Source organism: Cotesia glomerata, linkage group LG8, assembly GCF_020080835.1.
Source record: "Cotesia glomerata isolate CgM1 linkage group LG8, MPM_Cglom_v2.3, whole genome shotgun sequence".
Classification (NCBI taxonomy): domain Eukaryota; kingdom Metazoa; phylum Arthropoda; class Insecta; order Hymenoptera; family Braconidae; genus Cotesia; species Cotesia glomerata.
In genome coordinates, this window is record NC_058165.1 from 19,359,481 (window position 1) to 19,431,569 (window position 72,089).

At 26.2% G+C, this 72,089-nt stretch overlaps 4 protein-coding genes across 4 annotated transcripts; 3 read left to right on the forward strand and 1 right to left on the reverse strand.

Annotated features, from left to right (window-relative positions):
- Nucleotides 1–24,848: 24,848 nt before the first annotated feature.
- Nucleotides 24,849–26,610, reverse strand: LOC123270631. The gene is made up of 2 exons (XM_044736766.1): nucleotides 26,256–26,610; nucleotides 24,849–25,494 (listed from the first exon to the last, which is right to left on the reverse strand). The coding sequence occupies exons 1-2, from the start codon at nucleotides 26,428–26,430 to the stop codon at nucleotides 25,349–25,351; spliced, it is 321 nt and encodes a 106-aa protein (XP_044592701.1). The 5' UTR covers nucleotides 26,431–26,610; the 3' UTR covers nucleotides 24,849–25,348.
- Nucleotides 26,611–31,164: 4,554 nt separating this feature from the next.
- LOC123270629 (putative phosphatidate phosphatase) lies at nucleotides 31,165–41,286 on the forward strand. Its single transcript, XM_044736765.1, has 7 exons — nucleotides 31,165–31,622; nucleotides 33,717–33,868; nucleotides 33,972–34,070; nucleotides 34,159–34,364; nucleotides 38,252–38,309; nucleotides 39,298–39,474; nucleotides 41,106–41,286. The coding sequence occupies exons 1-7, from the start codon at nucleotides 31,559–31,561 to the stop codon at nucleotides 41,205–41,207; spliced, it is 858 nt and encodes a 285-aa protein (XP_044592700.1). The 5' UTR covers nucleotides 31,165–31,558; the 3' UTR covers nucleotides 41,208–41,286.
- A 2,773-nt stretch (nucleotides 41,287–44,059) lies between these two features.
- LOC123270192 (putative phosphatidate phosphatase) lies at nucleotides 44,060–51,280 on the forward strand. Its single transcript, XM_044736136.1, has 7 exons — nucleotides 44,060–44,135; nucleotides 44,224–44,375; nucleotides 44,438–44,539; nucleotides 48,988–49,193; nucleotides 50,733–50,790; nucleotides 50,853–51,029; nucleotides 51,119–51,280. The coding sequence occupies exons 1-7, from the start codon at nucleotides 44,072–44,074 to the stop codon at nucleotides 51,278–51,280; spliced, it is 921 nt and encodes a 306-aa protein (XP_044592071.1). The 5' UTR covers nucleotides 44,060–44,071.
- An 8,109-nt stretch (nucleotides 51,281–59,389) lies between these two features.
- Nucleotides 59,390–63,615, forward strand: LOC123270541. Its single transcript, XM_044736646.1, has 3 exons — nucleotides 59,390–59,985; nucleotides 62,945–63,123; nucleotides 63,274–63,615. The coding sequence occupies exons 1-3, from the start codon at nucleotides 59,715–59,717 to the stop codon at nucleotides 63,367–63,369; spliced, it is 546 nt and encodes a 181-aa protein (XP_044592581.1). The 5' UTR covers nucleotides 59,390–59,714; the 3' UTR covers nucleotides 63,370–63,615.
- The last annotated feature ends 8,474 nt before the right edge of the window (nucleotides 63,616–72,089 follow it).

The following is a 72,089-nucleotide window of genomic DNA, read 5'->3' on the forward strand; positions in this document are numbered from 1 at the left end:
AATTTTTCTTTATTCTTAAAGAATTTTGCAATTGATAATATTAATTTTTTTTATATTAAAATATTTTTTAATAAAAAATTGTTTGTTAATTTTCAAAACTAATTAAATTAAAATTTTATTATTAATAATAATAATAAAAATATTTAATAAATAAAAAATTGCATTGAAAGAATTGTTAATAATTAATGATTTATTAAAGAGCGTTAAAATAAATAAATTAAAGGGATATTAATAAATAAATGAGGCTTTTTGTATCATTTTTAGTATAACTTTCACTTAGCAAAGTAAATTAAAGCAATCCAGTTAGCGATGTGACGAGTCACGCACACTCAGATGATTAATAACACGTCTTAATTCTGTCGCGAATTATCACTTATGAAACTACTGGCTACTCACAACAATCTTTGATCGATCTGCTGCCAGCAAATGTGTAATCTTATCATTTTTATAAATAATCACTCATGTTTTATCGCTTGGAATGCTTTATTGTCAGTGATAAGAGGCTATTTCATGAGTCAATTACATCAAATTTTGGAAAAAATACAAAATTGTAGTTTAATATTTAATATTAATTAGAATAATTTTCTTAAAAATAAATATCTTAAATTTATTAAAATATTTATTTGAACAATTTTTTTATCGTAAACATTTGATACACAGAAAAAAAAATTTCGTTCTGGGAACTTAACTGTAGAGTTACAGCTATACACAGTTTACTATTTGGTATAGAACGTACTTGGTGTGCGTCATTGTGTATGTCAAATTTTTTTTCAGTCTTAGTAGATAGATTTTACGAATTTTATAAAAAGTAAAATATTTTGCAACCACGCACACTAAATACGTTCCAAAATTATTTCTTTAATTTTTAAATTTACAACAAAATGTTTTTTAATTTCCGAAAATTATATACAATCATATCGGTTACTTGGATTTTTTAATATTTTGATTTTATATCTTTTTGTAAAGAAAAAAAAATTTTTTTTTCTTAAAAGTCTTATGAACGTGGACTTGGCGCGATTTTTAGTAGATTTCATAGAAATCTAACTATTGCAATGGTCCTCATGACAAAACTTTTGAAAAATTTTGCTATATTCCGACTTAACTCGACGAGCTGAGTCAGAAAATACATATGATTCAAAAGTTTATATATGTATATATATATATATATATATATATATATATATATATATATATATATATATATATATATATATATATATTTATACTGTAAAAAAAATTTTCGTAAAATTTAACATAAAAATTTTGTGTAGATGTTTTTTACATAAAATTTATGTTAATTCTACACAAACGGTTTGTATTGATCAATCCATCCATTTTTTAACACACTCAAGTGTTAATTCAAAGTAAAACTACACTTTTTTAATGTTACTGGCCAACCAACACAAAATTTATGTTAAAGAATTCTTCATATATAGTGACGTATGCCACACAAGATAGACATGTAAATGTGATAGCCTCAACGTCATTTTAATTTGGTGGATTTTGATTTGTGTCATTACGTAAAATACTTAAATGCAGCTAATAAATATACAATTGTAGTGTATAGCAATTGAAAACTAAGTAAATAAAGGGTAATTTATATTAAAACATCCGATAACAGAATTGTAACCTTAAAATTCATTACAAGGTTAATGTCCTTTCTAGTGTGAATCTAGAAGACAGAATAAAGTTTAAATTATGAGGAAATAAATAAAATAAGAAAAATTATAAATTTTATGATTATGAATCTAGCGGACATGTTGATTTTTTTTGACAAATTATTCACAAGTTAAAAAATACTTAAAAAAAATTACACGAATAATTCTTCAAATTTTCTACAAGTGAAATTTTTTTTTTAATTTTTTTGTAATAATTTTTTCATTAAAAAAATTGTAAAAATTTTCAGATGTCGGCTAACTTAATTTTCATTTATTTTTTTGAGTTAGACAAAAAAATAAATAATTGAAATTAATAAATTATTAGAAAATAAACTTACAGTTTTTTTAATTTTCTACATGTGCATTTTTCCTTTAATTTATTATTTTCAATTGCTCATGTATTTTTTTTAATCACAAAATATATATATATATTTAAATTATTAGTAAAACTCACATATTTGACAGCTGATCTGAGTAACACAAAGAAAAAGTTACAATCAACACTTTATTTGTGTTATGGATAACATTTAAGTGTGTAGAAATCCGAGAATCAGCCAATGAAAGTTTTAACATATTTTTGTGTTACTTTTAACACAGAATTATGTTGATTTCATCAATACAAACAGTATGTGTAGAATTAACATAAATTTTGTGTAAAAAAATCATCTACACAAAATTTTATGTTAAATTTTACGAAAATTTTTTTACTGTGTATATATATATACGATATAACGTGGCTTGTCACCACGATAGCGTCGTCAATTTACAATGGATCTTTACCAAACTCAACATACTTATTCTACAGATAGATACTGAAGTCAAGTTCGAAGATGAGCTTAATCGGTCAAGTAATTTAGAAATGCCATGATTTTAAAATTTTCAAAATCATAAAAATTCATATTTTTTCACTTTCTTACTCGAATAACTTTTGAATGGGATAACTTATTGAAATTCTGTAAAATACATCTGAAAGCTCTTTAAATAAGCTTCAATTTGAGTACTATATCATATGTGTAGTCTCAAAATTATGTCCTATTCCGCTATGCCAATTATATTGTAATTATTCAGTAAATTATGACAGAATACTTTGTCTGTAAATGTCACATTCTTTCTTAATTACATCTCAGTGAAACAAATATTTTATTAAAAAATTGTTATCAATGAAATATCATAATTGTCAATGAAGTATGTTAAGTTTGAAAAATCATGGCATTTCTAAATTACTTGACCGATTAAGCTCATCTTCGAACTTGACCTCGGTATCTATCTGTAGAATAAGTATGTTGAGTTTGATAAAGATCCATTGTAAATTGGCGACGCTATCGTGGTGACAAGCCGCGGTCGTTTCCGATCGCAGAAATTTTTGGATTTTTACACTTATTATGAAATCTACTTCCATTTCGACTGCCGAATGGTCTTTTTACAGTGAAACTGTTTTTGTTCGGATTAACATTCACTGCAAATGAACCTTGAAAAACCACAAATACAAAACTGTTCTAACGAAATTCAATTTGACAAAAAAAAATAGTATATTACACACCTGTGGCAAGAAAATGAGAAATGTCTCAGAACACATATATGTTGCCCGAGGCGAAGCCGAGGTCGACATATATGTGATCTGAGATATTTATTATTTTCCTGCCATAGGTTTGTATACTATTTTTCTGTCCGACAGAGGCGGAAAGCGGCAATTTCGTTTAGCGCAGCGGGCCGAAAGTTGCCACTTTCCGCCTGGAGGGCAGAAAAATCTATTTTTTGCCCTCTGGGCGGAAAGTGGCAACTTTGGTCTCACTGCGCTAAACAAAGTTGCCGCTTTCCTCCTTCCTCGGACAAAAAAATATTATACAGCCCTTGGGAAGTAAAAAAGAAAACCTCAGATCACATGTTTGTTGACCTCGGCTTCGCCTCGGCCAACAATTACATGTGATCTGAGGCTTTTCTTATTTTCCTTCCCAAGGGGTGTAATATACTATTTTCTCCTGCCTAAGCCGAAAGTTCAAATACCTTCCGCTTGCAGCCAGAATAAAGCAGCAGTTTCTATCCTCGGAATAAATGAACGCGCACGCGCAATAGTGCCTACATCGGCTCTCACGCATTGTACGTTCTTCTCTTTAACACATACTTTTTCCGTCAGCACTTCATGTTGCGTCATTAGTGCAATATACTATAATTATAATAAAAATAATGTAATTTAGTGATAATGTGATTTATGATAATGTTTAGTGATAATTTAGTGATAATGTTATAGTTTAAAAATTTCAAAAATTATCATATTGTACCAAAAAAAGGTTGATTTACATAAAATATGTTAAATCACCAAGTCACTAGAATTATTCTTATATTAAAATTATCATCTAATATTATTATTAAGATTATCCATAATTATTATGAAATGAATACTTATAATTACTATTAATATTTATCAATATGAATATTTGAAGTTATAACACAAAATTAATTTTTTAATATCTTTACTTAAATAATAATTTTAAATTATTAGTTATGATAATTTTAAATTAAGTCACTAAAATTATTCTTATATTAAAATTATCATCTAATATTATCATTAAGATTATCCATAATTATTATTAAATGAATGCTTATAATTACTATTAATATTTATCAAAATGATTATTTAAAGTTATAATAAAAATTATTCTGTTATTTTCATAACACTAATTATTTTTTAATATCTTTACTTAAATAATAATTTTAAATTGTAATTTTTCTTGACTGGGGCTCCCCCTAACCCCGCCGGGGCTTCGCCCCTGGAACCCTTCCATGATTACCTACGATGCTATTGCATTAAAAGATTCGCGAACTTTCGGCTTGGCAGGAGAAATAGTATATTACACACCTAGGGAAGTAAAGTAAAAAATGTCTCAGATCACATGTAATTGTCGGCCGAGGCGAAGCCGAGGTTGACAAACATGTGATCTGAGGCTTTCTTATTTACTTCCCGTGGAGTGTATACTATTTTTTTGCTCGACGAAGGCAGAAAGCGGCAACTTTGTTTAGCGCAGCAGGACGAAAGTTGCCACTTTCCGCCTGGAGGGCAAAAAAATAGTATGTGTGACACGGGACGAAAGTACTACATCCTCACCCGCGTGTTTGCCACCCTCGCCTTCGGCTCGGGTGGCAATCACACACGCGGGACAGAATGTAGTACTTTTGTCCCTTGTGGCACAATATACTATTCCTTAAATAAATAAACTGGAAACTTAATGCGCAGCGGGAGGAAAATTGACGCTATAAATTGACGCCCGGATGTGAGAAAATTTATTTTTGACATATAACCACATTGACGTGTACAAAACAAAATAAACAAATTTTGTTTATCGCTAAATTCTAATCTATTTATAACCACACGGAGAAAAAATTTTGCTATAGGAACTCTATAGTAGTTAGTTAGTTGTAAAAAGTTCCAGTAGGTTAACATTTTCTTATGGTAACAATACCGTTTGGCTTCTGCAACTCTACATCGTTGAGCTCTGAGAGCTAAACGTTATTTACCTCTCACAACTCTACAGGATCGTTCTGAGATTATAACAAATTTTTGGCAGTCTGATTAATAATTTTTTTACGATTTAGCATTGATAATTTAATAAATAAATGCGACAGAACGAATTTATATTGCCAGCAATAATTGTATATGACAAATAAGAATAGTATTATAATAGAAATAAAATAATAATAGAACTTATATTACAAATAAAAATTATTTGTAAAATAAAAATATGGTCGTCACAAAATTATCTTATTTTCTTGATTATATTAATAAATATTGGACATAAAATCACTACCGTATATGCACAAGAAAAGATAAATAAACGAAAACAAATTTTATTTTGTGTTATTAAATGGGGTCTTTTGAATGTATTCCAATAACTTATTACTTATCACAATATATTCAACTAATAAATTTAATTAACAGTCACTGCAAAGGAACCTTGAAAAACCACAAATACAAAACTGTTCTAACGAAATTCAATTTGACAAAAAAACCTATTTTCTTAAATAAATAAACTGGAAACTTAATTGTCCTCATATATTTTTAATAACATGGATGAGTAACAAAATAATTCTGTTTGTCATTTTAGAAGGTTATGAAATATGTCAGCGCACTCGACTACTGCGCAACGTAGGGCGCTCCCAACTATACCGTTTGGCTCTGAGAACAATCCCGTAGAGCTCTGAGAGCTCAACAACATTGAGTTATCAGAACTAAATAACATTATGTGACTGTAACTCTACAACGAATAGTAAACTGTGTATAGTTGTGGTAACTCTACAGTTAGGTTACCAGAACGAAATTTTTTTTTCCGTGTACTTCGGAAACTTATCATAATAAATAAACTATTTTAGAAAAGGAAATGAAACATTGAAAAGGCACAACTTCAGGTTAAGACCTTTCTAACGATACCAAATTGAACCATAAAAACCCAATTTATCATATAAATACACTGGCCACTAAATTTCGCTTATTCTCTTAATAATACAGATATTAATTCGAAGATTATATTGTCTGCGGAGGATAATTATTTTGATTTTTAAAAGTTTACTCGGGAAGCATATATGCTTCACAATTTCGGGCATTCTCGGTGATCGAGAGTTGTTACGTGTAATTGACGTAAATACCTCGAATAATGAGAAAAAAGATAATAATAATGGAAAATAACTTGAGTTGGCAAGACTGTTATTACTTAAGTTATTTGCGAAATAATTCCTGTAACTGTCTCTGTAATTCTAAAGACACTTTTGGTTACTTCTCTCTTTAAAAAGGTAAATCGCAATGTAGTTAATATGCATGTATGTTATTATTTATTGTAATTCCGTACTTCTATTTATATTTTTCAACTGAGGTTTAAATTCCTCTGGAAATTGCTGCAAATTACTAACAACCTTAAGTACTCGCGTTTCTTTCCTACTTGTACATTTTTTTTTCTTTTTTTAATTAGACTATAGTTAGTTTTGTTGCAAGTTGTGTGTTTATTCATGAATTGAATTAAGAAATGATTTTTATTAAATTTAAATTTTATTTAAATTAAAGATACAACTAGCAACCTTGCAGTCACTTTGTAACTGCCGTGATTTGCCTACTATAAGAATTAAAATTTTGCTGTATTAAATGACTTTTGTTAAATTGCACTGTACTTTATTAAATATTGACGTTTTTTAAGATATAAGCTCATCCCGATGTTTTACTCATCAAGAGACTTCATTTAAGTACCCATATGCATTTTTGATATATTTTTCATTAATACATATATGTAATATATATATAAAATATATAAATATATAAAAAAATTGATGTGGGTACTCAAATGAAAGGTCTCGGTGAATATAACATCGGGATGAGCTTATATTTATAAAAATATCAATAGATCACAAGATACAAGGTCATTTCTTAATTAATGAAAATTAATTTAGCATATATTTAATAATAATAAAAAAAGTTATAACAAATAAATAATGACAAAAAATACTATTTTTTAAATAATTTTTTTTTTTTAATTTAATAACGTTAAATTTTGGTATATTTTTCACATATACTAGATACATACATATAGATACATACATACATACATACATATATATATATATATATATATATATATATATATATATATATATATATATATATATATTAATCCTTTAAATTAAAATACATGAAAGACTTGAAGTTAGTCAAAGGTCGAAACTCGCAAAAAACAGGCCACGATTCATTATTGGTTAAAATTTAGGTGCGTGCGTAGCGCGTTATTCAAATTTCTAGCGTATATATAATATATATTTTAAAGATATAAGCTCATCCTGATGTTACACTGATCAAGAGCTTTTATTTGATTACCCACATGCATTTTTATATATTTTTCATATATACATATATATATACATATATATATATATATATATATATATATATATATATATATATATATATATATATATATAAATATATATATATATATATATATATATATATATATATATATATATATAAAATTGATGTGGGTACTCAAATGAAAGGTCTTCATGAGTGTGACATCAAGATGAGCTTATATCTTTAAAAATGTCAATTTTTTACAAGATATTTGTTAAACTGCACTGTGCTTTCTTAAATATTGACTTTTTTAAAGATATAAGCTCATCCCGATGTTACATTCATCAAGAGCTTTCATTTGAGTACCCACATGCATTTTTGATATATTTTTTATATATACATATTTATAATATATATTTTAAAGATATAAACTCATCCTGATGTTACACTCAACAAAAGCTCTCATTTGAGTACCCACATGCATATTTATATATTTTTCATATATACATATATATAATATATATAAATATATGAAATATATGAAAAATTGATGTGGGTACTCAAATGAAAGGTCTCGATGAATGTAACATTAGGATGAGCTTATATCTTTAAAAATGTCAATATTTTAGAAGATACAATGTCGTTTCTTAAGTATGTATCTATAATGATTGATAAAAATAAAAAATATATAATTAAAAATTTTATAATTTTCTTAAATTATGATGTATAATGAAATTACTAGCAACTTTGCAGTCACTATGTGACTGCCGTGATTTGTGAACTATAAATGAATAAAATATTGCTCTACTAAATAATGAATTTTGTTAAATTGCACTGTACTTTCTTAAATATTGACATTTTTAAAGATATAAGCTCATCCCGATGTTACACTTATCAAGAAGTTTCATTTGAGTACCCACATGCATTTTTGATATATTTTTCATATATACATATATATAATATATATTTTAAAGATATAAACTCATCCTGATGTTACACTCAACAAAGCTCTCATTTGAGTACCCACATGCATATTTATATATTTTCATATATACATATATATAATATATATAAATATATATAAATATATGAAAAATTGATGTGGGTATTCAAATGAAAGGTCTCGATGAGTGTAACATCAGGATGAGCTTATATCTTTAAAAATGTCAATATTTTACAAAATACAAGGTCATTTCTTAATTAAGTATCTATAATGTTTGATAAAAATAAAAAATATATAATTAGAAATTTTATAATTTTCTTAAATTATGATGTATAATGAAATTACTAACAACTTTGCAGTCACTATGTGACTGCCGTGATTTGTGAACTATAAATAAATAAAATATTGCTTTATTAAATAATGAATTTTGTTAAATTGCACTATACTTTCTTAACTATTGACATTTTTAAAGATATAAGCTCATCCCGATGTTACACTCATTAAGAGCTTTCATTTGAGTACCCACATGCATTTTTGATATATTTTTCATATATACATATATATAATATATATAAATATATGAAAAATTGATGTGGGCACTCAAATAAAAGGTCTCGATGAGTATAACATCAGGATGAACTTATATCTTTAAAATGTCAATTTTTTACGAGATATTTGTTAAATTGCACTATACTTTCTTAACTATTGACATTTTTAAAGATATAAGCTCATCCCGATGTTACACTCATTAAGAGCTTTCATTTGAGTACCCACATGCATTTTCGATATATTTTTCATATATACATATATATAAAATATATAAATATATGAAAAATTGATGTGGGTACTCAAATGAAAGGTCTCGATGAGTGTAACATGAAAATTAGTTTATATCTTTAAAATTGTCAATAGTTCACAAGATACAAGGTAATTTCTTAACTATGTAATATGTATAACACATATTTCAAAGATATAAGCTCATCCCGTTGTGACACTCATCAAGAGCTTTCATTTGAGTACCCACATGCATTTTCGATATATTTTTCATAAATACATATATGTAATATATATAAAATATATAAATATATGAAAAATTGATGTAGGTACTCAAATAAAAAGTCTCGATGAGTGTAACATAAAAATGAGCTTATATCTTCAAAATTGTCAATAGTTCACAAGATACAAGGTCATTTATTGATTATGCAATATATATAATACATATTTTTAAGATATAAGCTCATTCCAATGTTACACTCATCAAGAGCTTTCATTTGAGTACCTACATGCATTTTTGATATATTTTTCATAAATAAATATATGTAATAAGTATAAAATATATAAATATATGAAAAATTGATGTGGGTACTCAAATGAAAGGTCTTGATGAGTATTACATCGGAATAAGCTTATATCTTTAAAAATGTCAATAGTTCACAAGATACAAGGTCATTTCTTAATTATGTATCTAGAGATGGAGAATTTCCGAATTTTTTTTAATAAAAAAATTTATTTCATGAATAAATAATAAAAATAATTTATATTTTTTTTTTTATCGTAATAATCAGAAAAAAAAATGTTATTCAACTTGTAATGAAGACGAACAACAAGAATTAAACAAAAGTCGTTTAATAATCTATTTAATATTGCTATTAAATATTCAAAACGTCTATTCTAGAATTAAAGTTCCCAAAAAGCGGCGTAGTGAATATTAATCCCCTTGAAAAGTTTTTTATTTAACCACAAATTGTATTAAAAAAAAAAAAAGTAAAATGAGGCAACTTTGAGAAAGTTCATTACACTTTTTACATCATAAGTTATTAAAAAATTAATCTTATATTTTATCTGTGTATATAATTAACTGAATAGACCTCGGCGAGGTTCTCAAGCTTAAGGGATTAATGAGAAATTAATTAAAATTTAATAGCTAATAATTTGTCCTCACGCCGCCTTATCTGAAATAATAATAAACATTCTGATTGACTTTGAATAGCTAAATATTTAATATTACTTTTTTTATACGAATAAATAATAATTAAAAACACGAAAAAGTGCTTAAAAGTTTGTTGTCCGGCTTACGATTAATAAATTTATTTCAAGAGTGGGTATTCAAAGGATTTTATAGTGATCCCGAGTCTTCACAGGTGTTCGCGTCGAATTGTTCACTAATATCCATTACAAAATTACATTAGTCCCGGATGTAACGCTTCGTTACTTATTTTTGTACTTAAATGTAAGTATTTTTAATAAAATTATTATTTTTATAATAATATTAAAGTTAGCCAACATTTTTAATTTTTTGAGTTTTTTTTTAATCATTAAATTAGAGCTAAATAATATTTTTGAAAAATTACACTTATATTTTTTAAAGTTTTTTAAAAATAAAATTTTTTGTTTAATTTTTTTAATGAAAGAAACTAAAAATTTTTAGATGTCGGCTAAATTAATTTTCATATTTTTTTTTATTAAAATTTAGTAATTTTTGAAGTTATACACTGTAAAAAATTAGGACGACGGTTGACCCTAAAGGCCATCCCTGCAACTTCCCGCTAATTCCATACTTAAGCGCTCAAAATTACACATTACGTTTTTGAGTTCTTCGAGCTCAAAAATATAATTTTTGCGTCATTTTGAGCTCTTCAAGCTCAAAACTCTAATAGCAGTTTAATGAAACACAATTTGTAATATTTTCAAACGTTAATAACTTTTGAATGAATGAATCGATTTTCACGCGGTTGGCGGCATTCGACGCAGTTTTGGAAGCCCCATGAAAAACAAGTTTAAATCGATCAAGCTAGGAATTTCGAAGTAATTCCGAAAAAACACTTTTTTCGGTTATCTTTCGACAACAATAATTCACGAACGAATCAACCGATTTTGACCGAGCTTACGGTGATCGACGTGATTTTTTAATCTTAAGAGCTGATTGGATTTTGGAATCGATCGGTAAAGCTATTTAAAAGTAATTCCAAAAAGCCACATTTAAAAAAATTAGGAAAACGGTTGACCCTAAAGGCCATCCCTGCAACTTCCCGCTAATTCCGTTAATACCTGGCCGCTTTTTTGAGCTCTTCGAGCTCAAAAGTACAATCTGTGTGTTGTTTTAAGCTCTCCGAGCTCAAAAAGATACCTTTTCTATGCTTTTGAGCTCTTTGAGCTCAAAAGTCTGATAGAAGTTTCATAGAACACTATTTTTTGAATGTTCATACCGCAATAACTTTTGAATGAATGAACCGATTTTTACGCGGTTGGCGGCATTCTACGTAGTTTTTTGAGCCTTATAAATAATTTCTAAGTTTCAATTGGTCAAACTAGAAATTTCGGAGTAACTCTGAAAAAACACTTTTTTCTGTTTTCTTTCGTTCACGATATCTCTCGAACGAATCAACCGATTTTGACCGGATTGGCGGCGATCGACGTGGTTTTTCGAGGTTAAGAGCTGATTAGTTTTTGGAATCGATCGGTTGAGCCGTTTGAAAGTTATCCCAAAAAAACCACTTCAGAAAAATTTTTTTTTCCTACTTTTTTTTAGATTTCTCCAAATTTCTCAAAATCTATCGGTCCGAATCGGTTCAAATTAACAGAAAATCTAAGTTTGGCGAAGCCCTTTCGAATGGCATCAACCGCGATGAAATCGGTTCAACCGTTCAAAAGTTATAAGAGGTTTACATACTTACACACACACACACACACACACACACACACACACACACACACACACACACACACACACACACACATACATACAGACATAGTGACACCCTCGCGGGAATAGTCAGGAAAGCTTCCTAGAACCTCAAAACGTCGAGATCTGATGAAAACTCGATTTTCGAAAAACGGGGTAAAACCAATAACTTCCCGATTTTTGAAAATTTTCAATTTTCTTAGCGGGAAGTTAAAAAAGCGGTGTTAAAATGGACTCATTTTAACACCGCTATGTAACACCTGTGTATTAACACCGGTGTAGCGGTGCTCTTTTGCGGTGTTAAAATGTTTATAAACTTAATTAGTTAACTAACAATCTTCTTCAATAAAGAGTACCGAAAATTAATTTGTTTCATTAAATTCATTAAACCAAAGTTTGTCCCAGTCATTTTAAGAACAGTCCCCTGCCAGAAGTTCAAAGCCAAAAAAAAAATCCAGCGTGTTATTTTACCTTTTGTAAGGTTTATAAGGACCTAACTAGCCTTGAGTTAATAACCATAGGGCTGTTAGCGCTTTATCGGCATTTTATTTAGTGTAAAAGCACCGTTTGTGCTGGAAATATGTGTCTGGGCCACTTGAAAACTCAGTCCCCTGGCAACTATTTTTATTTATAAATTATTTATAAAATTGGACTTATAAGTTTTAATATTATTCTAATTAATGCACTGTAAAAAAAGCGGTGTTAAAATGGACTCATTTTAACACCGCTATGTAACACCTGTGTATTAACACCGGTGTAGCGGTGCTCTTTTACGGTGTTAAAAATCCGGTTTTAAACCGGTGTAATATTGGTGTTAAACCGGTGTAATACCGGTGTAAGTAGAATAAATTTACACCGTATCGGAGTATGAATATTACATGATCCATAAAACACAATTAATATTCAATATTTCTCAAAATGAGACAAGTAACATTTATTTAAGAAATTTCAATTTATAAAATTGCGCAAAAATCGATTTAATGAATGTTATACAACAAGTTAAATCGTATTTACAATATTAAATGTTTAGGAACAATATAATAATTATTTTTATCGTAACCATGATGTTTCTCATAATATAATGGATGTTTTAAACATGACAAATCTACAGCTATGCAAAAATAAATTATCTATATGAAAATCATTTAAAAAACGTTCAAAATTTATTTAGGTATCTTTTTATTGAGTTAATAATTTTTTAATACAGACTTAATCATTTTGTTTATCAAATATAGTAATTCTATCGATATATTTTTAAATTTATATTATAGACCATTTTAATAATTTTCCGGAATTTTGTTGGAAGTAAAATCTAGTTTCGTACTACAATATTTGTCTTTTAATTCATGTAATTAATATTATTTTTGATATTATTAATTAAAAAGATATTATCACTAGGTTTAATAATAAATAATGAACCATTTTATAAGAAACATATATTTTAAATAAATAATTAATGATACTAAAGTTAGCCGACGTTTTTAATTTTTTGATTTTATTTTTAATAATTAAATTAGAACAAAAAAATATTTTTTAAAAATTGCACTTACAGTTTTTTTACAAGTGAAAATTTTTTTTTTATTTTTTTGTAATCATTTTTTCAATAAAAAAAAATTCTAAAAATTTTTATATGTCAGCTAACTTAATTTTCATAATAATTAAAATATTTTATAATTATTGATTGTAAACTATTGATACTTTGCAGCTCTAAAATTAGTTGATTTAGAAAAATCTTAAATAATATTAAATTAAATTCATATGATAATTAATGATTTTATATTTATCCGGCATAGCTAAATTTTTACTATAATAAAACCTATTTGATAGTTTTTAACATTTTTCTTCGATCATTTTTGTATTTTTTTTCTTTAAAATTTTTTTTATTATGTGCCAAAGAAGTAAAACTTCTACCGCGTGTACCTAAGTACACACACCATTTTTTTTTTCGTAAAAAAAATTTGTAGATGAATTTTGAAAAAAAAATAATGGAAATTAATTTTTTTATTAAAGCTAGAGTTAATGTACAAAATAAAATTGAAATGGGATAAAAGATAAATGAAAATATAAATTTATATCATAATGTTTTGATTTATATTATCAATTTATTGTAATGGGAACGTGGGATGATGCGGGTTTTATTTCTGTCGGGGATTATTGTAATACTGACCTCTGAGTCCTCTAAGTGCCTCGAGCAAGCACGACCACTGAAAATACCTTTCTTTATATTTTTTAAAATAAATACTTACAGTAACAAGTTTATTTATACTTTTATGATAATAATAATAAAAATAAATTTAAATTATATTTTTTTATAGGTAATGTAATTTCTCTTGAAATAAATATCCACATGCCTAGATTTAATACAAAATATTATTTCGCGGAAAACCGCGAAAATCCGCGAATAAAGAAAAATACTAATAAAATACATTTTTTTTCTGCCCTCCGGCCGGAAAGTGGCAACTTTCTGGCCGCTGCGCTAAACAAAGTTGCCACATTCCGGCTACGTCGAGCAGAAAAATAGTATACATACCTTGGCCAGTAAAAAGTAAAGCCTCAGATCACATGTTTGTCAACCTCGGCTTCGCCTCGGCCAACAATTACATGTGATCTGAGACTTTTCTTATTTTACTGGCCTAGGTATGTAATATACTATTAAATATTTATATATTTTACTTTTTATACAGTTAATTGTAAGTTAGTTTACAAAATTTTTTATGAATACTACTCATAATAATAATAATAATAACTAGCAATCTTGCAATCACTATATAACTGCCGTGATTTGTGAAATATAAATAAATAAAATTTTGCTTTATTAAATAATGAATTTTGTTAAATTGCACTGTACTTTCTTAAATATTGACATTTTTAAAGATATAAGCTCATCCCGATGTTACACTCATCAAGAGCTTTCATTTGAGTACCCACATGCATTTTTGATATATTTTTCATATATACATATATATAATATATATAAATATATGAAAAATTGATGTGGGTATTCAAATGAAAGGTCTCGATGAGTGTAACATCAGGATGAGCTTATATCTTTAAAAATGACCATTTTTTTACGAGATATTTGTTAAATTGCACTATACTTTCTTAACTATTGAAATTTTTAAAGATATAAGCTCATCCCGATGTTACACTCATTAAGAGCTTTCATTTGAATACCCACATGCTTTTTTGATATATTTTTCATATATACATATATATAATATATATAAATATATGAAAAATTGATGTGGGCACTCAAATAAAAGGTCTCGATGAGTATAGTGTCGGGATGAGCTTATATCTTTAAAAATGTCAATTTTTTTACGAGATATTTGTTAAATTGCACTATACTTTCTTAACTATTGACATTTTTAAAGATATAAGCTCATTCCGATGTTACACTCATCAAGAGCTTTCATTTGAGTACCCACATGCATTTTTGATATATTTTTCATATATACATATATATAATATATATAAATATATAAAAAATTGATGTGGGTATTCAAATGAAAGATCTCGATGAGTGTAACATCAGGATGAGCTTATATCTTTAAAAATGTCAATTTTTTTACGAGATATTTGTTAAATTGCACTATACTTTCTTAACTATTGACATTTTTAAAGATATAAGCTCATCCCGATGTTACACTCATTAAGAGCTTTCATTTGAGTACCCACATGCATTTTTGATATATTTTTTATATATACATATTTATAATATATATTTTAAAGATATAAACTCATCCTGATGTTATACTCATCAAAAGCTCTCATATGAGTACCCACATGCATATTTATATATTTTTCATATATACATATATATAATATATATAAATATATGAAATATATGAAAAATTGATGTAGGTACTCAAATGAAAGGTCTTGACGAGTGTAACCTCAGGATGAGCTTATATCTTTAAAAATGTCAATAGTTCACAGGATACAAGGTCATTCTTTAATTCTGTATCTAGAGATATTTTTGAATACAGCCTCAATACTTATCATAATAAATTATCGGTGAGAATGATATAAAACCTAGAAAAGACACAGATTCAAGTCATGACTCTTGCAATGACACTTAATTTCACTAAAAAAACCGATTTTATCATATGACTATCCTGGAAACAAAATTTTTCTTATTATCTTAATTACTATTGGTTACAATAAATTACATTTTTTTATCTATCATAAAATTATCTTTAAAATAAGCCCGCATGAAAATACTATATATCGTTAAAAATATATTATACAATATATTGCATATAAGTGATGAATATATGGCGGCAAAATTGTCTATATTGAAAAGTATAACTTTATTCTATATATGGAACCATGTATTTTAAATAATATATTCATTAATATATGGTGATCCATATATTGTTTAGTATATATCATCTGCTATATTACCAAATACATAAAAACCATATATAATATATCATGTACAATATATGAAAAATATATGTGACACCATATATTTATCGATACATTATTTTAAGTATAAGGTATCCGAACAAAAACAGTTTCACTGTAAAAAAATCGCGCCAAGTCCACGTTCATAAGACTATTAAGAAAAAAAATTTTTATTTCTTTACAAAAAGATATAAAATAAAAAATTAAATAATACAAGTAACCGATATGGTTGTATATGATTTTTGGACATTAAAAAAAAATTTGTTGTAAATTTAAAAATTAAAAGAAACAATTTTGGAACGTATTTAGTGTACGTGGTTACGAAATATTTCACTTTTTATGAAATTCCTAAAATCTATCTACTAGGACTTTTAAAAAAAATTGAAGTACACAATGACGCACACCAAGTACGTTCCAAAGTTGTTCCTTTTAATTTTTAAATTTACAACAAAATTTTTTTTAATGTCCAAAAATCATATACAACCATATCGGTTACTTGGATTTTATTTTTTATTTTATATCTTTTTGTAAAGAAATAAAAATTTTTTTTCTTAATAGTCTTATGAACGTGGACTTGGCGCGATTTTTTTACAGTGAAACTGTTTTTGTTCGGATTTCACTATTTTTTGTAATTATAATAAAAATTTGCAATTGGTACCAACTTAAATCTCAAGTTGGCTGCATTTTTTATAGCAAACTATCCCCTTGAAGCTACAGTTTATGTAAAAATAATTGCAGCGCACCCTGGCGGGTGTAGATGCAAGCTGTAAAATTTATTTTTTTAACTGTAGTTTCCCATCTATTGGACTATTACCATGCATTCTCGAATTACTTAGTCTGTGGCATGTCACTTTTTACATCGAAAAAAAATCAGGATCGAAATTTTTGAGCTTGCTATGGTTTGTGCTGATAAAATTTAATAATTTCAAGTAGATTAATTGTTATAATTGAATATAATTAATTGATATCAGTAAAATAAAGTATGAATTACTGTTATAATATAAAATTTAGGAACAAGAAGTACCGTAGAATTAAATAAAATTTTGCAACCTCGAAATACCGTTCTGCTTACCCGGGAAAAAATGAATTTGCCTAATTATATATAGTTATATACAATCACTTATATATAATTAGACCTGAAAATTGGCCAGATCTGATCATATATAATCATATATAATTATATATAATTACTTCTATAAAAATAAAAAAAATTCACCGTGAGCGGGGATCGAACCGGGGACCTGACGCTTTAAAGACTAACACGCCACCTGTTTACCTACACTGATAAAAAATTAACTTGACTCAAGAGCCAAAATCTTGAACCAAGAATACCATTTTGAAGAAAATGATTTTCTTCAGTCAAGAGAATAAATTCTTGAGTCAAGAAATTATTCTTGATTTAAGTAAATTTTTTTGTCTCAAGAATTTGTTTTCTTGACTCAAGAAAATCATTTTCTTCAAAATGGAATTCTTGATTTAAGATTTTGGCTCTTGAGTCAAGTTAATGTTTTTATCAGTGTACGAGACTTACTGGAAGAGTAAAGCTTGAAATACCTACAATTAATGCAAATCGAATACATAATCGATTTTTATAAGTTAAATTAATTAATACAGTTCCATTATTTCATCCACAAAAAACTATAGTTTAAAAGATTATTAATCATTGGAGTAGCAGACTCTGAGATGAAAACAGAGAATGTTTTATAGTAATATAAAATATAATATAATTATATATGATTCATATATAATTAGATATGATTCATATATAATTAGATATGATTCATATATAGTTATATATGATTCATATATAATTATATATGATTCATATACAATTATATATGATTCATATATAGTTATATATGATTCATATATAATTATATATGATTCATATATAATTATATATGATTTCCGTATAGTTACACTGATATTGATAGAATGATTTGCTTATATTTAATGAGCTTTATTAACCGTTAATAAGTGATTTCTTAACATAATGGGATTTAATATATATTTATTACCAGTTAATAAATTATTTATTAAATACGATTTATTAAATGTTAATAAATATTTGTTAACAGTTAACAAATATTTATTTAAAATCAAAAGCAAAAATAGCAATTTTCTTTTGACATTTTTTATAACCTGACAGCTAAAATATCAATTAGATCTGATCAGATATAATCATATATAGACTTATATATTATCATATATAGCCCTAAATAACTCAGATCTGATTATATACAGTCTTATATAAAATATACATACAATATATTAGTCTATATATGATTATATATATTTTACATAAAAATTTAGATATAATCATATATAATTCTATATATTCAATATATAATCATATATAAATATATATGATTAGGCAAATTCATTTTTTCCCGGGTACAGTAAACACACTCGGTAGTCTGGCGCTCCGTTTACAACGGATTTGAACGGAACTTGGCGCCAGATTCTACCGAATCTGTGGATCATTATATAAAAAGTTATACCGATACACGTATGGATCGTGCATACATGAAGCAAATATATTGATGAATATATGGTTTATACATGAAAATGATATATTTATTTACAATATATTTTTTTATATCATTGTGGCAAAATTATAGATATGATTTTACATATCGTTCCATATATCACATTATAATATCAATATATTTAATCATATATTTAGAAATATATAAACTTTTTCCAAGCGGGAGTACTTACACGCCTATATTCATTTAAAATATTCAATTAGAAAAGAAACATTAAAAAAATAATTTTTTTTTATATTTATAAATTTTACTTTTCATTAAATTAATTAAAATTAATTTTCTAAAAATTCTGATAAATAATAATAATAATTCATACATTATATTTTTAAGTAGATCATAAAATTCCGTTTTAAGTACTCACTTACACGGAAAAAAATTTCTGGGAAAATTTACTATACAACTATTGTAAAGCTGGACCATACTTTTATTACTATTAATTTTCAAAGATTTTAGAAGAAAATTTACTATTTATTCATGAAATTTTACAATTTACGATTAGAAAAAATACGATATTACTATTGTAAAAAGTAAGAATTATAATTTCCAGTGCCGCCTCTGTATCTTTCCAATGGAACTATAACAAATTTTACAATAGTTGAATTGGAATGTTTCTCAATTAGTGTGAGCGATCGCCGTGCACAGCGCTAGACTCCGAGTTTATGTAAATGTTAAAGGGCATTTGTTCTAGTTTACCTCGGATAGCGTAGAGGGAGAGTCTCTGGCTGCCAACAAAGAGTTCTGGGTTCGAATCCCGGATAGGACGGAAATTTCAATTTCTTTTTTCAGTTACTGTATGGGTACCAATTAGTCCAACCTCCTATCTCTTTCCCTCCCTAAAATTTCTTTTAAAAAAACCGACCGTCAATTTTTACAATAGTTGAATTGTAAAGTTTACAAACACATATTGTATAATTTGCTCTATATTATTCGACTTTTAAGATTCTTGCTAGCCTTGTTTGTTGGATAAAATTTACAATAGTAGATCGTAAAAATTACTAAATGAGAAGTATAGTCCACCGTTACTATTTAATTTAATAAAAATTACGATAGTGAAATAGTAAAAATTCCTTCAATTTTCTTTCCGTGTAGATACAATTAAAAATTTCAATTCGCGTAAAACCGCAAAAATCCGCGAATTAGAAAAAATCATTTAAAAAATAATTTTTTTTTAATATTTATAAATTAAGGTAATTTATAAAAATTGTGATAAATAATAATAATAATAATTTAACTTTAAATTATTAATAAAATAATATATCATTAAACTAACAATAGTGTCTAAACTAAATTCAAAACTTCTAACTTTAATGAAAATATGAAAATGTAAAACTAAAAACTAAAAACAAAAGTAACTTTTGTGCGGGTTTAGTCTCTCGCGTCTTGTTAACCCAAGCTAGCACATAATGAAGCGTAAATTACAGTATGAGTAGAGAGTACAACTCATTTTCATGAAACTCAATTGTCTTGTGCAGAAACGGCGCACGTTAAATGGAAACAGCGAAACTTTTTCCCTGAAAGACGACTTGGGAATGTTTGAAGCCCCTTTGATCATTCAGAACGCGCTTTTATGCCTTCTATATATTATATTTTTACATAAATTTTCGAGCGATATTAAATATTATAGAATAAATTTAATTCTTTAATTTTTAATATAAAAATATTAAATGTTTTCAATTTAAAAATTCTTATCAAGTAATTTATTCTTTTTTTCTCAACGCTTGAAATTTTTTTCCAGAGAAAAAGAACTTTCTCTTATCGGCTGCAAAATACAATCAAGAAAGCACTAAAATATCCTTGGAATCTTCGAAAACTGTTGAGATAAATACCGAAATTCCGAAATGTAAGAGTACATTTATAAAAAAATCCTTGGACACTTAATTCGTAATTTAAACGCGAAAGTCGCTGTAGACTTATTATCCAATTACATCGATTTAAACGGGACAAACGAGCAGCACTTCCGAGTGCCAGATGGCCGAGCTAAGAAGTCACCGTGACCATGTTGCGCACGCGATTGACTATTTTTTACGATGGAATTTAATAAAATTTTTATAAATGATTTTTTTATTGATTTGGAAATTACTAAAGTGTGAAAATATTTTTAAATTAATTAAGAATAATTATAAGATTTTTCTGAGGAATATTTTAGGAAAAAAAGTATTGGAAAAATTACAAAAAAATTTCTTTAATTTATTTTTTTAGAATCGAAATTTTTATATTCAAAAAATTGTAAATTTTTTATTTTTACAAAATTGTAAATTTTTTATTTTTTAAAAATTGTCAATTTTTCATGTAAAAAATTGTAAATTTTTTTATTTAAAAAATTGTAAATTTTTTATTTTTTAAAAATTGTAAATTTTTTATTTTTTAAAAATTGTAAATTTTTTATTTAAAAAATTGTAAATTTTTTATTTAAAAAATTGTAAATTTTTTATTTTTTAAAAATTGTAAATTTTTTATTTTTTAAAAATTGTAAATTTTTTATTTTTTAAAAATTGACAATTTTTCATGTGAAAAATTGTAAATTTTTTATTTTTTAAAAATTGTAAATTTTTTATTTTTTAAAAATTGTAAATTTTTATTTTTAAAATTGTCAATTTTTTATTTTTAAAATTGTCAATTTTTATTTTTAAAAATTGTCAATTTTTATTTTTTAAAAATTGTAAATTTTTTATTTAAAAAATTGTAAATTTTTTATTTTTTAAAAATTGTCAATTTTTCATGTAAAAAATTGTAAATTTTTTATTTTTTAAAAATTGTAAATTTTTTATTTTTTAAAAATTGTAAATTTTTTATTTAAAAAATTGTAAATTTTTTATTTAAATATTATGTAATTTTTGTATAAGAAAAAATTTCAAGTTTACATGGAAAAAATGTAAATTTGGCACTAGAAAATTTGTAAATTTAATATTTGAAGTAAATTTTTATTTAGCACGGAGAAAAAATGCTAAATTTACATGAAAAAATAAAATATAATTTTTCAATGTAAGAAATGTAAATTTTGCTTATAGGAAATTGTGTAATTTACAAGAAAAAATGAAAATTTTGCAGGTTGATAAAATCTTAAACTTACAAGAAAAATAATGTAAATTTTTAAGGAAAAATGTAAATTTAGCAGGCGGAAAATATTTAAATTTACACGGAAAAACTGTAAATTGAGCTTTAGAAAATAAGTAAATTTAATATTTAAAAAATTTTAATTTAGATCGTGGAAAAAAGTAAAATTTACATGGAAAAAATGTAAATTTAGTGCGTAAATAAAGTCTTAAATTTCCAATGAAAATAATTAAATTTAATGTGTGGAAAAAATCTTAAATTTTTATGAAAAATAATGTAAATTTTTTAAGGAAAAATGTAAATTTAGCAGGCGGAAAATATTTGAATTTACACAAAAAAAATGTAAATTGAGATCTAGAAAATAATTAAATTTAATATTTTTAAAAATGTAAATTGAGCACGTGAAAAAAGTAAAATTTACAAGGATATAATAAAGTCTTATTTAAATTTACAAGGATAAAAATGTAAATTTGATGTGTGGAAAAAATCTTGAATTTTTAAGAAAACAATGTAAATTTTCAAGAAAAAATGTAAATTTAGCACATGGAAAATATGTAAATTTACACAAAAAAATGTAAATTGAGATCTAGAAAATAAGTGAATTTAATATCTTTAAAAATGTAAATTTAGCACGCGGAAAAAAGTAGATATTACATGGGAAAAAAATGTAAATTATTTATTGCAAAAAATGTAACCTTAATGTGTGGAAAAAATTTTTAATTTTTATGAAAGTGTAAATTTTTTAGGAAAAATGTAAATTTCGCTTGTGGAAAATATTTAAATTTACATGGAAAAAATGTAAATTGAGATCTAGAAAATATTAATATTCAATATGTAACAAAATTATTATTTAGCAACCGAAAAAAAGTAAAATTTACATGGAAAAATCGTAAATTTAGTGCGTAAATAAAATCTTAAATTTACAAGGAAAGTAATGGAAACTTAATGTGTGGAAAAATTCTTAAATTTTTATGAACAATGACATGCAAATTTCTGAAGAACAAATGTAAATTTAGCACGTGGCAAAACTCAAATTTACATGAAAAAAATGAAAATTTTCCATTGCAAAAAATGTAAACTTAATGTGTGGACAAAATCTTAAATTTTTCTAAAAATGTAAATTTTTGAGGAAAAATTCAAATTTAGCAAGTGGAAAATATGTAAATTTACACAAAAAAAATGTGAGTTGTGATCTAGAAAATATGTAAATTTAATATTTGAAAAAAATTATTATTTAGCACGTGGAAAAAAGTAAAATTTACATGGAAAAATAATGTAAACTTTGTATGGAAAAATTCTTAAATTTTTGTGAAAAAAACTGTTATGTCGGACTCAACATTCGACATTTTTATTTTATAGCAAATAGAATTTAATTATTTATCCATAATTTTATGTTTTTACAACTAATTACATATATTTATTTTATTATTAAGTTTTTCTTTTTTAGAATTCTAGATACTATTTTTTTTTTAAATAAAAATTATTTTAAAAATATTTATCGGCTTATCTGGGTCGAATAGTAAATAATAATTTTATGACCCGAGCAAGTAAAAAAATAGTTTTCTCATCTAACTATAGTCGTATGCGACTCGAAAAATTCCCACATTTAATTGGGCCCGATTACATTAAGGGATTTTTGAGTATTTTTATCTGGATCCGAAATAGAAATATATTTTTTTTTTTTGATAATGAAATAAAACGTATAGAGATAAAAAATTAAATTCATTCAAATTATTGTGGTTTGAAAATTGAAAAAGTTGCGTTTTATTAAACTGCTATTAGAGTTTTGAGCTCGGAGTTTTGAGCGGGAAGTTGCAGCATCCCTGCCATCCGCCTTAAGGGTCAACTGTTGTCCTAATTTTTTTGCTCTAAATAAAGTTATTCTTTATCTTTAGCTTTTTTTGACTAATCATCACTGCTTCGAGCACTCGTAGTTGACCGGGGGCTGTCAAAATTAATCTATATTGTAATGAATTCTAACTATGTCTAACAGTATGATAATTTTACATTCGTCAACAGAAAACCTGACGTCATCTAGAAATTCCATTACCATTTCGTAAAACTAATCATCCTGATAAGATACTTACATACGATATTAATTTTAAATTCGAGATAAAGAGGTCCAAGTGTATGTATTCGAGTTATGGAGGGTAAAAGTGTACAAAAATAGTTTGTAGGGACTCACTAATTATTTCGATTTATAGAGGATAAAAATTTCGAGCAACGGAGGTTTTACGGCTTGAGGGGAAGGTAATTAAACATTTCTTCGAGTTGCGGAGGTTTTCGACTTATCGAGGTTCGACTTAACGAGGTTCTACTGTAACAATAAAATTAAGTACTAATTATGTTAGATGAAAATAAAATTAAGCGACAAAAATTTAAACAATGAAACAAATAAACAAATAGAACTTGATAAATGAACAATTTAAAATAAACAAATATTAAACAATGGAACTCCAAAATAATATAACAAAATAATTAATTTATGAAATTAAATATTTAAAAGTTAACTTCGAAATTCGAAATGAAAATGTTAATAATTAACGAATGATAATGTATTTTGTTAACTAATGATGTTTTTAACGATATAAGCTCATTCCGATGTTACACTCATCAAGAGCTTTCATTTGAGTACCCACATGCATTTTTGATATATTTTTCATATATACATATATATAATATATATATATATATATATATATATATATATATATATATATTAGGTGCTTTTTTGCGACTATTTTTTCGCTTCCATCCCGAAATTTTGTTGGAAATACACCCAAAAAAATTCCCTGAAAGTTTGAGCCCTTAATATTAATATTAAGTACTCCTACACAGCGTGTGAAGATTTCCCATTTGAATTATACGAGAACTTTCATTTTTTTTTTTTAAATTTCTATAGCTCAGTGGCATTTCATAGCATCGCTTTGACCATGGACGGGTTTTTTTCAGAATTAAATGCTCTACAAAAGTGTCCATTGTCGCGAAGTCGTAACACATACTGGCGGGGTAGTACGGACCGCCAAACCGAATTTTTTATAGAATTCTTGTTTTTTCACTCATTATCTCATAAACAACAAGACATACAGAAAAAATGTAAATGATAATTTTGTAGGAAATTCAATTCTCTACAAAAAAGGTCCTCAGCACCAAATCACTAAGATCGATATTTTCTGAGATATTAATCATTGAAGTTTACCTAGCATTGAATTTCCACAAAATGTTGAATCAAATCTTAAAAAATATTGATTTTTTTCTTTTAGGAGGTACAGGGAGTTCATCCTCAAAATCAGAATATGTTCGTTTCAACCCACTGGAATTTGATGATAGACTACAAAAACTTGCTGGCATCGAATGTTGCGATAATTTCATGCCTAAAACAATTTTTTCAGAATTAAATAAATAAACCCAATCGATTCAAATATTTTTCAAATTTTATATTCAGCTTCTGTTATCCAGAAGCAAAGATATTCTTTGAATTGAGTTTCCGTCAATTTTCCCCAATAAAAATAAGACAAAATGATATATATGTGTTTTAAATTTATTGGTTACAGAGACTTTAATTTTTTAATAGCGTGGGAATTTTCGACTGCAAAAACTCGAAAACAAATTTTTATTCAAGTCAAAATTTTTGTCAAAATTGAATAAATTTTGATTTATCTCACTTATTCAGATTTACCTGATAGAAATTTTACCAAAATGATAGACTAATAATTAGAAAAAAAGTTATGAATCTAGAAACAAATTTTAAAATATTGAAAAATTATATAGAATTCAATTTTCAGAAAATGAGGTTAAGAAAATTAGAATTTTAATGCGAATTAAATTTTACAAGTAAGTAGAAAAAATATGAGTCTAAATTATAAGAAATTGTTTTCGATTATTAAAAATGATTGATTGTTGAGCTTGATAATTTATAGTTGTATGTGAGAAGAAAACTACACAGTAAAAAATTTTTCGTCAAATTTAACACAAAATTTTTTGTTGATGACTTCTTTTACACAATTTGTGTTGAATCAACACTCTATTGTGTTGAATCAACATACTAAAATGTTAAATTCTACACACTAACATGTTAAATTCTACACAAACATTTTTACACTTTACAATGACGAAAAATTTTTTACTGTGTAACCAATTTCGTCTGTATTATTCTCATTATCTTCATTTGTTATCTCCTGTTCAGTGTCAGATTTATTCTGAAAAGTTTCCACCGGCAAGAAATTAGTAACGGGCGAGTGAAGATTGGTTTTCCCCTTTTGACACTCATTCAGAAATTGTTGCTGCTCTTTTGGCAAATTCTTAACCATTGTGGAATTCGAAATATCGAACAATTTATCTAGTTTTTGGTTAAACTTTTCAACATTCTGTTTTTGTGCTTTCGATTTTTTTTCCCTCTTGTGATGTGTCTTCACTTTTATATATTCGGCATAAAATTTTTCCAACTTCGTAAGACTGTGCTGAGGACGTATAGTTGGAATCTTGAAACTATCCCAGTGAACACATGACTTCAATATGACGTCATTTATAAGTCATAGGAATGTCACAATATTTTACGTAAATATGACGTAAAATTGACCTGTCTTGTAATCCAATTATGATGTAAAAATATATGATATATTTTTGACATCATACTGATGTAAGTTTATTACTTCTCTATGATGTAACGGAAATGAGTTAGATATTACGTACAACTGACATAATATATAAACTACAATATTACGTAACATTAATGCCATCATTGTATGTCATAACGACGTAAGTTTAACATCATGCGTTTACATCAGTGACAAGTCACGGCTGTACGTAATCTTGACGTAAGTTTAACATCATGCGTTTACATCAGTGACAAGTCACGGTTGTACGTAATCTTGACGTAAGATTAATATCATGTGTTTACATCAGTGACAAGTCACGGTCTTACGTAATACCGATACCATCTGTGAGTCATTATTTAACATCAATAATTTGTCACAATTGTACATAATACTGACGTAATTTGAAAGTCATTTTCTAAATCAGTGACAAACGATTATTTTCCATAATATTGATAAAATTTGGGGATGTATTTTTTTAATATTATCGATTGATCAAAATTTATCAAATATAAAACTTCTTCAATAAGATGTCTAATTTACAATTAATCGCTAAATATTAGTGAAAATTGGTTTAAAATTTAGTAAGAATCAGAAAGAGGTAAACAGCTGATTTAAGCTGGTACCTTGCAAATTTAAGTCCGCTCTTAATAACAAAAATTTATAATTTATAATATTAATGAATATATCTAACATATTAGCAAATAACATACAAAATATTTTTCATTTACGTTTTTAAGAAAAAAACATACAAATTAAATACATGTGGGATATAAACTTTTTATATCTTTGATTGTATGTTTCCATACACTGCAGAAAAAAAATCTTGACTCAAAGGTAAATTTCTTTGGACTAAGAATATATTAGAGATGACTGAAAATTTCGTGAATGAAGTCAAAATATCTTGACACTAAAACACTTCTTGCTCCAATATAACTTCAGCCTCCGTCAAAATTTTCTTGGTGCAAGAAATACTTTTTTTTCGTTGCATATGTTTCTCACTTATATTTTTTCCATGAATTTAGGTACTTTTATCCATTGTAAAAATATTTTCGACTTCATTCAGTATAAATGATTTGGTGTGAAACTGATAACAAAAATACCGAGTTCAATTTATGTGGCATGAACTCTAAATTTTTAAACCGTCAAGCGAGTAAACATATAATTTCTTATGATTTCGCGTCAAGAAATTAAATGTCAGTCATTTAAATATTGCACTATTACTTGAAAAATAATTTTCTGACATTAGTGCTGCTACTTATGAAACATTGTATTTGAAATAATTCAAACAGTTCCATGATTGTTATTGACGAGACTAATAGTATTTTACACAGTAAAAAATTTTGCGTCCGTGCGTCAAAAACTTTAGTGTTAAAAATTTTGTGTTAAATATTTAACTTTTTAAGTGTAAATTTAATATTTATTAAAATTAAAAATTTTTTACTGTGTACATCAAGTTTCATAATGTTGTTAGTATGTTAAATTAAAAATTCAAATTTCGAAAAAAATTGAAATTAAAAAGAAATATAGATTAAAAAAATGGTATACTTAAAAGAGTTGAAATTAAAAAAAAAAATCTAAATTTTGTAAATTGAAATTTTGAAGAAGAAAAATCCAAATGAAAAATACTAAATTTTCGGAAAAAATTAAATAAAAAAAAAAATTCGAGTCTTGAGAAATCAATAAGTATTAAAAAATATTCAAATGACACGGATACATCGTTTACTCTGAAAAAATTTCACTCTGTGAAAGTTCTCTGTGTCCGCAGAGAGTCTAAAGTTCTCTGCGTCCGCTTTTAGACGAAAATTTTTGAAAGTGTAAGATTCAATCAATTCTTATGAAAATTTATAAATTGCCTATTCATTACCACAAGTTTCACTAGAGAGCCTTTTATAAGAGTTTTTACAAAGTTTTATAGAACTTTATAAAATTTCATGAGTTTAATGAAATTTTATAAAATTGTATAAATTATTAGACTTGAATTTTATACAATTCCAGCTCTTAAAATACATTTAATCTCAGAAAAAATTATGAAATAAGCATTTTTCGTCATGTAAGGCTTATCACATAAGTTATTTACTTCGTAACATGAACCGTTACTTGGACAAGTGAGCAGCGTTCCAGACTTCGATACGTGAGGACCCAAGTTCGAGCCCAGCATATTTCAGGATTTTTTCATCAAGTATCAACATATAACTAGTGTTTCAAACTTTGTAATAAGTCCACAACACTATAATTAATTTCAAAATTGCCATCTTTTTATTTTTGAGAAATTTTTTTTTAAATATTTTTTCTGAGGTACAATTCTTACATCACTTACATCACTTTTACGTCATAATGACATCATTATCATGATATAGACATCACAGGTATGTCATATTGACGTCATAAATGTCATTGAGACATAATACTGACGTCATGACTACGTCATATTTTTACGTCAGAATCTTACGTCAAGAAGTGTGAAATAATGAGTCATATATGACTCATTCGTGACTTGTATCTTACGTAAATCCTGACATAGCCCAATGTCATTTTGACGTCACATTGACGTAAACGTGTTTACTGGGTAGCCCGAATAGTATTAGTATCGTTAATAACACTAGTAGCACTATTTCGAATAGTTAATTTTAAAGACTGATGTTTATACAAAAAAAAATTTAGTAAGTCACGATACGAAGGCAGCTTATTATTATTTATTTGGCTTCTTTCAAATCCAATTAAATAATTCCAAGTTTTATTACCAATTTTTTCACTCATTTTAATGATGGTTAAAGTCGACCTAACCTCAAATTTAACAAAGTATACATACAACGGCGTCACACTGATCAATGCCCACTAAGATTTGTTCTTACTCTCGCGGGATTAGTACGCGAAAACAAAGAAAGCGCTGCAATTAAAGGGGAAATTTGTTGAACGCATTCAAGGTCAAGTGAAAGCTCAGTAGTACTACCAGAGCAAGAAAAATAAACCGCAATTAATCAGTATCACAATACACAGCAACAAAGAAACATCCTATATTATTCGTAATGATCATACACAATATATTTTTATCTAGAATTTCATTAAAATTGAATTATTAAATGATAAATTCAAATATTATGGTGTGATTTAAATGAGAAATTTATTTAAAAATAAAAAAACTTCAGAAAAATACAATTAAAAATTTTTTTCGTTGAATTTGAAACTTAATCAATAAGTAATTACTAATTATAATTATGATACGAATAAAAAAATCAATATTTTTTAAGATTTGATTCAACATTTTGTGGAAATTCAATGCTACGTAAACTTCAATGACTAATATCTCAGAAAATATCGATCTTAGTTATTTGGTTCTCAGGACCTTTTTTGTAGAGAATTGAATTGCCTACAAAATTATCATTAACATTTTTCTGTATGTCTTGTTGTTTATGAGATAATGAGTGAAAAAACAAGAATTCTATAAAAAATTCGGTTTGGTGGTCCGTACTACCCCGCCAGTATGAGTTACGACTTCGCGACAATGGACACTTTTGTAGAGCATTCAATTCTGAAAAAAACCCGTCCATGGTCAAAGTGATGCTATGAAATGCCACTGAGCTATAGAAATTTAAAAAAAAAAAATGAAAGTTCTCGTATATTTCAAATGGGAAATCTTCACACGCTGTGTAGGAGTACTTAATATTAATATTAAGGGCTCAAACTTTCAGGGAATTTTTTTGGGTGTATTTCCAACAAAATTTCGGGATGGAAACGAAAAAAAAAAAATAGTCGCAAAAAAAAAAGCACCCTAATGTTTATGTAACAGTTGCATGGTGAAATTCACTATGGTCCCTAGTAAATATTGATTGGTACAATATGATATTCTTAAATTTTTATGGTAATATTTTGAATTGAGTCATTAAGGTTCAGTCTTATTATGTATGCATAGTAAATTTCTACAGAAATTTCTCACCGTGTATATATATATATATCTACATATTTTTTTTGACAATTTTTAATTATAATTAATTTATAAAAAAAAATAAAATGTTATTAAAATTAATAAATTAAATTTTCAATAATTAAATATAAAAAGGATTTATAAAAATATTTTCTTAACAAAAATTTAGTTATTTCTAAATTCATTTATTTTGGGAATGAATGCGGAGTGAATTTTATAATCAATAAAAATTAACTCCTTCTCGGAGTAAATATCACTCCCAGCGGGAGTGAATCAATTAAAAATCATTCACTCTTCATTCACTCCGCAAATTTTTTACAGTGTAGAACTTTTTAATTATCAAAATCGGTTTCCTCGCATCAAATTACATAAATACTCGTTGGAAAATCTTATCGACCTGATTTTGCATACAGACATAAAAATAGCGGCGAAAGGACTAATATATTTCTTATACAACCATTTCAGTATCTTCCATTCCACACATGTTTTTCTTAATGAACAACAGTTTTTTCCAGATTTAGAAGTTATAAAAGTGAGTCATTTCCCTAAAAACAGGTCTATAAAAATTGAAAGCCTTCCCGAGGTCTATTTCGGTGAACAATTACGATAACTTCTACGGTCATATGTGTGTTCACATCTTCGTAGCTCATAGAAGACAGATAACCGCTTACCTCCACACACGACTCACATGTGATGACTCGTATCTCGCACTACGCATGTAATGTGTCATCATTAAGTCTTAAATTAATCAGCAGCCTCAACAGAGATCTAGTGTTTGTATAGCTGTCAACTCAACTCAGTGTGCCAAGACCACACGTGGTATTTTACAATCAGACTTTATTCTTCGTTTGACTGATTAAAAATTCAATTTAATCACTCATAACCTAATTAGTGCAGATTACAGTGTAATTAATAAAAATGATGGGACTGCAAAAGTCAAAATTCGTGAAAATTTTGGTTGAAATTTTGTGCCTCATTATTTGTAAGTACATAAATTTTTTTTATAAAAAATAAACAAATTTTTTATTAAAAATTTTTGCAATTTTTAAATCCAAAAATTTTTGTAAAATTTATTTTAATTATTTGAATAAAAAATTTATTTTTTGTAAATATAAAATCAATTAATTTTTATTTAATTAAATACTTCACAAGAATTATTTTTTTAATTGACACATTTGAATTTTTGTAAAAAATTGTTTTGATAAAAAATTTTACAAATTTTTTACTAAAATAAAATTAATAAAATTAAAAAAATTAAAGTTGATAAATTGAAAAAAAAAATTTTTAATTTTTTTACAAAATTAATTCTCTAAATACATAAATAAGATATGAGCTTGTGTCTCGTAAAGTATTGACATTTTTGAAGATGTAAGCTCATCTTGACATTACATTCATTAAGACCTTTCATTTGAGTACCCACATCAATTTTTCATATATTTTATATATTTATATATATTAGATATATATGTATATATGAAAAATATATCAAAAATGCATGTGGGTACTCAAATGAAAGCTCTTGATAAGTGTAACATCGGAATGAGCTTATATCTTTAAAATATATATTATATACATGTATATATGAAAAATATATCAAAAATGCATTTTATAATTTATCTTTTAGTATTAATATTAAAAAATAGTAATTAAAATTTATTATTTTAATCAATTTTTCTAAGAATAATCACAAAAAAAATTTATTAAAGTTTTTAAAGAAAATTTTAAATTTAGTAAAAAGAATTTTGATTTTTTTTTAATCATAAAAAAATCAAAATTTCGAATTTTAACATTTTTACCGATATAATTTGACATTTTTAAAGATATAAGCTCATCCCGATGTTACACTCATCGAGACCTTTCATTTGAGTACCCACATCAATTTTTCATATATTTATATATATTACATATATGTATATATGAAAAATATATCAAAAATGCATGTGGGTACTCAAATGAAAGCTTTTGATGAGTGTAACATCGGAATGAGCTTATATCTTAAAAATATATATTATATACATGTATATATGAAAAATATATCAAAAATGCATTTTATAATTTATCTTTTAGTATTAATTTTAAAAAAATAGTAATTGAAATTTAATATTTAAATCATTTTTTTTAAGAATAATCACAAAAAAAATTTATTAAAGTTTTTAAAGAAAATTTTAAATTTAGTAAAAAGAATTTTGATTTTTTTTTAATCATAAAAAAATCAAAATTTCGAATTTTAACATTTTTACCGATATAATTTAACATTTTTAAAGATATAAGCTCACTTCGAAATTACACTCATTAAGACCTTTCATTTGAGTACCCACATCAATTTTTCATATATTTATATATATTACATATATGTATATATGAAAAATATATCAAAAATGCATGTGGGTACTCAAATGAAAGCTTTTCATGAGTGTAACATCGGAATGAGCTTATATCTTTAAAATATATATTATATATATGTATATATGAAAAATATATCAAAAATGCATTTTATAATTTATCTTTTAGTATTAATATTAAAAAATAGTAATTAAAATTTATTATTTTAATCATTTTTTTTAAGAATAATCACAAAAAAAATTTATTAAAGTTTTTAAAGAAAATTTTTAATTTAGTAAAAAGAATTTTGATTTTTTTTTAATCATAAAAAAATCAAAATTTCGAATTTTAACATTTTTACCGATATAATTTAACATTTTTAAAGATATAAGCTCACTTCGAAATTACACTCATTAAGACCTTTCATTTGAGTACCCACATCAATTTTTCATATATTTATATATATTACATATATGTATATATGAAAAATATATCAAAAATGCATGTGGGTACTCAAATGAAAGCTCTTGATAAGTGTAACATCGGAATGAGCTTATATCTTTAAAATATATATTATATATATGTATATATGAAAAATATATCAAAAATGCATGTTGGTACTCAAATGAAAGCTCTTAATGAATGTAACATCGTGATGAGCTTATATCTTAAAAAATGTCAATATTTAAGACAGTACAGAGAAATTTAACAAAATTCATTATTTAATAAAGCAAAATTTTTTTTATTTTTTCAGTGGCTGCCTTATTAATACTGACGAATTTTTACATTGATCCGCATAACAGAGGATTTTTCTGCAATGACCAAACAATAATGTACCCACGTATCAAAAAAGAAATAATATCAATTTTAACACTCGGAATTATTGCTCTAATTATTTTATCTTTGGTAGGTATAAAAGAAAAAAAATAAACTAATTAATCTCAATAAAAATTAATTTCTTGTCACTAAAAAAAAAATTAATAATCATAATTACGCTTAATTGAAAAAGATTATTATCGGGGAAATTTTTCACGCCCGAAAAACGCGGTCATCTCAGCAATTACTCACCTTCAAAGTGCCAAATTGGATTACATTAATTTACCACAAGGTAATTATGAGTATGTACAAGAGTAAGATTCATCATCTTCAATAAAAAAATGATTAATATTTATTTCATTAAAATTATTTAATTTAAGGCTGGGACTTATTTGATCGGCGCAATAACCACAGTGCTGATCGGAGATGTTATTAAATTAACCATCGGGAGACTGAGGCCCCATTTTTGGGACGTTTGTGTTCCAAATATCGACTGCAACCTGGCGACCAATCTTAATCGGTATTTTGGTCCAGGAGAGTTCGCCTGTACGTCTAATTTTACTGAAAATGATTTTAAGAATGCCAGGTATTATAAAAATTTCTTTAATTTATTCTAATTTAGTCATAATTTATTATTAAAAGTTTATATTTTACTAATTTGTAAAGAAAATTTTTTTTTTAATCAATAAGAAAATCGATTTTTCTCTCCTAGTAACTTTTCAACCGTACTAACTTGTACACGATGAGAAATTTCTATTATTTTTTATTCTGCATGGATTTTAGATATTACAATGGTGCATATTACTAGTGAACCTTATTGACTCAGAATAAAATTTTACAATGGCCCATAGTAATTTCCGAAACAAATGAAATCAGACATAGTAAATGGTAGAAATTTAAATGTACCATAGTAAAATGAAATATGCAATAATTTAAATTTCCGAATGTACTATAGCAAAAAAAATAAGAAAACGTTTGTAAAAAATAAAAAATTTTAGAGTAAAAAATGTTTTTAGCAATCAAAAAAAATATCAAACCAAACAAGATTTTTTTTGTTTGCAATAATTTTTAAAATATAGTTTTTTTTTATTTTTTTTTTCATTTTAACAATGAACGTAGGATTTATTTTGGCAGTTAATTTTATTATGAATAATTATAAACACAGTATATAACTTTTAAATTAGTTTTTATTATTATTAGAAGTGTCGGTTGCAGGTTAACCATCAAATGTTTGTTTTCATTTTAATTTTTCACGGTAAATTATTAAATATTTTATTATTTATGAATCTTACAAATTTCCATTAACTATTCATGTGTTGATGGATTTATAAACTAATATTTATTTAAAACTTAATGTTTATTGCAATTTTCATAACACCGTTAACCACTACTGATAGCGTCTGTAGACTTATGTTGACAAAACAAAGCAGGACGAAAAAATGAAAGAGCGCGCGTCGCGACTGACGCGCATACGTTTACTATGGGACATTTGAAAATTTCATAGTCACAATTTTAAATTTAAACCGAGTACACGTGACTAAATGTGAAACTTTTTTTAAAATTTTTATTGTCGACTGAGCAACAGAAATTTTACTATGGAACTATAATGAAAAGTTTTAAGCACACTAACAGTTTTTGTTCTGTCAGTTTACGAAAATTTTTTATATATGTTTATGTAACAGTTGCATGGTGAAATTTACTATGGTCCCTAGTAAATATTGATTGGTACAATATGATATTCTTAAATTTTTATGGTAATATTTTGAATTGAGTCATTAAGGTTCAGTCTTATTATGTATGCATAGTAAATTTCTACAGAAATTTCTCACCGTGTTTTTGGGTCAAATATTGTTTTATTAGTTTTAACAACAAATTCATTTTATCTTTGTTATTAACTGACATATTTATTATTATAGTTTTAAGAACAAATTTGTTTTATGTTCGTTATTAATTAACACTTAAGTTTATCAAGATCGTGTTGTCAGCATGCTAAATCCTTTATTTGTGTTTTTTTAATTAGTTTTTTTTAATTATCCTAAATAATTTATAGTTAAATATATAAGGGTGATTCTCTGTAAGGATGTTTTTCGCTGTCCCAGGCATTTTTTTATTGGAAAAATTGTTATTTTGTTACTAAAAAAAATTTGTTACGAAAGTAAAAAAAACATTTCTATTTGGAGCATTGAAAATTAAAATGAAATAAATTTTGGTTTTTTTACTATGAATTCGTACACTGTAAAAAAAAGCGGTGTTAAAATGGACTCATTTTAACACCGCTATGTAACACCTGTGTATTAACACCGGTGTAACGGTGCTCTTTTGCGGTGTTAAAAATCCGGTGTTAAACCGGTGTAATACCGGTGTAACAGTAGAATAAATTTACACCGTATCGGAGTATGAATATTACATGATCCATAAAACACAATTAATATTCAATATTTCTCAAAATGAGACAAGTAACATTTATTTAAGAATTTTCAATTAATAAAATTACGCAGAAATCGATTTAATAAATGTTATACAACAAGTTAAATAGTATTTACAATATTAAATGTTTAGGAACAATATAATAATTATTTTTATCGTAACCATGTTGTATCTCATAATATAATCCCATAATAAAATTGAGATGAAATGTATGTGGCATCAAACTATTCGTAACGTGACTGGTCGAATATATCATAAGCTTGAAAATATATGCAAATGTTACAGTCAGGCGTGCTTGCGCGCGCAAATTTGAATTCTAGTCCCATAATAAAATTGAGATGAAATGTATGTGAAACCAATTTATTCGTGATGTGATTGGTTGAAAATATTTATTCTCATTCTGATTGGTTGAAAGTGAATATAATATAATATAATCCACTTTATAATTTAGATGAAAAATATGAAAATATACACAATTAGATAAACTATTCGTAACGTGATTGGTTAAATATATCATAAGTATGAAAATATAGATAATTCCATACTGTTTTACGGTGGCTTGCGCGCGCAACGTATACTAGTATAATATAATATACATAAACTACACATAAATATATCATGACCATAAATATGAGGCGCGCGCTTGCGCGCGCAAATTTGAATTCTAGTGGATGTTTTAAACATGACGAATCTACAGCTGGGCAAAAATAAATTATCTATATAAAAATCATTTAAAAAACGTTCAAAATTGTCGTAAAATTGTTCTAAAAATGTTTCAAATTTGTTGTAAAAACACTCTAAATCTGTCCAAAAAATGTTCCAAAATTGACTCAAAAATATCCAAAAAATGTCTCAAATGTATTCAAAATTTGTTCTCAAATAGTTAAAAAAATGTTTTAAGATTATTCAAAAAAGGGTCCACATAAGATTTAAGGACAAAATTTCAACTAAATTGCTTCAAATAAATTGCATTGATTCTAAAATTATCTTAGAAGTATTCCGAAAATCTTAAAAAAAATACTTAAAAGTTATGAAATAATTACTAAAATCCACTATTTTAGAGTTTCCGATTATCTGTATGATGTCCCAAAATTGTCCTTTAATAATGGTGTTAAAGTAACACGGATCGAAAATTTACTCCGAGAGAATTTCACACCAGTATTTCACACTACACGGCCGTTTAAAATGCTCTGGGTCCATTTTTACATCGAAATTTTTTACAGTGTATTTATTTTAATCAAAACTTTTATCTACTTTATATTTTATTATTTTAAACTTTCTAAATTCAATATTAACTTTTTTTGATTATTTATTTTCAATTATTAAACATAAAAAGTTTAATTATAAAAATTGTGTTAGTTAAAATATTATCAAAACCGGAAAATTTATAACACCGATTTAACACCGAAAAAAAATAGTTACACCGCGACCGGTGTTACTGCTACACCGATTTCGGTGTTGAATTTAACACCGGAATTTTTAACACCGTACACCGCATGGACTTACACCGGTTTTTTTTTACAGTGTATTTTTATTTATAATTTATTTATAAAATTGGATCCATAAGTCTTAATATTATTCTAATTAATGTAAACATCCATTGAGAACTTGAAAAGTTGAATGCATTGAAATAGTTTGCTTGATTTTTCTCAATTTGATAAAAAAAAAACAGTCCCCTGGCAAACAGTCCCCTGTGATGTTATTTGGCAAAAGATACACAAATATCGGAAAAGCAAAAATTAAATCGGCTGTTTATTTATTATGATTAAGCCGATAGTTTTTTAGCTCTTGTTAATTTTTTTTCTAATAAAATCAAAAATAATTTGGTCGGACAATTTTGTATAGATTTAAGACGTCCTTACAGAGAATCACCCCTAAAAATAATAATGTTTCTAAGGTTGAAATAATATAAAAGTCTTTTTAATAAACAACTTGATGTAGACATTTTGTACTTGTCCCACCAGTCACAATATAAGTTTCAGTCACATAATTTTTCCGTATTGTTTACTTTTAAATTTATTAATATCATTTATTTTTTTTTTTCAGATTATCATTTCCGTCGAGTCATTCATCGGTCGTCACTTATTGCGGCGTTTACTTTATTGTAAATAAAATTTGTATATATAATAGGGTGGCCCAAAAAAACCGACTATTTTCTTTTTCTTAGTCTCGAGTGAAAAAATGTTAGTTTTTGATGTTTTAAGAGGCCTCGCCAAAGGACAACTTAAAAAAAAATTTTTAAGAGGTCACTCTAAATTTTTTAAAATTTCAAAAATCGTCAAAAATCGAATTTTTTTTAAAAATTTTTTTTCTCGCTACGGTATAATTTTCTAGACCAAAAAAAAATAAGTTTCTGAAAGTTTCAGTTCAAAATTTAAATTTTGAAAGGTCGCTCATAATTTTTTTTTTTTTTTCTTTAATTAGTCATATCGCTGACTTTAAGTGTTGGGAGTGGTACGTTGGGGTCTTTTTGGTTTGTAAAAATTTTAACCTACGCGGCAAGGTCAAATCTCAACCAAGCTGGTTTCTAAGACCAGCTCGGGATTCGAACCCACGCCTGGCTGGTTGATTAAATAAAATTATTAAATTAAAAAAAAATTATATTTTCTATGTTGTGATTGATTTTTAGTTCATCTCGTGATGTATTTTTATCGATTATTGTACTAAATAAAAAAAAAAAAATGCATGGAATTTTAATTTGAATAGTAAAAGGTCGCTCGAAAAAATCTAAACTAATGCACTAATAAATTGAAAAAAATTATGAGCAACCTTTTAAAATTTTAATTTTGAACTGAAATTTTCAGAAAATTATTTTTTTTTAGTTTATAAAATTATACCGTAACGAGAAAAAAAATTAAAAAAAAAAAGTTCAATTTTTGACGATTTTTGAAATTTTAAAAAATTTGGAGTGACCTCTTAAAAATTTTTTTTTGAACTGTCTTTTGGAGAGGGCTCTTAAAACATCAAAAACTAACATTTTTTCACTCGGGACTCAAAAAAAAAAAAGTCGGTTTTTTTGGGCCACTCTAATATATAATGATTATGATCATCAAGATAAAAGCAAATAATAATTATAATAATTCTTCTTCTAGTGTTACCTACAATTGAGAATAACATCCAGAAATTTGAAAATGCTGAAGTATTTTCTCCAATTCATTATTGTGTCGGTAATTTGGTTTGTTTCGATGACAAGGATCTCTGACTATTTTCACCACTGGAGTGATGTTACCGTTGGAATGATGATTGGACTAGTCAATGCGTTAATTACTGTGAGTGTAATTGCTATCATTAATCATCATATCATCATGAATCATTATACCGTATCACAAATCACTTAGTAGAAGTGTTTTTGATGCTAATTTATTAACACTTAGTCAATTCATTACTATTATTATTATTTTTATTTTTATCATTATTATTAATGAAAAATTATTTAAAATTACTTACAATTAATTCTATAAAAAGTAAAATTTATCAATACTCAAAAAAATTCATTTTATTTAAGATTTTTTGTTAATTATTTATTATTAATTATTATATAATTAATAATAAATATTTATAATAATAATAATAATAATTATTATTATTGTAATACAATTATAAATTATAATTATAATTGATCTAAGTACGCATTATATAATTGTATCCTTGTAATTTTTTAAAAAAATCGCGAGATTATTTAATTAAGATCAATTATTAATTATCAACTCAATGCATAATATCTAGATTAGCGTGGCATAAAAAAGCCGACTATTTTTATTTTTTGAGTCTCGAGTGAAAAAATGTTAGTATTTGATGTTTTAAGAGCCCTCACCAAAGGACAGCTTAAAAAAAAATTTTTAAGAGGTCACTCCAAATTTTTTAAAATTTCAAAAATCGTCAAAAATCGAATTTTTTTTTTTTTTAATTTTTTTTCTCGTTACGGTATAATTTTCTAGACCAAAAAAAAATAAGTTTCTGAAAGTTTCAGTTTAAAATTTAAATTTTGAAAGGTCGCTCATAATTTTTTTTTTTTTTTTCTTTAATTAGTCATATCGCCGACTTTAAGTGTCGGGAGTGGTACGTTGGGGTCTTTTTGGTTTGAAAAAATCTTAACCTACGCGGCAAGGTCAAATTTCAACCAAGCTGGTTTCTAAGACCAGCTCGGGATTCGAACCCACGCCTGGCAGTTGATTAAATAAAATTATTAAATTAAAAAAAAATTATATTTTCTATGTTGTGATTGATTTTTAGTTCATCTCGTGATGTATTTTTATCGATTATTGTACTAAATAAAAAAAAAAAAATGCATGGAATTTTAATTTGAATAGTAAAAGGTCGCTCGAAAAAATCTAAACTAATGCACTAATAAATTGAAAAAAATTATGAGCGACTTTTCAAAATTCAAATTTTGAACTGAAATTTTCTGAAACTTGTTTTTTTTTAGTCTATAAAATTATCCCGTAACGAGAAAAAAAATTAAAAAAAAAAAATTCGATTTTTGACGATTTTTGAAATTTTAAAAAATTTGGAGCGACATCTTAAAAAATTTTTTTTAAGCTGTCCTCTGGAGAGAGCTCTTAAAACATCAAAAACTAACATTTTTTCACTTGAGACTCAAAAAAAAAAATAGTCGTTTTTTTTGCGCCACCCTAATCTTGATGCATTTAATAAGAGCTAAGTTAATTTAATAATAATAATAATTATTAACATTATGTCTGTTAATTATTTTAACAGATATAAGTTCTTTCACAATATAAAAAAAATTTTTATTTTATAATTAAATACTTTAAATTTAATTTTTTGGTAGCGAGAAAATCCAGCGATCATGCGCCACCTGTTGGAAATTTTTAACACTAATTATTATTTTTCATTATTATCATTATCATTATTATTTTGATGTTTATTTTTGTCATTATAGGTATTTTTAATCGCTGACTTATTCCACGAATTTCAAGGATACGAAATCAAAAATAACCGAAATGACAAGACCACAAAAATTGACATTCATGTCGCTAGTTAATTATATGACATTGTTACATTGTATATAATATTTTTTTGTACATATAATTATAAATAAATTAAATTATTTAAAATAAAAATTTTATAAATTTAAAATTTATTAATTTTTCCTGTCCAATTTTTCAAAATTTATTTTTAATAATTAACGTAAATTTTGTTTTAATAATAAGCGTATTTAATGATCTAACAAATTTTCAATCAATTAAAAATTAATTTGAACTTATAAACCCCCACTATTACTCTAACGATAAGCCTACTAGGTACTTATTTATTTATAAAACATTATCAACAATTATTTCAAAATTTCAATAATTTATTAATCAAAATTACAAAAATGACCAAAATTTAAAAATTTCCCGAGAAAAAAAATGATCATAAATATTTTGTATGCAATACATTCACGGTGAGAAATTTTCATTATTTTTTATTCTGCATGGATTTTAGATATTACAATGGTGCATATTACTAGTGAACCTTATTGACTCAGAATAAAATTTTACAATGGCCCATAGTAATTTCCGAAACAAATGAAATCAGACATAGTAAATGGTAGAAATTGAAATGTACCATAGTAAAATGAAATATGCAATAATTTAAATTTCCGAATGTACTATAGCAAAAAAAATAAGAAAACGTTTGTAAAAATAAAAAATTTTAGAGTAAAAATGTTTTTAGCAATCAAAAATATCAAACCAAACAAGATTTTTGTTTGCAATAATTTTAAAAATATTTTTTAAAATATAGTTTTTTATTTTTTTTTTCATTTTTAACAATGAACGTAGGATTTATTTTGGCAGTTAATTTTATTATGAATAATTATAAACACAATATATAACTTTTAAATTATTTTTATTATTATTAGAAGTGTCGGTTGCAGGTTAACCATCAAATGTTTGTTTTCATTTTAATTTTTCACGGTAAATTATTAAATATTTTATTATTTATGAATCTTACAAATTTTCATTAACTATTCATGTGTTGATGGATTTATAAACTAATATTTATTTAAAACTTAATGTTTATTGCAATTTTCATAACACCGTTATCCACTACTGATAGCGTCTGTAGACTTATGTTGACAAAACAAAGCAGGACGAAAAATGACAGAGCGCGCGTCGCGACTGACGCGCATACGTTTACTATGGGACATTTGAAAATTTCATAGTCACAATTTTAAATTTAAACCGAGTACACGTGACTAAATGTGAAACTTTTTTATAAATTTTTATTGTCGACTGAGCAACAGAAATTTTACTATGGAACTATAATGAAAAGTTTTAAGCACACTAACAGTTTTTGTTCTGTCAGTTTACGAAAATTTTTTATATATGTTTATGTAACAGTTGCATGGTGAAATTTACTATGGTCCCTAGTAAATATTGATTGGTACAATATGATATTCTTAAATTTTTATGGTAATATTTTGAATTGAGTCATTAAGGTTCAGTCTTATTATGTATGCATAGTAAATTTCTACAGAAATTTCTCACCGTGTTAAATTAATCTTCAAATTTATACAATTATATTCTATTTAAGCTATAATTCACCGACTTTTAAACTTTTTTTTTCTCCAGTGAATTTCAAAATTTTAAAAATTTGTAATCATCTTTTGTCACTTATTATTAATTATTCTAAATTCTTTAAATAAATCTACATTGATAAAAGTATTTATTAACTATTTATAATTAAATTTATTTGAAGACAATTATTTAATTTATTAAATTGAAATAAATATTGCACGCCTCATAGCGCGAAGCGCGTGAGGTTGTGCTTTATACTCGACTCGTCAAGATCAAGCAATTTTGTGATCTTTAAATGCCTCTATCACAACCATATTACACTTATTCAATAATATAAGTAGATGTACACCGAAAAACACTTAAATTAAACCATCTTTTACTTTCTAAAATCATTTCATGTTGCTATTTTGGAAAAAAACGTTTTGAAAAAAATTTTACGTGGACGTCCGGATGTCACCCCATTTTGGATGTACCAACGATTACTCCCGAACAAATTGTTATTTCAAGACCGGACCTTTTTTATTAGTTTAAGAATTCGATGAACTGGGTCCGTATTTCATATCAGTGGCCTAGCTTATGTATTTTTTTTTTTAATTGAATTTTTATTAAAATTCAAGGATACAACCGTACAAAGCCAAACGAACTTTTCTTATTTGTCACGTGAAAACTTTGGCGCCACTTGATCAAGCTAGATTTTTTTAGACTGCGTGTGCATATGACAAAAAAAAAGGGCGCCGATATTTAAAAAAAAAATAAAAAATACTCTGTAAGAAATTACTTAATTATAATATTTTTTTTTAATTAATTATACAATTAATTTTTTTCTTAAAAAATGATTGAGCGTTATGAGGCGTGCACTTTTGGATTTTCCAAACTTTTTTAACATTTAATAAATATTTATTTGAGAGGAAAGTACATTTATTAATAGCTTAAAAATATTTATTAACAATTAATAAATATTTTTTAACAGTTAATATATATTTATTAAATCCTATGTTGTTAAAAAATCATTTATTAACTATTAATAAAGGTTATTAAATATAAATAAATCCTTCTATCAGTGTATCGACAAATTTAGTTCTATAAATAAGCGTATCTAATTATCTAAAAATTGACAATTAAATAAATTTAATGTCTATGGTCACTAATTGGAATTTAATTACCTCCATTATAACAATAAAGATAACCTGACTCCTTAATACTTTTATATTTATTTTTAGACTTTATTAAAAATTCCTGAAAAATTTCTCCAGGTAAACTGAGTCTACAAATAGCTTTTAAAATAGTCGGATCATATTCAAAATTTAAAAATATACTCATCAAATTTTCAACATCAAAAATCAAAATGACAAAAATTTTGAATTTTAATGGGACTAAAATGATCGTGGATATTTTGTGCACAATAATCTGTAAAAATGGAATTTTTTTTATTTTACAAATTATTTATAATAATTATTATTCAATAATTTTAATAATAATTCAAATTATTTTTTCTAGTAATTGTAGCAGTGTTCACAGTTAATTTTTTTATGGAGCCTCACAAAAGAGGATTTTTTTGTGATGATCAAACATTAATGTATCCTTATATTGCTCATAGTGTGTTTTCAACTTCAAAAGTTGTTATTTTGGGATTTGTATTTTTGTTTCTGGTCTGTATTAATTTAATTTAATTTTTCAATATTTATTGTAAAAATTGTTAATTTTTTTTTAGATTATAGTCACAGAAATTTTCTTAGGAAGGAAAAATAAAAGACAGAAAATAAAATTGTTCGATTGGAAAATTCCCAATTGGGTGTCTTTTAGTTACCATACGGTGAGAGTAAATTTACAAATTAATTTTAAAATAATGATAATAATAAAGCCAAAAATCTGACTTTTTTACGAGTAAGGGGGCGTCCATTAATTACGTAAGGTGTTCTAGGGGGGGAGTGGATCAAGCTAAATCTTACCAAATCTCACTTAGGGGGGAGGGGGGATCTTAACAAATATCACGTAATTTTTTTTTTTTGCCCTCCGGGCGGAAAGTGGCAACTTTGGTCTCACTGCGCTAAACAAAGCTGCCGCTTTCCTCCTTCCTCGGACAAAAAAATATTATACAGCCCTTGGGAAGTAAAAAGGAAACCTCAGATCACATGTTTGTTGACCTCGGCTTCGCCTCGGCCAACAATTACATGTGATCTGAGGCTTTTCTTATTTTCCTTCCCTAGGTGTGTAATATACTATTTTCTCCTGCCTAAGCCGAAAGTTCAAATACCTTCCGCTTGCAGCCGGAATAAAGCAGCAGTTTCTATCCTCGGAATAAATGAACGCGCACGCGCAATAGTGCCTACATCGGCTCTCACGCATTGTACGTTCTTCTCTTTAACACATACTTTTTCCGTCAGCACTTCATGTTGCGTCATTAGTGCAATATACTATAATTATAATAAAAATAATGTAATTTAGTGATAATGTGATTTATGATAATGTTTAGTGATAATTTAGTGATAATGTTATAGTTTGAAAATTTCAAAAATTATCATATTGTACCAAAAAAAGGTTGATTTACATAAAATATGTTAAATCACCAAGTCACTAGAATTATTCTTATATTAAAATTATCATCTAATATTATTATTAAGATTATCCATAATTATTATGAAATGAATACTTATAATTACTATTAATATTTATCAATATGAATATTTGAAGTTATAACACAAAATTAATTTTTTTAATATCTTTACTTAAATAATAATTTTAAATTATTAGTTATGATAATTTTAAATTAAGTCACTAAAATTATTCTTATATTAAAATTATCATCTAATATTATCATTAAGATAATCCATAATTATTATTAAATGAATGCTTATAATTACTATTAATATTTATCAAAATGATTATTTAAAGTTATAATAAAAATTATTCTGTTATTTTCATAACACTAATTATTTTTTAATATCTTTACTTAAATAATAATTTTAAATTGTATTTTTTCTTGACTGGGGGGGCTCCGCCCCCCTGCCGGGGCTTCGCCCCTGGACCCCTTCCATGATTACCTACGATGCTATTGCATTAAAAGATTCGCGAACTTTCGGCTTGGCAGGAGAAAAAATAGTATGTGTGACACGAGACGAAAGTACTACATTCTGTTCCGCGTGTTTGCCACCCTCGCCTTCGGCTCGGGTGGCAATCACACACGCGGAACAGAATGTAGTACTTTCGTCCCTTGTGGCACAATATACTATTCTAGCAGAAAACAGTGTAAAGTTGCGTGAAATAGTATTTCTATAATAAAATATGGCCAAATTTGACACAATAGTGTTTGTCGTATTCGTCTGAACCCTGCAGAGCAGCAAAGTAGCGCTCGATTGTTTAATTTGATTATCGATCGATAGGATTCACTAATTTTTTAGGTAGATTTATTTAGAAATCTATCGGTGGTAGCCGGTCTCATGTCGTAATTTTAATAAAATTTTGTCATAATATGTTTAATTATCTTCAATTTAAACTATTGTTCGTCGACTTTTAATACTTTTTTCAATTTATTTCGTAGTTAAGAAAATTCAAAAAAAATCAAGAATAAATTAAATTTTAGCTTTTATCATCAAATGACTTTAATCTGTAAAAAATCCGATTTTTGAGGTAGATGTCTTTAAATATCTATTTGTTATAGTCAATCTCATGTCGTTATTTGCAAAAATATAATAGAAAATAAATTTTAGGACATTACGGCCTTTTAATAACGTGTTCTTTTCAATAATCAAACAAGAAATCTACCTAACCATGTCGGGTGTAGCCGAATGGCGCTTTTTTTTCTCAATAATCCAACACGTTTACAGCCAAAACATAAATTTTGAAGAATCTCGCGTGAGATTAGGGGAGGGGGGAGGGAGTTGGGGAAAATCTTACGAAATCTCATCGAGGGGGGAGGGGGGGTCAAAAAATTTTCAAAAATGCCTCACGTCATTCATGGACGCCCCTTAAGTGTTAATTCAAATGTGTATTATGTAACGTCCACGTTTTCAAAATATAATTAATTTAATTAGTCCCCGGCTCGAAATTTGCTCGCCGGAGTCCAGGGTCATAAACGGGGATCACATTATCAATAACAAAATATAAACAAAACACTTGATTTTAAATAAATCAAAGAAAAAAGGAAACCTCTTTATTGGCCTGATCATGTTAATAAACGATATAAACAATATAAGCAAATTAAACAATATAAACAATACATTAGAACACTCTTTTCACACATATTTGCGGTTCAAAATCAAGAAACAATATAAGCAATATATACTAATACAATAGAAACTTTCTATCCAAACATACACGACGGTATTCACGGTTCAAATTCAAAAAAACGCGGTCTACAAAATACTAACTAGTTTCCCAGTAACACTCCCCCCCCCCCCGAGTAAAAATGAAATTATTATTTTTTACGGAAAAATAATAAATTTCGTTCGACCGCCGCACCACCGCTGCACCACCGCCGCACCATACCGCCGCACCACCGCTGCACGACTGCCGTTTGGCGGACTATTACGCCGCACGCTAAAAATTTACTCCCCCTAGCATCGCCGCACTACCGCTGCACCACCGCCGCACCAATGCTAAATCATACCTACAATTTCACAAAAAATGGTATCATAATTAATTTATCACGCAATAATTAATTAATAAATAATGCGACTAGAAATCTTTATGTAAGACCTATTGATCAACCTCCTTTTAATCGAATGCCTAATATTAAAAAAAAAAAATTTTTTTAAATCAGGCCAAAGCACCGCGAAATTATTGATTTTTTTAGTCGTATTGTTGATGTAGATTTTTAATTTCGTCCTCGGGTTGCACAGAAGCGGTACGCCTATTGAAATACTCTGAAAGAATTTTAAAAATTGAACTGTGATGGGATTCGAACCTGGATCGTCTGCATGGAAGTCTCGAACATTGCCAACTGCACTGCAAGCCATACTTAACTTAAAAAATTTAGTTAAGCTATTTGAATGATCAACGAATATATTATTTCAATGTATATACCATCAAACAGTGGTATGGTGCGGCGGTGGTGCAGCGGTGGTGCGGCGGTCGAACGAAATTTATTATTTTTTCGTAAAAATTAATAATTTTATTTTTACCCGGGCGCGTCACAGCTGTGGTGCGGCGGTGGTGCAGCGGTGGTGCGGCGAATAGAAATTTATTTACTTGTCACGGCGCTGGTGCGGCGGTAGTGCGGCGAATAGATAAATTCTTTACTTGTCACGGCGGTGGTGCGGCGGTGATACGGCACTTATAAAATAACCAAAATTGTCACGGCTGTAGTGCAGCGGTGGTGCGGCGCTTAAAAAGCCGTGCAGCGGTGTTGCGGCGGTGGTGCGGCGGAATTCTGTTTTTACTCGGGCCCTCGGGGCGACTAGCTGTCATCCCTGTGGGGTCCTAAACTCTACCCTGAGAGCAAGTGGAGAGTATCCTCCTCGCTCCCACCTACACGGCTTATGATCACCTACCGTACCTCAGCTGAAGGCTCCGGCACGGGGAGTACGACACTTTCATCCGGTCGGTTCACGATACTTACCTGGGCCTTGGTCAGACTCCAGGTAGAGTATCATCCTCGAGAATTGCTTGGTGAAGAGTATTCGTCCGAGTAATTCTCCCGAGAAAGAATTGCCTTTTCGTGCCAAAATTTCGGACTTTATCATATTTAAAATTTTTACTTAAAGCGAACGAAATTGGAAATTTATCGCCATCTGTACGGCGTCATCGAACGAGCATTTGAAAATTATTATTTATTATTTGAATGAAAAAAACTTTAATTTATATATACATAATGGGTCATGAAGAAAAAAAAAATTAGGAAAACGGTTGACAATGAAGGCCATCCCTGCAACTTCCCGCTAATTCCGTTAATGCCTGGCCGCTTTTTTGAGCTCTTCGAGCTCAAAAGTACAATCTGTGTGTTGTTTTAAGCTCTCCGAGCTCAAAAAGATACCTTTTCTATGCTTTTGAGCTCTTTGAGCTCAAAAGTCTGATAGAAGTTTCATAGAACTATAATAAATTCTAGATAAATTCTATATCTAGATTTCTGAACTTTAAATTCAAATTTTGGAAAAAGAAAACAAGATAATGAAAAATTAATTTTTATTTCCTACAAAAAAAGTTTTGATATAATTTTTTTATATTTTTAATGTTTAACCCAGAATTTTGAATTAAAACTTTAAAAACTTAAATTTTTCCTTTATTCTTAATTTTTTTTAAATATAATAATAATTATAATTATAGGGAGGTTATTATGGAATCGGTACCTTAACAACTTTATTAATCGGTGACGTAATGAAATATTTTACCGGAAGATTGCGTCCAAATTTCATGGAATTATGTAAACCGAGCATTAATTGCAGCTTGCCGATTTATCAAAACAAATATATCACTCCGGAACAATTCGAGTGTAAGAGCGCTTACGGAGATTCTGGCGCTAAAGAAGCTAGGTATTATTAATAATTATTAATAACAATAGTACTTATTAATAATTGTTACTAATAATTATGAATATTATGAATAATTATTAAAAATTGTTTATAATTATTAAAAATTGTTAATAATTATTAATAATAATCATTACTAATAATTATTAATAATGATTATTACTAATCATTATTAATAATAATTATTACTAATAATTATAACTAATAATTATTATTAATAATAATCACTAATAATAAACATTAATAATTTAATCAATGATCATAATTAATTATTAATAAATAATACTAATAATTATTAATAATAATTATTACTAATAATTATTATTAATAATAATCATTAATAATTAATCAATGATCATAATTAATTATGAATAAATTTTTTTAGCCTATCATTTCCTTCAAACTAATAATTATTACTAATTATTAATTATTAATACTTATTAATTATTAAGAATTAGTAATTATTAATTAATAATAATTATTACTAATAATTAGAGACAGGAAGTTGGCGTTTTTTCTGTATTAAAATTTTAGGTTAAACATATGAATGCTCATTTAAACAACTGCGAAAGTCCTGGCCCTACTAATAATTATTAATAATTATTACTAATAATTATTACTAATAATTATTAATAATTATTACTAATAATTATTAATAATTATTACTAATAATTATTAATAATTATTACTAATAATTATTAATTATTACTAATAATTATTAATAATCATTAATAATAATCATTAATTATTAATCAATGATCATAATTAATTATTAATAAATTTTTTTAGCCTATCATTTCCTTCAAACTAATAATTATTAATTATTAATACTTATTAATTATTAAAAATTATTAATTATTAATAATAATTATTACTAATAATTAGAGCCAGGAAATTGGCGTTTTTTCTTTATTAAAATTTTAGGTTAAACATATGAATGCTCATTTAAACAACTGCGAAAGTCCTGGCCCTACTAATAATTATTAGTAATAATTATTAACAATTATTAGTAATAATTATTAATAATTATTACTAATAATTATTAATAATTATTTTAATAATTGTTAATAATTATTACTAATAATTGTTAATGATTATTATTAATAATTATTACTAATAATTATTATTAATAATAATCATTAATAATTAATCAATGATCATAATTAATTATTAATAAATTTTTTTAGCCTATCATTTCCTTCAAACTAATAATTATTAATTATTAATAATTATTACTAATAATTATTAATAATTATTAATATTTAATCAATGATCATAATTAATTATTAATAAATTTTTTCAGCCTATCATTTCCTTCAAACTAATAATTATTATTAATGATAATAATTATTATTATTAATAATTATTACTAATAATTATTAATAATTAATACTAATAATCATCATTAATAATTATTACTAATAATTATTATTATTAATAATCATCATTAATAATTATTAATAATCATTATTAATAATTATTAATAATAATCATTAATAATTAATGAATGATCATAATTCAATATTAATAAATTGTTTTCAGACTATCATTTCCTTCAAATCACGCATCTTGCGTCACTTTCTTCGGCGTCTTCTTAATCGTAAGTAAAAAATAAAAATATAATTTTTAAATATTATAATTTATTAATTATTTGCATTGCAGTGTTATTTGCAATCACGCATGACTAGTAGCGTCTTAAGAATACCTAAGCACATATTTCAAGCCGCTCTTGTCTTGATGATTTCATTCATTTCAATGACGAGACTCTCGGACTATAGGCACCACTGGAGCGACGTTGCTGCGGGAATTTTAATTGGTTCCGTAAACGCTTTAATTACCGTAAGAATTTTTATTTTTTTTAATATTCTAGATGACTTTATTTTTTATTTATTATGTTTGTTTATTATCAATAAATATTTTCAACGCAGGTATTTTTAATGGCCGATTTATTTAAAAAAGACGAACCAGAAGTCGAGCATGATTATCAACTCGACCATGAGCAGCAATGTGATATTGATAATTATATTGAAGACTATAATAATAATACCATTAATGTCTATCCTAAAATGGACGTTGAGATGATTATTTGATAATTTATTTATCAATTAATTCTATAAATAAATTTTTTATTGATTTAATTTTTTGTTATTTTTTAATTGACGAGTTTGGAGATTTGCAAAAATATTTTTTTTTTGTTTAAATAAAATATTTTTATTTATAAATTTCATTTTTTTATAATTTTTGTTAATTAAATTTATTGCAAAAATAATTTTTATAACAAATTTTGCATATTTTGTATGAAATTGAATGAAAAATGAAATTTTTGCAATTTTTAAGTCCACAAATTTTCATTAAAAAAATTTTTTTTTTATTTTTGTAAGAAATTATTTTTTTTTTGTTAAAATGAAATTTTTGATTATAATCATTTAAGTGAAAAATGTATTTTTTACAATTATAAAATCCATTAATTTTTATTGATTAAAATATTTTAAAAAAAATTTTTTTTTGAGAATTTTTAATTTTTGTAAAAAATTTATTTTTTTGGAAAAACATAATAATTTATTTTAATTATTTAAATAAAAAATTAACAACCTTGCAGACACTATGTGACTGCTGTGACGTATGAACTATAAATGAATAAAATTTAGCTTTATTGAATAATGACTTTTGTTAAATTACACTGTAATTTCTTAAATATTGACGTTTTTAAAGATATAATCTTATCCTTATGTTACACTTATCAAGAGCTTTCATTTGAGTACCCACATGCATTTTTGATATATTTTTCATATTTACATATATTTAATATATATAAATATACAAAATACATGAAAAATTGAAGTGGGTACTTAAATGAAAGGTCTCTAAGAGAATAATGTCGTGGTGAGCTTATATCTTTAAAAATATCATCAGTTAACAAGATAGTAATGTTAGTTCTTAATTATTGACATTTTTAAAGATATAAGCTCATCCCAATGTTACACTCATCAAGAGCTTTCATTTGAGTACCCACATGCATTTTTGATATATTTTTCATGTATACATATATATAGTATATATTTTGAAGATATAAGCTCATCCCGATGTTACGCGCATCAAAAGCTTTTATTTGAGTACCTACATTAGTGTGGCGCAAAAAAACCGACTATTTTTTTTTTTGAGTCTCGAGTGAAAAAATGTTAGTTTTTGATATTTTAAGAGCCCTCACCAAAGGACAGCTTGAAAAAAAATTTTTAAGAGGTCACTCCAAATTTTTTAAAATTTCAAAAATCGTCAAAAATCGATTTTTTTTTTTTAATTTTTTTTCTCGTTACGGTATAATTTTATAGACCAAAAAAAAATAAGTTTCTGAAAGTTTCAGTTCAAAATTTAAATTTTGAATGGTCGCTCATAATTTTTTTTTTTTTTTCTTTAATTAGTCATATCGCCGACTTTAAGTGTTGGGAGTGGTACGTTGGGATCTTTTTGGTTTGAAAAAATCTTAACCTACGCGGCAAGGTCAAATCTCAACCAAGCTGGTTTCTAAGACCAGCTTGGGATTCGAACCCACGCCTGGCAGTTGATTAAATAAAATTATTAAGTTAAAAAAAATTATATTTTCTATGTTGTGCTTGATTTTTAGTTCATCTCGTGATGTATTTTTATCGATTATTGTACTAAATAAAAAAAAAAAATGCATGGAATTTTAATTTGAATGGTAAAAGGTCGCTCGAAAAAATCCAAACTAATGCACTAATAAATTAAAAAAAATTATGAGCGACCTTTCAAAATTCAAATTTTGAACTGAAATTTTCAGAAACTTATTTTTTTTTAGTCTATGAAATTATCCCGTAACGAGAAAAAAAATTAAAAAAAAAAATTTGATTTTTGACGATTTTTGAAATTTTAAAAAATTTGGAGCGACATCTTAAAAATTTTTTTTTAAGCTGTTCTTTGGAGAGAGCTCTTAAAACATCAAAAACTAACATTTTTTCACTCGAGACTCAGAAAAAAAAATAGTCGGTTTTTTAGCGCCACCCTAACCTACATGCATGTTTGATATATTTTTCATACTTACATATATATAATATATAAAATATATGAAAAATTGATGTGGGTACTCAAATGAAAGGTCTCAATGAGTGTAACATCGGGATGAGCTTATATCTATAAAAATGTCAATAGTTCACAAGATACAAGGCCATTTCTTAATTATGTATCTAGAGATAGAGCATTTTTCAATGCAGCTTAAATTTCACGAAAAAAACCTATTTTATCATGTGACTATTCTAGTCACAAAATTTTTCTTATTCTCTTAATAATATAGATTATTTTTTCTACAATTTTTAAACGTCAATTGATTTTTTAATTGATAAATTAAAAATATTTATTAAAGAATAGATATTTTATGTTTTCGACGTTAAATAAATTGAGCTTTCAATGAAAATAAACATGTATAAAATAAAACTGAAGACAGATTGAGAACTAGTCCGTTTTGCTTGATATACTGTCGTAGTCTGTCGTGTGTCTTGTCATGACTTGAGTCTTATTTTACAAATTTTTAGACGGCTGCTCAGTATGATAATTTAATATTGTTTAATATTAATTTGCAATTTATAAAATTAAATTTCTACTTTTTTAGTCTTGCTTCTGAAAAATAAAGTTTTCTATTTACAATTTATAATTTAGAAATGATTACAACTGCACTTTTGAGTGGAGTGAACATCAGAAATAAGTTACAGCTTGTAAACAGGAAGAATTATTCGAGGGAGGAGTTACTTCAATAACTCGAGCATTATCTGGAATTCCGATGCAAAAATATAAATAAAGTTTAAAAGTATAAGTATACAGTAAATTTAACAGTTGGACATTTGCCTCATACTCATGAATAAAAGGCTCGAGAGAAAATACTAAGTACATACAGGACTCGGTACTTGCTCACTGGGTACTTGCTACTTCTGCTGATCACTCTCTCAGATGAATAACGATCCTCTAATATTACTTACAAATTTTTAAATTTATATATATTTATGTTTATTGTATACTAAAAAAAATATAAAATATTCACTTGAATTTTTTTGGAAATTATTTTTTGCTGATCCCCGGAGAAATTTTTTTGCTCATTTAAATTTCATAGAATATTTTGAGTGTGGATAAAATTTATGGATCTTAGGATTGCAGAAATTTTTTTTTTGTTCACATAATTTTTTAGAGAAAGAATTTGAAAAAAAAAAATTAATTTGTCATTTAAAAATTTTATTGGCTTAAAAATTGTAAGAAAATCAATCTATATTATTAAGAGAATAAGAAAAATTTTGTGTCAAGGATAGTAATGTGAAAATCGGTTTTTTTAAGTGAAATTTTGCTTTATTAAATAATGAATTTTGATGAATTGCACTGTACTTTCTTAAATATTGATCTTTTTGAAGATATAAGCTCATCCCGATGTTACACTTATCAAAAGCTTTCATTTGAGTACCCACATGCATTTTTCATATATTTTTCATATATACATATATATAAAATATATAAATATATGAAAAGTTGATGTGGGTATTCAAATGAAAGGTCTTAATGAGTGTAATGTCGAAGTGAGCTTATATCTTTAAAAATGTCAAATTATATCTGTAAAAATGTTAAAATTCGATATTTTGATTTTATTATGATTAAAAAAATCAAAATTCTTTTTAATAAATTAAAAATTTTCTTTAAAAATTTTAATAAAATTTTTTTGTGATTATTCTTAAGAAAAATGATTTAAATATCAATTTTAATCATTATTTTTTAATATTAATATTCAAAGATAAATTATAAAATGCATTTTGATATATTTTTCATATATACATATATGTAATTAATATATTTTAAAGATATAAGCTCATCTCGATGTTACACTCATCAAGAGCTTTTATTTGAGTACCCACATGTATTTTTGATATATTTTTCATATATACATATAGATAAAATATATAAATATATGAAAAATTGATATGGGTACTCAAATGAAAGGTCTTGATGAGTGTAACATCGGGATGAGCTTATATCTTTAAAAGTGTTAAATTATATCTGTAAAAGTGTTAAAATTCGATATTTTGATTTCTTTATGATTTAAAAAAATCAAAATTCTTTTTAATAGGTTTAAAATTATCTCTAGAAATTTTAATAAATTTTTTTTTGTGATTATTTTTAAAAAAAATGATTTAAATATCAATTTTAATGATTATTTTTTAATATCAATACTCAAAGATAAATTATAAAATGCATTTTGATATATTTTTCATATATACATATATGTAATTTATATATTTTAAAGATATAAGCTCATCCCGATGTTACACTCATCAAGAGCTTTCATTTGAGTACCCACATGCATTTTGATATATTTTTCATATATACATATATTTAAAATATATAAATATATGAAAAATTAATGTGGGTACTCAAATGAAAGGTCTCGATAAGAATAATGTCGGGGTGAACTTATATCTTTAAAAATATCAATTCATATCTGAAAAAATGTTAAAATTTGGAATTTTCATTTTATTATGATTAAAAAAAATTAAAATTCTTTTTAATAAATTAAAAATTTTCTTTAAAAATTTTAATAAAATTTTTTTGTGTTAGTTCTCAAGGAAAATGATTTAAATATCAATTTTAATGATTATTTTTTAATATCAATACTCAAAGATAAATTATAAAATGCATTTTGATATATTTTTCATATATACATATATTTAAAATATATAAATATATGAAAAATTAATGTGGGTACTCAAATGAAAGGTCTCGATAAGAATAATGTCGGGGTGAACTTATATCTTTAAAAATATCAATTCATATCTGAAAAAATGTTAAAATTTGGAATTTTCATTTTATTATGATTAAAAAAAATCAAAATTCTTTTCAATAAATTAAAATTTTTAATAATTTTTTTTTGTGATTATTCTTAAGAAAAATGATTTAAATATTAAATTTTCAATATTAATACTCAAAGATAAATAATAAAATGGATTTTGATATATTTTTCATATATACATATACATAATTTATATATTTTAAAGATATAAGCTCATCCTGATGTTACACTCATCAAGAGCTTTCATTTGAGTACCCACATACATTTTTATATATTTTTCATATATACATATATATATATATATATATATATATATATATATCATATATATATATATATATATATATATATATATATATATATATATATATATATTATATATATATATATATATATATATATATATATATATATATAAAATATATGAAAAATTGATGTGGGTACTCAAATGAAAGGTTTCGTTGAGTGTAACATCAGGATAAGCTTATATCTTTAAAAATGTCAATAATTCACAAGATACAAGGTCATTTTATCATATAAATACACGCCACAAATTTTTTAAATTTTCTTAATAATATAGATTGTTATATAATCATATAATGAAAAATTCTTGTCTTAACTTTAATAATAAAAATAAAATAATTTAAGCAAAAAAAAATCGATATACATTCGTAACTTTCATTCTAAAAATTCCAGGACACCGAATTAACCTCTGACCCGGCAATGTGTACGGATTGTACAAGTTTTAACCTTAAATCACCGAGTGTAAGCGGAACCCGACAATTTGCCGATTAAAAAAAAATAATAACAGACTCTTAGCTGTTTTCTCAGCCGAGTTGGCAATCACAAGCTCCTTCGTTTCCCCAAAGCTCACTTAAATATTTATCGAAATATTAAATTACACACCTGTTAAATTACCGAGGATAAAATTATCCCAATACACACTTTTTTGATAAACGGATTTATTAAACAATTTGGTAAATTAAAATAAACAGCATCCTCTTTCTTGAGCGATAAAAATGAGGAATAATAAGCAATAACTAATAAGAATAACAATATGTAATGGAATATGTACCACTTTCTCATGTCTAATTGCTCCGGCAGCTGACCAGTCGTGAGCTTAAAAATCTGGGACGCCCTACTACGCCCCGAACCTTGTAAAAAATTTACAAAGGATTGAATAAGTGTTTATTTTCATTTTAACAAGATGACCATAACCTGTGAGCATTTTTTTATTTGTCCGGTTGAAAATAAACTAGCCAGCCCTTTCTTCAATTCAAATAAAAATAATAATAATAGACCCCCGTCTAGTCACTAGAAATTGAAAAGGTCTCGGGTAAAATTACACTTTAATGGCGATGATTTACATACGGAGATTTTTTTGATAAATGTTGAGTAAGAGGTAAGAGTAAGTAATGGATAATATATAATATAAAATTTATAAGGGAATGGTGAATCACTTATCGCGTAAATAACATGATTATTATCATTATGAAGGATAATCACTTATAGCTGTTATCATACTCGGATATTCTCATTACTTAACGACAAACGATCATTTTGATATTACTTTATGCCGTAGTATTATATTTAACTAAATTACTAACGAGCAATTTCCTTGACCGGAATATACTTAATACTCAGTTTGAGATTAATCAAAAAATTCGTACTTTTTATGCCCTAGCTCATTATGTCTCAATAATCTTGAGAAACTTCAAACCTGTAATATATATCTTTTTTTTGGTAGATTTATTTAATGCTTTATTAAAGGCTACATTCGAAAATGTTCTATCTCTTGATACATAATTAAGAAAAGGCCTTGTATCTTGTGAACTACTGACATTTTTAAAGATATTAACTCATCTTGATGTTACACTCATCGAGACCTTTCATTTGAGTACCCACATCAATTTTTCATATATTTATATATATATAAATATATGAAAAATATATATATGTATTAGGGTGGCGCAAAAAAACCGACTATTTTTTTTTTTAAGTCTCGAGTGAAAAAATGTTAGTTTTTGATGTTTTAAGAGCTCTCTCCAAAGGACAGCTTGAAAAAAAATTTTTAAGATGTCGCTCTAAATTTTTTTAAATTTCAAAAATCGTCAAAAATCGAATTTTTTTTTTTTTATTTTTTTTCTCGTTACGGTATAATTTTATAGACCAAAAAAAAGTAAGTTTCTGAAAGTTTCAGTTCAAAATTTAAATTTTGAAAGGTCGCTCATAATTTTTAACTTCCCGCTAAGAAAATTGAAAATTTTCAAAAATCGGGAAGTTATTGGTTTTACCCCGTTTTTCGAAAATCGAGTTTTCATCAGATCTCGACGTTTTGAGGTCCTAGGAAGCTTCCCTGACTATTCCCGCGAGGATGTCACTATGTCTGTATGTATGTGTATGTGTGTGTGTGTGTGTGTGTGTAAGTATGTAAACCTCTTATAACTTTTGAACGGTTGAACCGATTTTATCGCGGTTGGTGCCATTCGAAAGGACTTCGCCAAACTTAGATTTTCTGTTAATTTGAACCGATTCGGACCGATAGATTTTGAGAAATTTGGAGAAATCTAAAAAAAAGTAGGAAAAAAAATTTTTTCTGAAGTGGTTTTTTTGGGATAACTTTTAAACGGCTTGACCGATCGATTCCAAAAACTAATCAGCTCTTAACCTTGAAAAACCACGTCGATCGCCGCCAATCCAGTCAAAATCGGTTGATTCGTTCGAGAGATATCGTGAACGAAAGAAAACAGAAAAAAGTGTTTTTTCAGAGTTACTCCGAAATTTCTAGTTTGACCAATTGAAACTTAGAAATTATTTATAAGGCTTAAAAAACTACGTAGAATGCCGCCAACCGCGTAAAAATCGGTTCATTCATTCAAAAGTTATTGCAGTATGAACATTCAAAAAATAGTGTTCTATGAAACTTCTATCAGACTTTTGAGCTCAAAGAGCTCAAAAGCATAGAAAAGATATCTTTTTGAGCTCGGAGAGCTTAAAACAACACACAGATTGTACTTTTGAGCTCGAAGAGCTCAAAAAAGCGGCCAGGTATTAACGGAATTAGCGGGAAGTTGCAGGGATGGCCTTTAGGGTCAACCGTTTTCCTAATTTTTTTTTTTTTTCTTTAATTAGTCATATCGCCGACTTTAAATGTTGGGAGTGGTACGTTGGGGTCTTTTTGGTTTGAAAAAATCTTAACCTACGCACCGGTTTTTTTTTTTTACAGAGTAATAAATGTTATTAACTAACCTAATTAACTTATATTTCCCACAATATCGTGATCAAATAATTAATGGTGATTTTATGATGTAGAAAATAAATTTACTACGATATTTTTGTTTTAATTATACAACAATCAGCTTAGCTTGTCAAAGGATTGGTTTGGTAATACAAGTCCTAGTAAAGCCATTCCTTTGTGCAATCCAGTGAATAGACTTAAGCCCGGACTGAAATAAATGGACAATAAGCCCAACTCCGAAGCTCTTGTGATAGAATTCCACGATAACAATAACAGGAATGATCGCAATGAATACCAAACCGGAAAACAATCAGAGGATTGACAACAGAACCACAAACACGGCAAAATTAAGACGTAATCCATTTTCTGGTGATTAAAACAAGCTTCAGTTGCAATTAAGATCTTGTTCAGTAGCTAGTGCTCTTCAGAGAAAGTCGGAGAAATTTTAAAAATGGCGAAAAGTGACGCGAGTGTTTCTGCTTTTTCGAATTCCACTCTTGAAGCGGAAGAAAATAAAATAGATGGTGATATTGAGAAAGCTCTGAGTTACACAAAATTACAACTTCGTATTAAGGAATTGATGCGCAGAGAGAAAAAATTAAGGAGGAATAACGAAACTGATCCGCTGTACTGGTGTGTAATCGCTGTGGAATATTCTGATTGCTGTGGAATTATTCTGAAGATTATTTCTGGAGATCTAGCTAATCTTTCTATTCCTGCAAGTTAGTAAAAGAAAAATAAATTTTACACGGAAAAAAGTAAACTGTAATAAATAACAGTCGATTTATAATAAGTAATGATCAACTGCTAAAAATTATCATTTCAAACAGTAAAATCGTGATTTTACTATTCACTTTATAATATTTACCATTTAAATGGTATAATTTACTCTTTACATGGAAGAAAATACTATTTCAAACAGTAATATTTTCTATGTAAATGTCTAAAATGTTAAAGTATAATCCGAAAAAAAACAGTTTCACTGTAAAAAATCGCACCAAGTCCACGTTCATAAGACTATTAGGAAAAAAAAATTTGTTTTTTTCTTTACAAAAATATATAAAATAAAAAAATAAAAAAATCCAAGTAACCGATATGATTGTTTATGATTTTCGGAAACTAAAAAAAATTTTGTTACAAATTTAAAAATTAAAAAAAAAATTTGGAACGTATTTAGTGTGCGCGGTTGCAAAATATTTTACTTTTAATGAAATTCGTAAAATCTATTTACTAGGATTTTAAAAAAATTGAAATACGCAATGACGCATACCACGTACGTTCCATAAATTTTTTTTTAATTTTTAAATTTACAACAAAATTTTTTTTAATTTCCGAAAATCATAAACAATTATATCGGTTACTTGGATTTTTTAATTTTTCTATTTTATATCTTTTTGTAAAGAAAAAAACAAATTTTTTTTTCTTAATAGTCTTATGAACGTGGACTTGGCGCGATTTTTTTACAGTAAAACTGTTTTTGGTCAGATTTTAGTAGTTTTTGTAATTATAATAAAAATTTACAATTGGTACCAACTTAAATCTCGCGTTGGTTGCATTTTTTATAGCAAACTATCCCCTTGAAACTACAGTTTATGTAAAAATAATTCCAGCGCACCCTGGCGGGTGTAGATGCAAGCTGTGAAATATCTTTTTCTAACTATAGGGACCGAGCACTAACTGTAGAGGCAGCACATCAGTCGAAAGTGGCGCGCCCTGGTGTTTAACAAAAGCACTAAAAGGACAAAAAGTATTACAATAGCTTATGTGTTTTTTTACTTAGTAATAGAGAAAATAATAAAATAAACTTTTTGACCAGTATTAATCGGTCGTATTTGAAGCAAAAATAATTCAGAAAGTTAAAAAAAAACTTTAGGCCATGTATATTAAATGTGTTAAAAGAAATTCAGCATTATTTAGTCAAATAGCTATGTAAACATAGCCTCCAAAGTTCAATTCTGCCTCTAAACACGTCATATGCCTGTCATTTTTCTCTGGAGTACCACTAGTACTGAGCGAAAAATAATAAAATTTCACAAGTTTGTCAATTTGACGGTTCCGACTTGATATATTTATATATGTCGTGATATATCAAAACTCTATAGTTGAATAAATTTCGAACAATTTATTAATTTATTTAAATAAAAAATAAATCAACATTAAATCGCATGTAAGAGTTTAAAATTTTTGCCCATTAGCTTACAATTTCTATCACCAGTTGGCGTGACAGTCTAGACGCTCGGTCCCTATAGTTTCCCATCTATAGAAGGATTACCATGCATTGTCGAATTACTTTGTCTGTGGCATGTCACTTTTTACATCGAAAAAAAGTCAGGATCGAAATTTTTGAGCTTGCTATAGTTTGTGCTGATAAAATTTAATAATTTCAAGTCGATTAATTGTTATAATTGAATATAATTAATTGGTATCAGTAAAATAAAGTATGAATTACTGTTATAATATAAAATTTAGGAACAAGAAGTACCGTAGAATTAAATAAAATTTTGCAACCTCGAAATACCGTTCTGCTTACAGTAAACACACTCGGTAGTCTGGCGCTCCGTTTACAACGGATTTGAACGGAACTTGGCGCCAGATTCTACCGAATCTGTGGATGATTGTTTATGATTTTCGGAAACTAAAAAAAATTTTGTTACAAATTTAAAAATTAAAAAAAAAATTTGGAACGTATTTAGTGTGCGCGGTTGCAAAATATTTTACTTTTAATGTAATTCGTAAAATCTATTTACTAGGACTTTAAAAAAATTGAAATACACAATGACGCACACCAAGTACGTTCCAAAATTTTTTTCTTAATTTTTAAATTTATAACACAATTTTTTTTAATTTCCGAAAATCATAAACAATCATATCGGTTACTTGGATTTTTTTATTTTTTTATTTTATATCTTTTTGTAGAGAAAAAAAAAAATTTTTTTTTTCTTAATAGTCTTATGAACGTGGACTTGGCGCGATTTTTTTACAGTGAAACTGTTTTTGTTCGGATTGATGTATACAATAAATGCTACTATATGCATTTATTATACAGCATGCATACCCTGTACTTGGCAGCAGTATACAAGTTGTGGCAGAACTTCGTAACACGCAGGCGCGCAACACACACGTACAAACATACACACATTCAACTCTCAGACTGGAGGTAGTGAACTATACAGTGAGACTACGAAGTATAGCGCAAAGAGGAGACCCCGAGAATGAGATACGCTGTGTAATGTATTCCATCTCATTTTTTTACACGTTCAATCCTACAGATATATATGTTTGTCTCTTTCTACGTAACGCCTCAACTTTTCGTGTTACACTTGATTTTACTCCTCATAAAATTTCCGTACCGGGCCTTATAACTCAAATCGTTTCTTAAGGAGTAAACTCCAAAAATTTACTAAATAACATCGTAATTTTCAATAATTCAAATTGTATTCTGTAGACGGCAGCATCGTAAAAATGGAGATACTGAAAGTCTAGTCCTGGATTACGATGTTACTATAGTAATTTTTCATAGGATTTTTTTTCCGTGTAGTCTGGCGCTCCGTTTACAACAGATTTGAACGGAACTTGGCGCCAGATTCTACCGAATCTGTGGATACATTGGCCACTAAATTTCTCTTATTCTCTCAATAATATAGATTACTAAATCTTATTAAATAGAACTTATTGTTGCAGACCTCGATGAAACTCAAGATCTCGACGCTATTAAACGGAAATATCGGGTCATCAAAGCTTATAATCTTCTTTTGACACTCAATGACTGTTTCAAAAGGATGTATGGAAAAATTAATGAAATTTACGGTCAATATTCCAAAAGTTGTTATCATTCTATTCATTTCGCTCCATCTATCCAGGTTTTTTTTTTTTTTTTTACTAATAATTATATTTATTATTATTAATTAAAATTTATAGAAAATTTCTTTAAATCTTTGCATGAAATGCAAAAAAATATAAAAAATATTTTGTATTTAAGTATTAAATAAACATATTTTTTATATTTTCAGGTGTTTGAATCAAAAGCAAATCTCATCAAAGAATACATCGACATGTTGAAGCAATATGTTAATACAATGTTCGAGATGAAACACGTAGACATTTAAATTCAAGAATATATTAAAAAAAACATTCTACAAGAAAAATAAAAATAATAATTATGAAAAAAACCAACAAAAAATATATGTACGACACCCCGAGAAATAAAACCCCGTCGACGGTAAATAAAGACATTTTTCAGTGAGTACACGCTTAAAAAAACAAGACTTATCTCTTACATATCGTCGCAATTAATCACTTTCCGCTGCGTCATTTTTCAACTTTTACAAAAAAAAAAAAAAAAAAAAAAAAAATACAAACATATATTTTAAAATACATCTTTATGTATATTTGTTCAAGTTTATTTTTATTTTCCGTTAGAAAAACACAATATCTTTTTTAATATTTTTAACTACCGCACGGAAGTGATTAAATAAAAATATATCTATATGTAGGTGAATCTCTGTAAGGATGTTTTTTGCTGTCCCAGGTATTTTTTTATTAGAAAAATTGTTATTTTGGAACTAAAAAAAATTTATTACGAAAGTAAAAAAACATTTCTATTTGAAGCATTGAAAACTAAAATGAAATAAATTTTGGTTTTTTTGCTATAAATTCGTAAACTACCGGAATAACAGTCCCCTGGGCTGTCCCATTCCCAAAATTAAAACTTTAAGATTAAATTTTAAGTTATTCGTCCATAATATATAATTTGGTCCATAATGTTTATAAACTTAATTAGTTAACTAACAATCTTCTTCAATAAAAAGTACCGAAAATTAATTTGTTTCATTAAATTCATTAAACCAAAGTTTGTCCCAGGCATTTTAAGAACAGTCCCCTGCCAGAAGTTCAAAGCCAAAAAAAAAATCCAGCGTGTTATTTTACCTTTTGTAAGGTTTATAAGGATCTAACTAGCCTTGAGTTAATAACTATAGGGCTGTTAGCGCTTTATCGGCATTTTATTTAGTGTCAAAGCATCGTTTGTGCTGGAAATATGTGTCTGGGCCACTTCAAAACTCAGTCCCCTGGCAACTACACTGTAAATAAATAATAGTTTAAAAAAACTAAAAACACGCTTTTTATAGAAAACCAAACTAAAAAATAGAAAATAAATTTAAATTAAGAATAGTGTTAAAAATTTCAATAAATATAAATTAATAATAGTGTAAATAAAAAAAATGTATTTTATTTTAAAAAAAGCGTGAGGTGCATGGTGTCAATAGTTATAAATATTTTATTGACAGATATGAGTAGAGTGATTATCATTTTGATAATATCTTAAAAAGCACCCCACGCTTTTTTTAAAATAAAATACATTTTTTTAGGTAGATTTCTATAGAAATATAACTATTGTAGCCGGTCTCATGTTGTAATTTTAGGAAAATTTTATCATAATATGTTTTATTTTATCGAGTAATGTCGAAAAATGGCATTGGCTCAAAAGTTTATGTATGTATTTATGTATATATATATATATATATATATATATATATATATATATATATATATATATATATATATATATATAACGCGCCATGTCAGCAGGATTGCGCCCACAGTTCTCAACCGATCTTTATGAAATTTTGTGGGCTTATTCTGTGGATCAATACCAAGATCAAGTTCAAAGATGAGCAAAATCGGCCGGTTAGTTTACGAGTTGTGGGTGTTTGAAAATTTTTTCATTTTCAAAAATTTTGAATTTTGTATTTTTTATGAAAATAATCTTCCAGATGTAAAAAATAGATAAAATCTATCAAATTTATCTTAAATTTCATTTAATAACCTTCAATTTAAACTATTATTTGTCTAGTTTTGATGATTTTTTTAATTAATTCCGTGAATTTGAAAATTTTCAAAAATTTTTCAATGAACGTATTTCAGCCCTTTTCCGTGTAAAAATCGTCTTAAAATTGTCTTAAAGTTGTCGTTCGTTTAAGATCTTAAACGTGACACAAACTAAGACTATTTTAAGACTCTTTAGAACGCCAAAAAAATTCCGAGAGCAGATTTTTGAAAATTTTGTTCTCGAATTTGTTGAAAAAGTAATTTTTAGACATTTTTTAGACGATTTTACGACTTTCTAACCGCAATATTTTTGAGGAAGATGTTTTTAAATTGAATTTAAAATTGTTAAAAAATTATTATCTGACAATTTTAAGACTTTTTTAAGACGTTCCATTTTAATGTTCCGGGGTTCTGTCGCTGTTAGCTCATCTTAAAATAGTCTAAATTTTTTTTTAAGATTTTTTTAAGACTAATTTAAGATAATTTTAAAACAATTTAAAGACGCTCCATAATAATTTTCCGGAGCTGTCACTGTGATGTCATCTGAAAATAGCCTAAAAATTTTTAAATATTTTTTTTTAAGATTTTTTTAAGACTATTTTAAGATGATATCACCATGACGCTCAAAAATTAGCATTGTCTTAAAATACCTTAAATTATTCTTAAAAATCTTAAAACTAGACTTATTTTAAGATGAAGACAACTGAACATTAAAACGGAATGTCTTAAAAGCTGTCAGATAATTTTTAACAATCTAAATTCAATTTAAAACATCTAAATATTAAAGTCGTAAAATACAACAACAAATTCGAAAACCATTTCTCAAATTGCTCTCGGAATTTTTTCGGCGTCTTTAAATCTTCAAAAATAGTCTTAGTTTGTGTCATATTTAAGATCTTAAACGACAATTTTAAGACGATTTTTACACGGGTTTCTTTAAATAATTTTTAAGCCATAAAAGATAGCTTGAATTTATCAACTTTATGTCAAAATTCACATAATTATTTTCGATTTGAGCTATTATTTGTTACCTTTTGATACTTTTTTCAATTTATTTCGGAGTTTGGAAAATTAAAAAAAAATCAAAAATAAATTAATTTTTAGCTATTATCATCAAATGACTTTCGTCTGTTACAAATCCTATTTTTTAGGAAGATGTCTTTGAATATCTATTGGTTGTAGTCGGTCTCATATCATTATTTGCAAAAATATAATAAAAAATAAATTTTAGGACATTTTTGCCTTTTAATAACGTGTTTTTTTTTCAATATTCAAACAAGAAATCTACCTATCCATGTCGGGTATGGCCGAATGGCGTTTTTTATTTACACTATTATTAATTTATATTTATTGAAATTTTTAACACTATTCTTAATTTAAATTTATTTTCTATTTTTTAGTTTGGTTTTCTATAAAAAGTGTGTTTTTAGTTTTTTTAAACTATTATTTTTGAAACATGAAATTCAGGCCATGTCTATCGAGTTTCAATAACATTTACTAAAAATTTCCTTACAACAAACGTCTCTTTAGCAGCGGGAAAAAAGTCATTGCAAGATTTCCAAAACTTAACATTACATGTAGTAATTCAGTCAACGGACTAACAGTTTTACATACATGTTATTTTTGCTGATTACATAACTTATAAATTGTTCTTATTGCGGGATCAAGGGAATATAACAGATTAAAATGAATAGATTTTCCAAACACTAGATATGTGAAAAATAAATTTGGCTACTTATTTAAATAGAATTAGTAAAAAACATGTTAAATTTATTTTTTATAAAAAATTGATGTCACTGAGAAAATTTTAAATATCAGAAAAATTGTTGGCACTTGAAGCTAGACAGATTTAAACTTGACTTATGAGACTTGCAACGACTTTAACTAAAACTTTCAATGCTAATTTGGAATCTGTGCAAATCAAAACAATACTCCAATTAAATTTCAAGTCTAGATCTAAAAATGCAATTCTATAAAGCGCTATGCAAAGCGGGCGGGTAACGGTTAGTTAAAAATAATTTCAAAAGAAAGATGACAAAATTAAAATTAATTGTAAAAAAATGGAATATTTTAATAAAAATGTTTGAATAGTTCAAAGTGAAAATAACTGAGAAAATCAATGGGGAGACAAAGCCGGGGGTGTCCTGAGGCCAAAAATTAAATAATGGGAGCTGAACCCCAGCATCAACACCCACGCGGGGTCTGCGGTGGACCCACCGGGTCGTAAATAAAATAAAAATTGTTGACCAGGATCGCTGGCCCGTTAAACGTTTTAACAAAAGGCTGGAGGACATTTTTCGAGTGTATCTTTGATCTCTGTTTGAAGAGCCCACATCTCACTGGAGCCCTCAGTCCTCAACTCCCTTCCCCATTTTTTGCGCACCAAATAATCGGAATAATTATCTGTTAGATAAATATGATGGAAAGATAACGCTTATTTATGGCACGCACTGTCGACGCCGGTTGTTAAAGTAATTATTTATTTACAGCTCGAGGTTAAGATTTTTTGTTGTTTAAAAAATAAAAAATTTAAAGAGAAATTTCCTTTATAATTTTTAAAAATTACCGGTAAAATAGTGTACGAGAGAGTTGACTTTTATTAATTAAGTATTGAAATAAATTTTGTAAAAGTTAGTTTCAGAAAGTTCTAACAGGTGGCGCATGGTCGCTGAATCTTCTCACTACAAGAGAGTTCACTTTTATAAACTAAATATTTAAACGAAAATTATTTTTTGTACTTTTATATGAAGCTTCTGTTATTAATTATTTAATCACGTGTTAATTTTTTTAAAAAATTGATTTAAATTAATTTTTATTAAGTTAGTTCTAAAAAATTCCGACAGGTAGCGCATGGTCGCTAAATATTCTCACTGCAAGAGAGTTAACTTTTATTTATTAAGTATTGAAATAAATTTTGTAAAAGTTAGTTTCAGAAAGTTCTAACAGGTGGCGCATGGTCGCTGAATCTTCTCACTACAAGAGAGTTAACTTTTATAAACTAAATATTTAAACGAAAATTATTTTTTGTACTTTTATATGAAGCTTCTGTTATTAATTATTTAATCACGTGTTAATTTTTTTTAAAAATTGATTTAATTTAATTTTTATTAAGTTAGTTCTAAAAAATTCCGACAGGTAGCGCATGGTCGCTAAATATTCTCACTACAAGAGAGTTAACTTTTATTAATTAAGTATTGAAATAAATTTTGTAAAAGTTAGTTTCAGAAAGTTCTAACAGGTGGCGCATGGCTGCTTAATCTTTTCGCTATAAGAAAATTAACCTTTATAAGCTAAGTATTAAAACAAAAATTCTTTTTTGTACTTTTTTATGAAGATTGTCTCATCAATTATTTAATCACGTCCTAATTTAAAAAAAAAATTTGATTTAAATTTTACCGGTAATATAATAAACAATAACAGTAAAATTACCAATAAAAAATTTGGTAATTTTGAAATTGTTTTTTTTCGAAAAATATAAAAAAAAGCCTTAGACATAAAAATAAAATTATTTAGCTTCAAATAAGAGCAGCAACAAGGTTAAAAATATTTAAAAACACACCTTGGAATTTTTCTCTTTTGCGAGCGCCACAAATCACCTCTCGGCAGTCCCGCATTAGCATTCATTGGGATATTGCTCAAGATTACAGTCGCGCGGGCCAGTAAACGACGGAAAATTGCCCCGTTAACTAGCATTGTGTTATTATTACAAGTTACAACAAGTTAAAGCCCTTTAATTTTATTATACACACAGATAAATAAATATCCTCGACTAGTTTTTAAGCAATATAACTTTTAAGCACTAAACGCAGTGAGTTAACTCGTACGTGCAAACACATAATGTCGAATATTGTTTGAGTTGAGGTTAGCTTTTAAAATTCAACTATTAACAATACACTGTTCTTTACCTCTGGTATGAGTTTATTTATTTTTAAAAAAGCATTAGTGCCCGCAAACAATGTGAATACAACCTGTTTACTCTACTCGCTTTTCAGCTCAACTGTTTGCAATCATCGGATTTAATTTCGAGAAAGCTTTCAATTAATTTATCCGACAAATATTGTTGAAGTTCAAAATAATAAACGTTGAAAATTTAAATGAATAATTACTTCTAAAGAATATTTAAAATTGCAGAAAAATGTGTTTTAATGAGAGTAATCCAAAATTTAAGAGAGTTTTTAGTTAAAATTAATTAAACATGTAATGTTAATAAACTAAAAATTAGTTATTTAAAAATATAACCCCTGAATATTAATAATAATATGGCCGATAATAATTATATTGTGTGCAGGAACATAAATTAAAATTTTTATTTTACGGACTAGTCCGTAAATTTACCAGACAAACTTTAAAATGTATTGCTGTTATAAATTGTTAAATATATTACCGATATTTAACAATTTTAGAGAATTTTTTTTACTTTCGTGTGCAGTAAGATGAATTAAAATTGTCATTTTACGGACTAGTCCGTAAATTTACCTGAGAAACTTTGAAAAGTATTGCTGTTATAAATTGTTAATTATGTTACTAATAATATCTAACAAATTTAGAGAAATTTGTTTATTTTTGTTTGCGATAGAATGAATTTGAATTTTTATTTTAGGGACTAGTCCGTAAATTTACCCGACAAACTTTAAAAAGTATTGCTGTTAAAAATTGTTAATTATATTATCGATAATATTTAACAATTTTAGAAAATTTTCCTTACTTTTGTGTGCAGTAAGATGAATTAAAATTTTTAATTAACGGACTAGTCCGTAAATTTCCCCAACATACTTTAAAAAATATTCCTGCGATAATTTGTTAATTATATTACCGATATTTAACAATTTTAGAAAAATTTTCTTATTTTTGTGTGCAGTAAGATGAATTAAAATTTTTATTTTGCGGAATAGTCCCTAAATTTCCCCGACATAGTTTAAAAAATATTGCTGCGATAATCTGTTAATTATATTACCGATATTTAAAAAATTTAAAGAACTTTTCTTATTTTTGCTTGCAGTAAGATGATTTAAAAGTTCAATTTTACGGACTAGTCCGTAAATTTACCCAACGAATTTTAAAATGTATTGCTATTATAAATTGTTAATTTTATTACCGATATTTGACAATTTCAGAAAAATTTCTTTATTTTTGTTTGCAGTAAAATAAATTAAAATTTTTATTTTACGGACTAGTCCGTAAATTTACCCAAAATACTTTAAAAAGTATTGCTGCTATAAATCATTAATTATATGTCAGATAATCATTGTATTGTGTGCAATAGGACAAATTAAGATGTTTATTTTGCGGACTAGTCCGCAAATTCAACTTACAAGCTTTAACAAGTATAAATATCCATTATTAATTAAAATATCGGTAATTTTTAACGGTTTCAGAATTGTGATTATATTTAAAATTACAATAAAATAAGTTTAAATTTTAAGGGAGATTTTGATCAAAATTAAAAAAAAATTAATTAAACATTCAATGTTAATAAACTAAAGTCCAGGGTTCGAATCCCAGACGATGTAATTTTTTTTTTTTATGAACAAAAATTTGTTAATAATAATAATAAAAATTAAGTAAAAATAAAAATGAAATATCTACATGCATATGTTATGTTCTGCGTTACTTTAAAAATTTATAAGCAGAATTAAAGCTTGACAAAGCTTAGATAGTGATAAATAAAAACCAATATTTTTATTAATCCATAATTTTGCATCTGGGCGCTCGGAATAAAAAATACAAAGTAAAAAAATATAAAATACAACAAAATACAAAATACAAAGGTATTCTGTAATCCTTTGGCGGAGGACGGTGCCTTTGATGCGCGTGCGTGGGCACACAAATCGAATTGCCTTGCGTTTCATCACGTTTCGTTTGAAATCGTTGGTATTCCTTTACATCAGCCTCTACTTGGTGTGTATTCCCTTGTTATACGTCTATATATTTATATTTATATTTATATAGAGATGGCCTTATGCCTGATTACAATTTATGTATCACCAGTCAGATTCTTCCTCGCTTTATCCTGCAATCTTTATCCCACTAGCATTATAATAATGTACACACCAAATTGTATTTATATTTTGCTACAATAATAAAATAAAATACGATAATAATAATGTATATAATATTGTATATTATATAAAATATATGTAACAATTGTGGGGAATTATTTGCATTCAATTTTAAATTATTTTAGGTAAGAATTATTGTTATTATCGATATTTTAAATATTTTTATTTTATTTAATTTTATTTCCACTTGTAATGGTTTATTATTATTCAATCTATTATTTTGAATTTTTTATTCTTTAGAGATGAAATATAAGAGGATCAGTGATCAATGCTCGGGGAAATGGACATAAAATAGAATATATAAATAAATATAAATATCAAATTTATTTTATTAATTCATTGATATTATTATTATTATTTAAAACTTTATGTAAAATTATATCTACTAGATTGTAAGAAAATTAAAATTTTTTTTAATTAAATTTTAACGAATAAGTACTTATTTTAAAGGGAATTTGCTAATCTGTATAGAAATATAATTTATTATTATTATTAGCAACAATTTTGCAGTCACTACGTGACTGCCGTGACTTGTGAAAATAAATAAATAAAATTTTGTTTTTTTAAATAACGACTCTTGTTAAATTGCACTGTATTTTTGTAAATATTGAGATTTTTAAAGATATAAGCTCATCCTGATGTGACACTCATCAAGAGGTTTCATTTGAGTACCCACATGCATTTTTGATATATTTTTCATATATACATATATATAGTATATATTTTGAAGATATAAGCTCGCCATGATGTTACACTCATCAAGAGCTTTCATTTGAGTACCCACATGAATTTTTTATATATTTTTCATATATACATATATATAATATATATAAATATATGAAATATATGAAAAATTGATGTGGGTACTCAAATGAAAGGTCTTCATGAGCGTAACATCGGGGTGAGCTTATTTCTTTAAAAATGTCAATAATTCTCAAGAT

Bases quoted from the DNA above. Each gene is read 5' to 3' on its own strand.
- LOC123270631 (XM_044736766.1), bottom strand. From the start codon at position 26,430: ATGGTTAAGAATTTGCCAAAAGAGCAGCAACAATTTCTGAATGAGTGT. The intron at 25,495-26,255 runs GTTACACAGTAA...AAATTGTTTTAG, and splicing joins GAATAATACAGACGAAATTG to GCATGAAATTATCGCAACAT.
- LOC123270629 (XM_044736765.1), top strand. From the start codon at position 31,559: ATGATGGGACTGCAAAAGTCAAAATTCGTGAAAATTTTGGTTGAAATT. The intron at 31,623-33,716 runs GTAAGTACATAA...TTATTTTTTCAG, and splicing joins AATTTTGTGCCTCATTATTT to TGGCTGCCTTATTAATACTG. The intron at 34,071-34,158 runs GTAATTATGAGT...ATTTAATTTAAG, and splicing joins TTACATTAATTTACCACAAG to GCTGGGACTTATTTGATCGG.
- LOC123270192 (XM_044736136.1), top strand. From the start codon at position 44,072: ATGACAAAAATTTTGAATTTTAATGGGACTAAAATGATCGTGGATATT. The intron at 50,791-50,852 runs GTAAGTAAAAAA...TTTGCATTGCAG, and splicing joins TCTTCGGCGTCTTCTTAATC to TGTTATTTGCAATCACGCAT. The intron at 51,030-51,118 runs GTAAGAATTTTT...TTTTCAACGCAG, and splicing joins CCGTAAACGCTTTAATTACC to GTATTTTTAATGGCCGATTT.
- LOC123270541 (XM_044736646.1), top strand. From the start codon at position 59,715: ATGGCGAAAAGTGACGCGAGTGTTTCTGCTTTTTCGAATTCCACTCTT. The intron at 59,986-62,944 runs GTTAGTAAAAGA...TTATTGTTGCAG, and splicing joins TAATCTTTCTATTCCTGCAA to ACCTCGATGAAACTCAAGAT. The intron at 63,124-63,273 runs GTTTTTTTTTTT...TTATATTTTCAG, and splicing joins ATTTCGCTCCATCTATCCAG to GTGTTTGAATCAAAAGCAAA.